General features: G+C 38.4%; 1 protein-coding gene across 1 annotated transcript; it reads right to left on the reverse strand.

Annotated features, from left to right (window-relative positions):
• Positions 1-19,461: 19,461 nt before the first annotated feature.
• LOC149221310 (ubiquitin carboxyl-terminal hydrolase 9-like) lies at positions 19,462-51,756 on the reverse strand. The gene is made up of 11 exons (XM_089387357.1): positions 51,712-51,756; positions 24,331-24,388; positions 23,882-24,219; positions 23,593-23,646; positions 22,257-22,394; positions 21,705-21,875; positions 21,313-21,564; positions 21,039-21,193; positions 20,174-20,626; positions 19,703-19,976; positions 19,462-19,596 (listed from the first exon to the last, which is right to left on the reverse strand). Exons 1-11 carry the CDS (start codon positions 51,754-51,756, stop codon positions 19,462-19,464), a joined length of 2,073 nt encoding a protein of 690 aa, XP_089243483.1.
• Positions 51,757-72,089: the final 20,333 nt, after the last annotated feature.

The raw sequence follows: 72,089 nt of genomic DNA on the forward strand, positions 1-72,089 counted from the left end.
AGAAGAAGTGGATGATGGGTGGCCCGCAACAGTTATTAGCGACGATCTTTTGGAGCAGCTGCAGGTTCAAAGGTTTATTTTTTAGTACCCTGAAATCCAGCAATTGGAGGTTCAAAGGTTTATTTTTTAGTACCCTGAAATCCAGCAATTGCAGGTTCAAAGATTTATTTTTTAGCACCCTGAAATCCAATTACTGTTAATGTATGTTTGTAAGTGTTTTTCTGAAATTCACTTGAGTCCGGTATTGAGAATTCCCTCGTCCTTCCATGCATTTTAGCAGACAATAAAAAATGATGACTTTGAAGAATTGAGAGAGCTTAGTTCCAGCACCTTTGGGACAGTATATCATGGCAAATGGAGGGGAACAACTGTTGCAATCCAGCGAATAAAGAATAGTTGCTTTACGGGAAAGCCATTTGAGCAAGAAAGTTTGGTAAAAACGGAACACTTTTCTGGATTGCTCGTTAGCAGTTATTTTTGCTGCATGATATCAATCTCTATGTTCAATTCCCTTGAGATATTGAGCATATCTCAATTAACTTTTTTATTGCCTGTATTCCAGAACGAATGCCCACTTGCAACTTTTTACGTGTCTATAGATTGACACTACATGATACATTGACAAAGCTTAGATCCGTTCAATCTAAGCAAATTAGACATGGATTTTTCTCAGATTCGTTCGATCTAAGCAAATTAGACCTGGATTTTTCTTAGATTCGTTCGATCTAAGAGCAAATTAGACAGGCTTTTTCTCATAAATAAATAGTTCCTTGCGTGTATTAATGTTTGGAGTTTGACAACTTTGAATAATTTATTTGCATCCAGACAAACCATGGTCAACATAACTCAGTAGAATTTGAATAATTTGTTTGCTTGGATTTTTTTTTTCCTCGGAGGCTTTCTATTTTTGCTGTTATTGTTACTTAGGTTCAAGTCGCTGAGCTTGTCTGTCATTAGTATTTAGTGGAAAGTTTGGGTGGTGTGAAATTGGTTTGCTTTTGGACATAAACCCAACCTCTCCCCACCTGAAAGAGGACAGGAGTTTCCCCGCCTGAAAGAGCAGATTTTGTGAAAAAAGAAAAAAGAGTTTACCAAAATAGAGAGGATCATCCCAATAAGAAAATCTGTGAAAACATACATTTTTTGAGCATATAACAAGAAGTAGAGGGGTATGGATCATAGGTGGGGTATTGTGTTTACTGAAGATCAGATAGATCAACAACTGCAGGTCACATACCAATTCCATTCTGGCAGATGAATGAGACTGGGATGCCTTAATTGATCAATCACCTGGTTGTACATATTCAATGTTGGAGCCCTCACAGTTCAGTGTGCCTGGTTCGTTAGACATGGTTCATAGCTTTTCTGGATTCCCCCAACAGCGTCATGTTGGTTGGTCTGGAAGTCTAAGTCGCTCGGTGGTAGAATCTGCTGATCATGGCAGGCCCCAGATTCATACAGGATTTAACAAATTGGGATCTTCATCGGCCTTCCGAGATGTTCAGGCATGTGCCAACTTAAGACCTTGCTCTAATTCTCATGTAGCAGCTTTAAATAGTTCAGTTCCCCAATGGCAGCAGCCTCTTCATCAACAGAAAAAAGTTATGGGGTGTACAAGAAAGGCACCTTACAGAAATCCAGCTCAAAGAGAGAATCACATATTGTCAGAGAGACAGAGAAGGGAAGATATGAATGAAAAGCTTTCCATGTTGAGGTCCATCCTTCCCACAGTAACAAAGGTACTAAATATGAAAAGAGTCATTCTCTATGAGTACAAGTAACGGAGGAGTAACTCAAGTTTTTGATTCTGTAATAATATCAATTTGTTAAATAAATTATTTAAAGTAGGATCCATGAGGTGTAGACTAGTTGGTTTGTTTACTAAGTCACAGGTTTAAATCTCATGGGAAAAGTAGTACAAGTTAGTACATATTTAAATCTCAGGAAAAAAAATTGAGAATAGAAGTCACTTTGGGAAATTAAACTTCCCAAGAGTGTCTAATCTAAACAGTGCACAATCTTGATAACAACATCCCATTATAGTTCACCCTAACCTAAACCTAATTACTAAAAAAAATTAAATTTGTTTAAGATAAACCTAGTTACTAAAAAAATAAATTTGTTTAAAATAAAACCTAATTACTAAAAAAAATTAAATTTGTTTAAGATAAACCTAGTTACTAAAAAAATTAAATTTGTTTAAAATAAAACTAGTTTAGGTAAATAAACTTAAAAATGGATTCAGTTTATTGGTTAGTTACCATGACAGCTGGTACTTTCGATTCTGAATAATGTTTTTTCTATTTTTTTCAGAAAGACAAGGCTTCTACAATCACATATGCTATTAAACATCTTACAGAACTTGAGGAGAAGCTGAAGTCTCTTCGTGCTTGCAAAGCCATCAAAGGAAAACAGTGCAAGGTTGAGAATGCAGGTAGTCGTTCTGCTGAACAACTCGCAGAGACACAGGCAGATAACAGTAGGTCCGGTGTGACATTTTCAAAACAGTTTGGTGGAACTCGGAGGTAAATATTTTTTACTTTAGGTATCTGTATTTCTCATGAATATAATTCTTGAATCCATGTTAGCCGGGAAGAAAACCAGTAACTATTCATGAATTTATAATTTACATATTTTCTACTCTGGTTTTGTTTTGTTTTTTTTTTTATTTTTTTTTTTTGGACAAATAATTTTTGTGTCTTTTTTACAAAGAAATTATTTGTATAAAATTTAGAGGCATGGTAGATTTTGAGAATATTTTGGAATCTGATTAATGATATCAAATAATTATTTTTGACCTTGTTATTTAGATTTTAAAATATTTCTAAAATTTACAATATAATTAAGTTCAGCAATTTGGAATCTATATCTCTTTTGTCTGGTGCTGCATGCTGATTTGGCTGCATTATTTTTTTTGCTAAGTTGTATTTTTCATAATTTTTTTTGTTTGCTATGTTGTGTGACTCCTACTGCATGTTTAACTTTTGGCTTGAGAAACAGACCCAGGGGCATCTAAATAGTCAAAATCACCTAGGGATCTCACTCAGCCTAGGCCACATCAGTCATGTTAATGGTAGATTTTTGCCCACTGATTTCAAACCTGTGACCTTCACATCATGAAATGCATTAACAATACACCTCATCACCATCTATTCTAGGCGGATAGACATTTTTTCATTATTATTTTAAATTCAATAATCTGAAATGTTATTTTTGGTTTCAGGATGACCAGTCGTGTAAAATAGAAATTCAAAACTTTGGCACTCATGCGATGCTTAAAATTCTTTGTCCATGGAGCTCAAGATTACTCCTCAGAACTCACAAGGCTTTGGACGAGTGCAGAGTGGATGCTGTGCAGTGTATGATGACCAAACATGGAGGCAATGCTGTGTACTACTCCACAGTTGAAGTAAGAATCATTTTCTCAACTTTCGTTAGAGATTTTATTTTTTCAATTATCTCGTTTGATATATCTACGAAATTTCCAGCGGTTGGGATTAATATGTGTTCTTTTGTTGCCAGTTTAAGCTAATGAGCACTCTTGAAAAAGCGGCAAGCATGTCAGTTCAGGAAGCCATCATTTTCTAATAAACTATGTGATTCTGTATTTTTTCAAACTGTGGTACAGTTTAATCTCGTGCATAGTGCCAAAAAAATTACAAATTTTTTGTCAAACAATATGGGCGTAACTTTAGACTGAGAAGGCTGCAACTGGCTTGAGAGGATGACCAAAAATATCATATTGCTTATACTGGACTGTAAAATCACTGTCCTTCACGAAAACTGTTAGCAAATAACAAAGAACAACTCTGAGCTTGCTGTAATGTGAATCATGTCGGTTATGGCGTAATCAAATATGAATATTTTTTTAGTTTTTGTTGGGTGGTAGTTTCTTTGGTTAGGAGATAGTGCCATTCTTTTCGTAGTCCAACTTAGAATATACATATGATATTAGAAATTAGAAATTATCATGAGTAACAAAACTCTATTATCAAATATAGACAAAATATTTGTAATTAGTTTATTATTTAATATAATATTAATATATTATATGAAAAAAATAATATTAATTATTTATATATATAAACCATTAAAAGAATTATTATTATCTATTTAGTCATGTACTTCTTGATGGAGTTAGAACTATAGCATCTATAATGTGTGGGGTTAACAGTTACATAATAAGTTTCCAGGTTTACAAAATGAGTTATACCGAATTTTATATTTAAAAAAATATTTAATATTACTTATAAATAATAAATTTAAATTGTTTGAATAAAATAATATCATATTATAAAAAATAATTGAAGCTTATTTTCTATTTTGTTAATATAACTAAGATATGTAGTTCATTTAATTTTTAGTATGGAGAGTAATTTAAAAATAATTAATAATAGAACAAATTATTTGAATGGAAATTATAAATAAAAGATTCAAATGTTTCCATTAAGTAAGCTATTTTAATATTAATTTTCTCTCTCTTTATTTATAATACAACTGAAAGTAAAAAAATAATTATAATTAAAAAATTTCAATAGAGTATGGGAGAGATGATAATTCCTTGCATTCAACATGGAATTTACACCTAATACAATTGAAAGTAAAAACAATAATTATAATTAAAAAATTTCAATAGAGTATGGGAGAGATGATAGTATGGGAGAGATGATAATTCCTTGCATTCAACATGGAATTTACACCTAACATATTAGAAATTAATATAAATTTATTTTATCTCATTTTATTATGGATTAAGAGAAAAAAGTTTGAAAAAAAGTTTGCACATTTAAAAATTTGATCTCTCCCTAATAATATGAAATTTGTAATGATTTATTCACATTTTATTATATATATATATATATATATATTATTCACTAATTATTTTTTAACTAAATTTTAAATCAAGTTAAACATAATATATTTTTATGTATTAAAAAAATTAATATTTTATTTTTCTATATTATTTTAAAGTAAATATGAAAAATAAAAATATAAAAATTTCAAATTTTCAAATTTTAAAAATAATTAAATATAATAAATTGAAATTTATATTATATATTTTAATTATTACTTTGCAATTTCAATTTCCTTACTCTTTTAATACAACCACAACTACTTTTAATAGAATTCCTTTCCCCAGTCTATCTATCTATTAGAAGGCTATCTATTAGAATGAGTGATAATAAAGAGTTTTTAAAACCATAAATTTGAAGCGAATTTTTTATAATGCTAATATTTTAGGAGCACTGGTCCTAAAATTTATAATGCTAATATTTTAGGAGTACTGGTCCTAGAAGTTTATAATGCTAATATTTATTTATTTTTTTAATTTTAAAAACTGGTTTTTTAAAAACTAGTGGAAAGCTTACTTTGGTTTTGAAAATAATTGTAAAATAGCAAATCTTGTAATGTGGGATAAAAAAAAGTTCCTCTTTGAAACTTTAGTCACTCTTGTTATCTTATATGGCTGTGAGGTTTGGGTTGCAGCATCTCCAGAGAATCATGGAGAAAGATTGAGCAAATCTAGAAGCGTTTTATAACTTATAAGCTGAAAATTAAAAGTAATACACCCTATCCTATTCTCCTTATAGAAGGAGGTCTTTCCCCTATTGAGAGCCTAGCTATGCTTAGGTTTCTGTTGTACAAGCACAAAATCAGTAACATAGACGATCATAGACTTCCTAAGCTAGCTTTAAATTCTAGCCAAAACCACCTAAGGCTCAATCGAGGGTGGCATAAAGACACAAGGGCCTGGTTAAACTATTGGGAGATCAACGAAAATGATGCATTGCAAAACATAAATAACATTAAAGATATTGTTACTTCTAAGTTCAAAGAAAAAATGTGGTGTGAGAAAGACTTAGCGGCTAAAAGAAAATTAAGTTATTATAAGAAAGTCATCAACCCCACCCTAGAAGATCAAAAGTATCTCTCTATTTTAACTAGCTCAAAGAAGAAAATTAATATAACAAAGATTAAAACGAATTCTCATGAGCTCCATAGTGAAACAGGTCGTTGGGCAGTTCCTAAAATGCCATGGACGGAAAGGATCTGCCATATATGTGAGAATAGGAACATCGAGGATAAAAACTACTTCCTCTTAGAGTGCCCCGCGTATAACCACATTAGATCTCAGTTTCACAATCTTTGTTACAATACTGACCTTCCTAGCCTTTTACAATGTCAAAATTATAGTGAGCTCGGGAGGCTTCTCTCCAAGCTTTTTGAGCATAGGAATAAAATCTTAAATCAAAATAGATAACTTGTTTCTTTAGGTCCGATAGACCATTATTTGGTCTCATCATCATCACAATATTGAATTTATAAATAATAAAAACATATTTCTAATAACAACAAATTTAATAAAAAAAAATTATTAAATTTATACGAAAAACTCAAAAAAAATATCTAGTAGTTAGATAACACTAATATTTTTTTGTAAACAGGTTTCACATCTTTTGGTTGGTGCACTTTAAGAATTAAGCCATAGGAAGAGACGTGTCATACTTAAATTTAAATAAATAGCACTATCTTCTGAAGAGAAAGAGTTCACAAGTATGTTTTGTTGCACCTCATTAAAGACATACTTATGGTTTTTAACTTTATTATTAAAGTATGGTTTTTAACTTTATTATTAAAGAGTATTTTGGAGAAGGTAAATATGGTAACCAATTAAATAAATTAATAAGGGTAATAGCTACAATACATTATAGTTTTTGTATTTGCTAATACATTATAGTTTTTGTATTTGCTAGCTATTAATTAATTAAGGTCATGTTTTTTTGAGTGAGGGGCTTGTATTGCTTATGTGTGATAGAATAAGCACTTTTTGCACGTTTATACAAAGATACTTGTATTGACATTGGAAGTGCAAAGTCTTTAGAGTGCATAAGACGTTGATTGTGCAGGAGTGTGGAGAAATCACTATTCTACGCACTTCTATACTTGGTCTCTAAAAAAAGCCTTGTTTTCATTGACAACATTTTCACAAGAGAGATATAACATTGGACATGCAACTGAAGTGGGGGCAAGCGAGGATCTGTCATTTACTAAATACGATTCTCAATAATTAAGTGGTAGTTATCATAGTGTTATCAAACCTGGTTTTGATTTCCACCGATGTGCGAGGAGGAATTTTATGTAGTTGAATATGGGATGGAGACTTGCAAGATGCCATGTAAAAGATTTTGTTACTACATAAACCAAATTCTAATGTGATTAATATTACTTAATATGTATTAAATGTTTGGGGGGCAGAGGTATTTTTTGAAAGCTATTACCCTTATTGTGCAGAGGAAGCTTAAGTACGTAATTGTGCAATAATTTGTTAAAATTTCATTTCGAATGAGTTATGGCAGAAGAAATCAAACACTAATACCACTAACATTTATTTAATTAGACTAATGATGTTTTCAAAGGAAACTATGATTATGTGTCGAATATTGAAATATTTACCACCATAAGTCTTGAATTCTTAGCTTTAATATTTGAAACCAACTTGCGAATCTTGAGTTCAATATTGCCGTTCATTGTGCGGGAGTGTTGAGCTCTGCATAATGAGTTAAGTTAATTTTACGTAGCTTCGCACTCCCGCACAATAAGCTTCCTCTGCATTTGTCTAACATGTATATTTGTTAAAATTTCAAACGCATTTGTCTAACATGTATATTTGTTAAAATTTCATTTTGAATGAGTTATGACAGAAAAAAGTGAATATTAATACTAATAACATTTTTTTTTTTTTTGTAAGCTAGTGCGGTACTCGATTTCCATTACTATAAAAACATTGGACAAATACATAATATGGACAGGTCATCGCCCGCCCTTAAGGGAAACCAGGCTAACCATCTGAAATGTTTGAAAGCCATCCAAAAACAAAAGATAACCAGTCTTTCTATCCATGCGATATAAACAGCTAAGCTTACTACTAAGTCAGAGTCCTTGTCTTTCAGCATATATATAAACAAAACAGGAAAGAACCAACCAGATTAAAAAACTGCTGCACTACTGCAAACATGGCTGTTAATACTGGGTCTACTGCAACGGAACCTCTTGCTCCTTCGTCGGCAACCTCTCCTTCTCCAGCTTAACCCCCAAACCGCCCGTCTGTAACAGCGCCACAATGTCATCCATTTTCTTTTCTTGCATCATAAGAATAATCTGAATATTTTTCAACTCTTTCTTCATGGTGGGAATGCCCTGAATCAACTCCGCCATCTCAAGAGCCACCTGTTCCATGGCTTTAGCTAGTAACCTCTTCATCCCCCAGTACACGTGCAACGACTGTTTGTAAAGTGACCGTCTGCCACGGGTATGCCCAGGATCAGGTAAGTATTGTTCCCAATCGCCCATCTCAGGCTCTGAATAACCCTGCAAAGCTTCATCTTCCATTTGTTCAATCATCGTGCGGATATCCGGATGAGTATCTGTGACATACGCAGCTTCTGCCTCCTGCAGTCGATGCCTGATATCCTTCTTGCCCCGTTTATATCGTCGGCCCTCAGTGGCAGCCCCCTCACCAAGATCATCCAACTGAGTTGCGCTTCTATGTCCTCCACCACCACGACCTACTGGGCAACCTCTCCCTCGCTGTGACCCTCTTCCTCGCATTACCCCACGACACCCTCGTTCAACATCACTCCACTCTTGACTGTCATCCTCACTATTCTCCACAGTACACATCGGTGGCCTCCGAATACCCACTTTCCCTTTCCCTCCGCCGCGAGGAGCAGCCTCTGCAGAAACCCTCGGCTTCTCCAATTCCTCATCCGAATCCCCCTGAATATCAATAAACGCCTTCTTCATGGTATCCCCCACAGGGCTTTTGCCCTTCTCCATGAAGTTGGCCGTTTGACTACGCGTAAGCCTACCTCCGCGCCCCTGATACTCCATCACCTTAAAGACGCCGGGCTGATAGAATTGAACTATGAAATGGCTATCAGTTATACAATGCAGAGGAAAGTTAAAGAGACTGCATGCAATGGTAGAGGGCCCGAGATCCTGCCACCTTGCTAAACAAGCCCACCACGATCGATCTAAATCATTAATTGCTCTGCCTAAAACACCACCATCAAACAAGGATAATGGGGATACTTCACCGTCATAATATGCACGTCGTCTTGGTACCCTAACCCAATGGCCGCTTGGGAATCGCAATCTCCCTCTTGGTGGCATGCTCTCCTTAGTACTGTCATTAACCATATTAAATCGAAAGGCTGGATAATATGATCTTGTCTTGAATGCTCTGTCCTTCCGTCTACAAATTAACCTGCCCGTATGTGTGATGGCACCTGTGGGAGGTCGTTGTAACATCATATTCGATGGAGAGTGAAATCATTGCGTTGAGCGCCTCTGCCAGGCAACCGCATCAGCATGATCTTGATGCAGGATGTTATGTAAGTCATGCCAGCTGGGGTCATTTTGTACCGATGCCCAGCTGCAATCCATTCGTCTATTTGGCCCTCCACCCCCCCAATTAGCCAATAGGTCGGCTGCGCGGTTGCCATCCCGTAGCACATGAGTAATCAAAAGATATTCAACCCGACGTAGGAGGAGTTCAATATCCTGCAAAATCGCAGCTGTCCGCCAACTCTTTGACACAGAGGCCCAGCTCTTACCATTTCGTAACTTCTTTAACATATCAACAGTAATAAGTGAATCGCCCTCTATCTCTAAACCCATGTAACCCTGTCGAACTGCTATTCGGAGACCATGAAAAACCGCCCAGAGTTCCGCTTCATTGTTTGTCATCTCTCCGCCATCTTCAGCAAAAAGCCATCTTGTATGACCATTATGATCCCTGAACAGACCCCCAAAGCCTGCTTGCCCCGGGTTACCCTTAGACGCGCCATCGAAATTAAGCTTCAATCTTCTTTCACCAGGCATTCGGTAATGGTTGGGACTTAGTACTTCTCGCTTCAATTGGCGGTCAGGCCTGGGATAAAGCATTTGGAAATCCAAATTGAGTTGGAGTATAATCCGATGTTCCTCCGGAGTCAAACGCCAGTCCTCTTCATCCCAAGCTGCTGCCAAAACCGTTTCTTTCAAAGAGCAGCATATTTGCTCCCAAAACTGCTGTGGCGGCCAAGAAGTATCCCGAAAAATTCGTCTATTCCTTTCTTTCCAGGTTGCCCAAATGAGAAAACCAGGAGCAAGGTTCCAAAGTCTTCTGACAACAGGGCTTTGGAAATTCCCTTTGCCCCAATGAAAGAGTGTATTTCGTATACTACCAGGATCCCTCCTTGTCCTGCCGAAAAGTACTCGGATCTCCTCCCAAAGACTTAAAGTATACATACAGTGATTCAGCAAATGTTCCTGGGTTTCGAAAGCTGCATTACAGAGATGACAGCGGGATGGACCTATCATACCTCTTTTTTGCATTTGATCCCAGGTGAGGATCCTCCCTCGACACACCAACCAAGCAAAGCAAGTAACCTTGGGCCACCATTTACAGCCCCAAAGTTGTTTCCAGTCAACCTGTTCCGCCGGTCTATCCTCCTTCGTAGCCAAATAATATGCTTCCTTAACCGTAAACATTCCAACCATTGCCTTACCCCATCGCAGGATATCAGTGCCTTCTCGAATTTTAATTTTCCTCATTTCTATTATCCGATCAAAAGATTGACGTGCCTCTTGTCCAAGAGTATCCATCCATTCATCCGGTCGCCTCCATTCTCGCCATAGATCTGATTGGTACGTATGTTTCCAATAATCTTTAACGTAATACAGCCCTCTTCTTTGCGCTATATCTTGTATATCTTGCAAACATGGTAATCTATTCAAAATGCTCCATTGTTGCCAACTATCCTCCCAAAAGCGGGCAGAGTTTCCATCACGGATTTCCCAAAAAGCATAGTCCTGCACTATAGCCTTATTTCGATTGGCAAAATCCCAAATCTGTGAACCCCTAGGGTGGTCCTGTACATGCAATCGTTCCATAGGGTGCTGAGGCATTCGATACTTATATTGCCATATTCGTTTCCAAACATCGTCTCCACCTTGAACCCACCGCCACCAGAGTTTTGCGCCAAGGATGTTATTGATAATTTCCGGGTCTCGCACACCCAGACCCCCTTCCTCTTTCCGCATACTTACCTTCTTCCATGATACCAGCGGCCATTTCCGCTGCTGTTTGGGACCACCCCATAAAAATTTCCGGAAGATTTCTCGCATCTTACCACAGACTGCTTTTGGAGCAGCCATAATCGATAAGTGATAAATTGGGATAGATAATAAGACAGATTTCAATAAAACAATTCGACTCGGTAAATTCAGCAATCTAAAGGTCCAAGTATCTAACCTTTTTCGAACCCGGTCCAACAAACTTTGCCAGTTCTTAATCCTATTAGGATTTGCATCCAATTGAATGCCCAAGTACTTCGTGGGAAGCACCCCCCTCTTAAACCCTAACACTCTGGTTAAATGAGATTGAATAGATTCATGCGAATTGAAAATAAAGGTACAAGATTTATCATTATTAATCTCCATACCTGCTGCATGCTTGAAGCCCTCGAGGATTCGTTTGAAATTCCTCACCTCCTTTAACGATGCCTCACCAAACAACATTAAATCATCAACAAATTGTTGATGTGTGATAGTCAAATTATGTCCCCACAATCGTATACCTCTGATTCGTCTGTCCAGAACTTCCTTCTTGATTTTCCTGCCTAGGCCTTCCATAGCCAAAATAAACAAAAACGGAGAGATGGGGTCCCCTTGTCGAATTCCCCTAGTCGCATGAAACTGAGGCGTGGGAATGCCATTCAACAAGATTGAAAAACTTGGGGTCGAGATCATACTAAAAATCCATGCTATCCATCTATTTGCAAAACCAAAAGCTTCCAAAACAGCGCGGAGATAATCCCAATTTAATCTGTCATAAGCCTTTGAAAGATCCAGCTTCATGAGCATCCCTTTTTGTTTAGTCAGTTTTAGGGAATGAATCACTTCCTGAGATACTACTATTCCATCCAGAATCTGCCGACCCTCTACAAACCCCGTCTGTTCAGGCGCTATTAAGGAAGGCAGAAGAGGTTTCAGGCGTTTGACGAGCAAAGTAGAAATTATCTTGTAAATAACGTTACAAAGGGCTATAGGACGAAAACCCTGTGGCTCGTCTGAGTTTTTGCTTTTTGGAATTAAGGTCAGAAAAGTGGAGTTTAAACCTGGCCATATGCGTTGTCTCATTCGAGATTCTTCCACCGCTGCTAGAATATCATTACCCATAAACTTCCACCCAGCCTGGAAAAATTCCACAGTAAACCCATCGGGTCCTGGAGCCTTATTCTTGCTCATTCCCATAACAACTTCTCCTAATTCTTCCAGGGTCACAGCCCGCATTAAAGCCATATTTTGTTCTTCAGTTACTAACCGCGGGATTTCTCGACAAATAGAATTAATAGCTTCAGCTCTATTCCGATTAGTTTCTGTCAAAATTCCATGGAAGTAGTCAATGAGCGCTTTTGAGATATCTTTCTGATCTATTACTCTGTTTCCCTCTGCGTTCTTGATTGAATATATGCGATTCTGCTGTCGATGTTGAACCATCGCCTGATGAAAAAATCTGGTGTTACTCTCTCCTTCCCGCAGCCATTTAATTCGTGACTTTTGTCGCCACAATATCTCCTCCTGCTTTCGTCGCTCCTCCAACTGACTGATAATGGATCCTTCCTCCCTACTTAAAGCCTCATCTCGTCCCTCCAAAATAATCCGTTGCTGGATATCCTCCATTGCACGTTCTAACCTTTGCTTCTCTTGAATAATATGCCCAAATTCATTCCTATTCCATTCTTTGATACGGCGTTTAATTTCTTTTAATTTCAATTGGATAGTATGCATTCTCCCACCACTGGCAGTAATAGTGATCTGCTGCCACCACTCTTCCACTTTTTGCATGAAATTCGGATCTCTCAGCCAAAACGACTCAAATCGAAAAGGCTTTCTCCCTTTGACCATATTGATATCAATAACTAGACGGATAGGCCAGTGATCTGAGCCAAGAGTAGGAAGAATAGTCGCCTCAATAAACACATCTCGATTCAAAATGTTCTCAGACAACAAAAACCGGTCCAGTCTACAAGCAATCTGATGATGACCTCCTCTGCGATTATTCCATGTGTAAACTCCATTAGTGGTTGGAATATCAACTAATCTCAAGTCCCGAATCATATCTTTAAACAACAACATAAGCTGGTCGTCTCGTCTTATACCCCCGCGCTTCTCACTGATATCTGTAATCATATTGTAGTCCCCTCCAACTATCCAAGGGATATCTGGAAGTAGGCTTCGCAACGTATAAAGATTCTTTAGGAAATCAGGCCTATCTCTATAATTATGGGGACCATATACTGCAGTAAGAAGCACTCGATCACTGGTTCCCACTGGTCGAAACAAGCCAGAAAGAATACGAGGAAGACTATACCAATGCTCAAAAATAACCTCTTCCGGATTCCACAAAATAGCCAAACCACCGGCTGTTCTAATCGCATCCAAAGCTGTTTTAATTACACTAAAGATGTTTTCAAAAAAAGTTGTGATTATGTGCTGAAACTTAAAATATTTAAAACAAGTGTCCAATTCTTAAGTTTAATGCTAGTGCTCTGACAATGATTAGATAGTGTGCAGATTTGGTGATTGAGCATGAGAATCACATGTATTCTATATCACTTTTATCACCATTTGCGTATGCTCGATAAGAAACTTGCAAGCTAAGCTCCTATTTATTTACTTGCCTTGCCTTGATTTCCAAATAGTTCCCATCAATTCCACCATTGATTCAAAGGGTTTTAGTATCTCTAGCTTGAATAGCGTGAAGGTATTTTTAATTTTAAATGTTTTTGTTTTAGAAACACTTTAGAATTTTTTATTTTAATTCATCACCACACATAACTATTATTAGCGCGTGGATGGAAGAAGCACATTATCATTGTGCGGAAGAAGCTTTCATTATGTTTTTTCTACACTCTCGTACCTCCACACTCTCGTAACATATTTTGAAAATATTAGTTATCTATCAATTCTTCACAACATTTCTTGTGCACAAATAATGCCTTCGATTAAACGACCATCCCAGTATACCCAATTGCCGGTGAAATCTACAGGCATGGTGGCGACAAACTCAGTGTAATTGTTGGAAATAGTAATTACTCCCGCATGAATATCTAGCAAGATCCAAGTAGAGTGATGCATAAGAGATAAATTGAGTTAAGTTCAGTCACAATTTAGAGTGTGAGCTGAGTTAAGTGTGAGTTAGGTTGAGTAAGTCCAAATTTAATGTGTGTGCATATTAAGTTATTTTGGGTGAGTCGCTCGTAAAAAAAATTTAAATACCCTTCACTAGATTCATTGTAATTAAGTCAAATCGAATCAAATATATATGATCAATAAAAACGCTGCAACTGTATTATTTTGTGTCAAATTTTGTGCCTTTTCTCCTTTGCGTTTTCAACAAATTAGTATGAAAAAATATTTGGAGAGTTGAGTTGCAAGATTCGAGGATAGCCTAACAAGAGCATCCGATGCAGCCACAGTCTGCAAGAGTCACACAATTTATTTTTTAGGAGTTGTGGGGGAGCCATCACTGTGTCGTAGCCTCAAGTCAAGGGTGTCCGAGAAAAGTCAACAACAAATCACACTCACAGCGTTGTAGGTAAAAACTTATTCGAAAATATTATTTTTAAAAGCGGTTGTAGCGGAGATTTAATTGAAAAGGTTTGTTTTATTACGTCGAAAGCATTTTTCACTGCGGGCTTTGGATGTCCAAAGACTGTTCACTGCAACCAATCAGTGAGCTTAGTTTTCTTTGTCTTCATGCCTATCCAAAATTTACAGGTGGCTGGTTTCCAGCTCACTCGAGAGCTGGAGTGTGTTCACACCTCACCCGAGAGCTAGAGTGCGTGCAGTACTATGAAGGGCCTACATCAGACCTGCAAGAGGCTTTTCCATCAGTTAAATGGGGGCTTTCCAGCCTTGCAAAGACCATGTTGGTATGCTACTTAAACAGAAAAGAGCATCTGGATGCAGCGTCCCTTGAGCGATGGTCAACAACAGTATGTTTCCCTTGATGCAACTATTCTCGTTGCCATATACCAAAAGGAATGCAAAAACCATTCATTGTCATTATCTGCTGGAAATGGAGGGAAAAGAAAGAATGCAAAAAACCCTTCATCTTGATTATCGACTGGAAGTAGAAGGAAAATCAGGAAACAATGGATTGGAAATCCCATACAAAAAAGTTAGAAGTATTATTTTTAAAGAAAAGGTATCACGAAGTGCATACAAAAAAGTTAGAAGTATTATTTTTAAAGAAAAGGTATCACGAAGGGCATCAAAATTTAGCAGATAATTATGGTTGAAAGTAATGTTTCCATGTCATATGTATTACGGATTGTCAATTAGATTTACCACAAAGTTGTATACTGGGACTCTAATCTGCAGCTGGAAAATATCTGAGTTTAGTGTGTGCAAAAGACACACAAAGGAAAAGGGACCTAAATTCTTCAAATTCACTTTAATTTAACAGTGCCTTGCCCTTGGAGCGTTACTGGCCTATTCGATGGTGATTTTCCGAGAAGCGTGTGCTTTCCGACCAGTGATATCTGCCAAGGATGGGATCGCATAAATCAGGGACCAACACTTCAGACATTAGTCTTCCCATTTGTTTCCTGGAATCAGAATACATCCCTTGCCACAATCTTCTAGTCATAGCTGTCATCATCATCACCAATGGAATGAAGTAATGCAATTGAAGACAACCCTGGAATGTAAGAACACCACACCTATCTATCTTCGTCATCCACATTAACAAATTGCAGATATGCCGTTCTACGGGAAAAATGTCTCCAATTTGACTGTATTATGCAAATGTGTGAAAGCCCGCGTTGCCATTTAATGGAGAGAGACTCGCCACTGATATATGTCAAAAGTGGTTAAATCTTTTGCCAGCGAGCTGTTCAGTTTGTTTTCTTCAAGCAGAGCTGCAGGTTTCCCTTAAACCATAGCTACCCATTGTTGTTATGAGGGCCAAAGTCTCGTTCAGAGTTATATGCGCCGTGAACCAGCGCCTTCCGTGAGCCACTTCCTATTGCACACTCAATTAATTTAGAATTTTATTTTAATGAAGGTCACGTAGAAAAAGGGGTTAAGACATTGATTCGAATGGTTTAATTCATTCATTTAATTAGAGGTGAATTCTTGTTATGTGTTTCACTATTCACACGAGGACATACAAAGGGTTTAATGTGACTATTTTATCAACCACGTGGTAGATAGATCTTTAATGGTCACGGTAGCAGAGTTTATTGAGAAAATAATGTGGGAAAATGCGGTGGTTTTATTGGTTTTCTAATTTGATCGTAGATTATGTGGTGTTGGTTGTAAAATTATTTTGTTGTGTAATAAAAAAAAAAAAAAGGTTAAAACCACAAAGAAAATGTTAACTATTGAATAGACTAATGTGACTCGTTATGCTATGGAAGTATTAGTCACAAGTAGTTTTTAATAAGGTCAAGCTAGTGTGACCCGTCGTGCTTCGGGAGTGTTAGTACAAGTTATTTATACAAGGTCAAGTTGTAAAATTGTCTGCTGAAGACATTTTGTATCCAGAATGCGATCCTAGATAACTAGTGAAGGTTGTAGAGGGTTGCGGATTCAACAAATGGTAGCATTTCCATAGGATGGTTCAATATCGAAACTAACCCATTGCGCTCTGAGAGGTTGAAAAGCATTAATTTTGAAAAGTTCGTAGACAATGGTCTGAAGCAGTTATGTCTTAAATGGATCAAGTGGGAAGCTCGAAAGTGTGGTGAAGAAAAGAGCGGAAACCCTGAGATGTCAGAGTGGATATGAGTGCTAGTGATGAACATATCAGACAAATCTACAAATTTATTTGTTATTGTAATATGTGTCTTCTATATTTTCTACATGTAAAAATTACGGGAAGGAGTTGGAAGTAATGCTTCCATGTCATGTGTGTGATGTGTATTACAAGTTTTCTGTGAGTATTTTGAGGTGTTATTCTAGATGTGGTTGTTTCCCATGTGTATGATTTGTTGTTGTGTCATGCCACAATTGTATATCCACTTTCTTAGGATCTAAATTTGTGGAAGTCAATGATTTACATCCTATATATGTAACTGTGATGATCAATAAAAACATCATGTGATTTGTTGTGTGTTATAGCTCTCTCTCATTTTTCTAACACTTATTTGCTACAAAGTGATTTGGTTTATATCTAAAAGCACTTTCTCTGTACAAGTACACATTGTTACAGAGTTATGAGTTATCACATTTATGATTAAGGATAGCTACACAGGTTATTTATTTTTTTGTATGAATGAATTGAAATGAATGTTGATGTTGTGAAGTTGTATCAGAAGTAGTAGTTACACCGAAGGCATTTTTCATTGCAGGTTTTGGATGTCCAAAGACTGTTCATTGCAACCAATCAGTGAGCTTAGTTTTCTTTGTCCAAAATTTACACATGGCTGGTTTTCACCTCACCCAAAATCATACCTAAGAAACATAATGTTTGCATTCAATGTTGTGTTGGCATTATGATACAAGTGTTGTCCTTGATGGAAACTCACTCATAGGTCGGTTCAGATTTGATAAAGGGAATCTCACATTGTAACAGGTCAATTCAGAGGTAATAGGGAAGTGGTACAGAAGATCAGGAAGTTGGAACAGAGGACTACAGATCATAATCAAGAAGTTGAAAAAAAAAGGATGTTTTAAGTCAGTTTAAGTTGTATATGCATGTTTACCTTGTCCAATGTATACACGTGGGTTCACTGTACAAAAGGAGCGTATACTTATGCACACACTTTCATAAGAGGAAAAGTGTGTATGGGTTGAAAAATCAAGGAAATTTAAGATTAAAGAATACCAAGGGTCAATATCATGGTATTAGCCCGCACTATTGGGCGGAGTAACGATTATTTGATTCCATCCAAAAATACTACATGTTTTAGGTGTTGTTTTGGTCCGAGGTATTGAGAAAAACCAAAAACTATATAAGAAGGAGAAAATCAAAGGGCCAAATATGCAAGTAAAAGGGTTTTTTATGAATACTTCTATCTGAAATATATTTATAGTTATCATGTAACCAAATTCAATTTATATTCATAAAAAATATTCAATTCATAATTCAATCTATATTCATAAAACAATATTTAATTTGTATTCATAAAATTTGTATTTATAACATTTTTTTATAGTCATAAAACAATAATTAATTTGTATTCATAAAATTTATATTCATGAACATTTCTTTTTATAGTTATCATTTAATACCGTTAAATAAAATCTTGCATTTGAAGATATATGTTTATCCATTTTTAACATGAAAATTTGATATATAATTTTTATTTCCTCATATATTTAAAGTTGTAAATAAAAATTAACCATGTAAATATATTTGTTTATTCTCTCATATATATATATATATATAAAAAATAAAACCTTGCATTTATATATTTATCCATTTTTAACATGAAAATTTGATATATAATTTTTATTTCCTTATATGTTTAAGGATGTAAATAAAAATTAACCGTTTAAATATATTTGTTTATTCTCTCATATATAATATATAAATAAATAATAAGTATGTTTGTTTATATATATATATTAAAAATAGTTATTATTAATTTTAATATATATTGTATTTAATATTATTTTTTTAATATGGTATTTAAGTAGTTTTAATAATTAAGAATGTGTTTTTTTTAGATTATGTAAATTATGTACACCTCTATACATTAGAAATAGTTATTATTAATTTTAATATATATATTAAAAATAATAATTATTAATCTTAATATATATTATATTTAAAAAATAATAATATAATATTTAAATAACTAAAAATAGGTATTTTTAAAAAAGATTATGTAAAATATGTACACTTCTCTAAGTTAGTCAAATCCCTACAAAGGTACAATTTGTCAAGCCCTTCTGCGGAACTCCAAAATTATTACTTCGACAAATCCCTGCACAGGTACAATTTGTCCAAGCCTGTGGAACTCCAAAATTTAAGAATATATGATAAATATTTGTCTGAGCACAGTTTGTAATTGCATGTTCGTTTTTAACTCAGCTAACCGTATTTAGCAACTACATTATCATGCGCATACCATGAAATTTTAGACAATTGCTTCAAACTTTTATTTTCTAAAAATTTTGGGCAAGTAGTTACAAATGTTTCGCCGTGATAACATTTCTACGCAGGCGTGGTATTCTTAACCATACGCTTTCGGCTTTTCTGCGATGGGAATTTCGCCAGGACGTTAAATGGATACATATAGCCTAATAGGCTTTTTACACCGTTGGCCCAAAAGCCAAGAATTCATAAAAGCTCACGTGTTACAGAGGAGTAAAAATATTGAACAAATTCGTGTATGATTTCATCATCCAAAACAATAAGCACGCTGATATCATCGCCTAAGTATCGTGAAAGCGGCCTTATTTTCCGCGTGCAGAGTTATCTGCAGGGTTGACTCGTCTGTAAAAAAGCAGGTACGCTTTAGCTGTCTTTATTTCTTCGTCTCCAATGGAAGAAACATTGGAGTCGTTGAAATTGTACCAGCGATCGTGAACCTGCACAGAAAACAGAGCAATTCAAATTGAACATAAGAAGAAGGAATTAAAATAAAGGCAAACAAGTTCCATAGCATGTCCACACTGATCAGCAATGAATCCTTACATTCACAACGGCTGTATAATGTCCAAAGTTCATACTTCCGCTATGGTTGGTTATGGCGAAAAGCTTATAAATATGGCCCTTCGTATCATTCTTGTTTCCAACGAATTTCGACAGGTCAAAGCCATCAATTGGGAAGTCAACAGGTGTCTTCACCTGATATGTACCTTTTTCATCATTGTGAAACCTTACTAGAAATACAATTAAAATCTCAGGTAACCTCCAGATATCTAGCTTTTGTATGGCCTCCCTAAATTCCTTGCACTCTGGACAATACCTGTATGAAAATAAAGGCGGAAAAAAAGCCACAGAATTAGAAAGGAAACTTAGAAAAGAATAACAGATTCGAGTTGCAAAATAATCAAAATCAAATGTGCATTGTCAAGAGTTTCCAATATCCCAAAGAATGAAGTGCGAATCACAAGCACAGATGGCCAATAAGAAAATTCCAAATATAAGAATGATTCCACTAACCAAGCCTCTTCAAGGGATAACACTTTTTTCTTGAACGTAGACTCCAACAACGTATACAGATTTATATCCTCGTCTGTAATCTTGTTCTCACCCTCCCTTTCCGCTATTGGTAAAATCCTAAGACACTCTGTTTCATATTTTTTCAGCTGTTCTTCGTTCCATTCCACTATAACTTGTAGTCTTTCACTTGAATCCAAAAATGGAATCGGCTCATCCTCTTTTAGTATTGTCTGTGTCTTGTTGCCATTTTCATCTGCTAAATATAGTACAAATGAGCTTTCCTCTTCTGTAGAGATACCAGTTTCATTAAACTCCATGTCTACATCACCATCCTCGTTTTTTTGAATTCGAGTTCTCAACATGGGAGCAAGCAAAGTACGGACAACTGCTTGCACATCAGCTCCTGTCTTAGTCCTCTCCCCTAAGCATGCTACTAGAGGTGCAAATTTGCTACTGAAATAACAGATGTGCGGGAACTTATGGTCAGCATAACATTAATAATCACGTTACAGAAATACAGTCACTAGACAATCAAATTATGACACCAGACATACACCCTAGGAAGAAAACACTGAAAAGTTAAAAGATCTCTCCATTTCACTGTTTCTTGGTGAAGCATGAAACAAAAAGTAACTGAAAAAATTCTCAACCACAAAAACCTCCCCCATGAATGATTGACAATATATATGCAATAAGCCACCACATTTACCAACCAAACTACCAACTTGCCGAGTTCATACAGGTAAACGAAACATTGTGAAACAGAGATTCTTTAGCAGATAATGTGTTCACCCTCACATATGAAACAAGCGGAGTAAACTATAACCCCAAAGAGTTAGTACTGAAATAAAATCCAGAGTCTTACATTTTCTCACTCTGAATCTGATGATGCAACACTATCAATGGCAATTTCTCTTGAACAACTGGAAGTCTATATGCTACCAGGACGACATTATCTGCACTATTGGAGAAGGGATTAGATGGCTTCTCCAGATACCGAACAATTTGATAGTTGGAAATCTGCAAACAATTTCAAAATTGGTTTAAACTTTTTAGAAAATCAACAAATTGTGTACCATCAAAAATATAGATCAAAAATAAGCTCTATCATAGATTGATAAACTAGTTGCTGTCTTTACCTCTGCAAGCAAAAGCTTCTCGTCAGCCCTTATGGAGCATAGAGAGCTTAGTGCATTAACTATGTCCTGGTATGTTCCGTCCTGATTCACAGTTACTGTATGTTGTGCAGGCCTTTCAATGCCATCACTGCTAAATACTGTAACTCTCGTTTTTAGAGTTTTGGGAAATGTAACTAGTAGATGCGTAAAGGGATCAAATTTCCTTTTAACTTTACGACAAGTAGTGCACAACAATGTTTCCCTATATTGTCCCTGCAAAAGACCGAATTCAACTTCCCACGAATACAACTTGGAAAACTCTAGTTTTGCTTAAAAGAATAGAAGGAACAACAACAACAACAAATGCCACATAGTAAACCACAGAAATAATCAGGGCAAGATCAGAAAGTAACTCCAAACAGATCCTGAATGATGGAATCTTCCCGTGCTTTATGGTATGCACGATATGTATCTGCTAATGTCTCATCTGAGCATTCATTGCCATCATCAATCTCCGTGAAAAGCTTGTTTTTCACGCGATTTAGATCTTCATGAAGTCCATCCAGCAATACAATTAGGAATTCCTGAACAGAACACAAAAAGGAAAAACGAAACTTAAATGCAAAACCAGAACAATCCTGAATATATAAATTTGCAGCAACAACTCAGAAACCATATCAATCCTAAATACATAATTTGTGACATGACAAATTTATGAAGCTAACCAACAAACCACCTATCTTAACACCAGGAAAAATTATTTTACTATTCGGGGAAACTCGCCAAAGGAAACTCACTAACTTGCAAATCATGTTAATGAAAGTGATGTGAGGCATGTTTTTTTAATATAAACAACTAAAACACCTTAGCTTAAGATTACAAACTGCTATTCTACTATCGGGGCAAGCGGACCAACTTAGCCTAAGATTGGAAACTACTATTATTGTTAGGGCAAGCTGACTAACTTGTGCATCCTCTTGATGATAACCTTCAAAGCTGGGTTTTAAAACACCAAATGTCTGTTTAAATGTATCTGGTGCACAGTCTAATCCAGGACTCCATGCTTTCCTCAATAACTCACCAAATACTGTTGCTAACTGGCCCTGCACAAGTATAACAGTGCAAAATAATGAATTTTCTAATGAAACATTGTAAAATACTGCTGAAAAATATATTAGGTTTAAATTTTAAGTAGGAAAAGAAAGAAATCTATAAAATCTATTTGCCGAAAGTCATGTAGTAATATTTCAGTTATATAAATTAAATGGTTAGTAAATGTTTATAGACATCAATCCATAATACCCATCAAAGCACTTAATCTGACTAAAATATCATAGAACTAATTAAACTATAAATAGACTTTGTTACAATGGCAATATTTCAGTTATATAAATTAAATGGTTAGTAAATGTTTATAGACATCAATCCATAATACCCATCAAAGCACTTAATCTAACTAAAATATCATAAAATTAATTAAATTATAAATAGACTTTGTTACAATGGCTTATCAATACCAATACCACATGCACAAAAAATCATAACTCATTTCATATAAGACTTGTTCGTATGACATTTTATAATTAATCAATTTTAATTAAAAGAGCAAAAAAGACATAACTACTTTGGAGATAATCTCAACAATTGATTTGTGTAATTACTACAAATATTCTAAAATATTCTATGGAAGTTAAATACCTACCATCCACCTAATAAATTATTGATAATTAAATTAAAATTTTGGATACCCTATTTCAAAATAGCCATATCTATTTACATAATTAATCACAACTAAATTTTTTTATAATGTTTCAAACAGAAAGCGGAAAGATGGCATCTCCTCATTTAAAATTTATAATGTTTCAAACAGAAAGCAGAAAGATGGCATCTCCTCATTTAAGCAACATACACAAATCACATCGGTAGCACGACATTTACATTAAATGCTTGTAACAGAGCTTACCCCTATTCTCCAAGGTCTAAACTTGAAAGCAAGTGATAATATTGAAACTATTAGTTGCAAGCACTTGTCCCAGAACCCAATCATACTAGTAATCACATTTTTATTAAAAGGTCACATCTTAAAGACATAGACCAAAGTTCTCAGCATAAACATGCAAATAAAAAAAAAAAAGAGTTTTTTGACAGGCCTCCAAAATCTCTCAGCAATGTGCTTGTTTTACAACCCTCCCAAAGGAATCTCTTGTTTTCTGTAGTTAAATACCTGGAATAGAGAAAGAAACATCATTTACAATATACATTCTGCCAGACAAGACAAGACCGTGAGACACCATACCAAACCTCAAACAGATCAATATCCCATGCAAAGTATATCATAGTTTTTCCCTGGAATCTCTGATTTATTACAAAGAAATCAAATATAGAAAAAGACCATTACTAAGAAACAAAATATCGATTTGTATTATGACTTCTTCAACGCCTAATTTACTATAACAAGATTAAAGAGAAATGGATTACATATAGTAGCATATTTGATAAAAATAACGTGATATTTGCGGAGGTAAGAGATCAGAAAAGTGACGAATGTAGGTAAAGCAAAGGGTTAAACATAATCAAAATGGAAACTTACCTTATGCCCAAGAGGATTATCATGATTTATCTGTTTTTGATAATCTCCACAAAAAAACTCGACTAGCTCAGGTATGTGGAGCACACATTGAAGAGCACTGTTCATATAACAAGTATTACCAAGATTCCGAAGTCCTTTTAATCCCACAGAATTACCCAATTCTGTGGGTGAACAACTTGATTTAACCTCGTGTGCATTTGTGTGTGCCCTTTGAGATTTTAATGGTAACCAAACTGGATCATCATTGTCTGCAGATATGCGTGCCCTTCGAGGTGTTGCCGGCAATATGGCAGTGTCATTTTCTTGCGCTACAGATGCATCTGACCTGCAACGTTTTCCTGTTTGCCACAAAGTTTACATTAGTATATTATTTTCTCACCAGTGGGGTGAAAGGTGACGTTTTATTACTGAATTTGGTATCAAACATTCTGGCACATTGGTTTTGCCACCTGAGTTCAGAATCTTACGACTGTTATAAGAAGACGTTCCATGAACTTCCACCAGAATCTGCAATTCAATATTAACAGAAATGTCAGAGAAACACACCTTCAAGAAGACAGGCCATTGCAAAATTTGTGTTAGTACGAAAACTCCTCTTGGAAAGGGAGACAAAAACCTAAAAATCCAACACTTCTCTGGACATGAAAAAAAATAATTGGTATAGGCATCCACCAATGAACAATTACAGAATCTGAAAATGCAAAGAGCAGGAAATCATGAATGATAATTACATTTTGGAGAACAAAGCCTGATATACTTCCAGGTGAGAAGAAAAGAAGAAAAAGCATAATATAATTCATGCAGACTTTTCTCGCAATTTATCAGAACTAAAATAATATCAATTCTTTCAAGGGCAGGTCAAGTAAAATTGCAGATTTTGGAACATTAATGTATTTCAAAAGATTAATTACCAGCACTGATTGCTTACTATTCCTTTTAGCATCCTAGAGGCTACAACGTTTGTCCTCACATCCGATTTTTCCTTTTCCCATCAATTATCATTCTCTCCTAGAGACCTTATTTGGCAGATTTTCAATCTAGAGGTATGTAACCATAAACACTTCTTACTTAAACAGGTCCTCTGTAACCAAAAGTAGCTTCTTTTTAACATAAAATTGCACGGTAAATAAAGCCATTTTAAATGCTACCATATGAATATCTCCATCTTCATTGCAATAATGAGTAAATGACCTTGTGACTCATGATATAGTTGAACATTGTGCATTAGAGGCATATACAGATTAAGGAGCACAGAAAGTGTGTTGTATCTGAAATCCAATCAAATAATGATCTTTCTTCCTACGGGAAAGAAATAGAAATAGATGAGCAAAGGAAGCTTATATTTTCATAAGTTTGACCTTATACTACTTTGGACACTATATAGAAACTCTAATTCCAGTTTGCATCTTGCTTTGACTTTAACCTCAGGAGTCAGGACTATCATCTCTTTCTTGCAATTCAAACTTCATGAATGCTATGTTTTTAATTGTAAGGTTGTCCCATGAGTAAACCCTGCTTCTTCCTTCCCCGAATACGTATGATAATTAACTCAGCTGGGAATGTTACATCTCATATTGTACAAGGTTTTGCATCGTGAGTTTTATCACATTGGTGGAGATTGGAAACTGATACCTTGTACCAGTGGACCGATTTGTGAGGATACATCATTGACCCATTTCTCTTTATGGCATCAGATTATTTGACAAAGGTCTTTTGGTCAGGGGAATCTCACTTCTCCTTGGTGGGCTGATTATGCTGGCTAGTTTGGTGGTCTTCTCACATCTGCTCGTATTGTTGATCACCCACTGGTTGCATTTTTTTATGGTTATGGAGCATGCTATCTCATTATGGTGTGGTTATCTTGGATGTGCTACATCATCTTCATAGATAATGGTTCTATCCCCAAAGGGGTTATAGAATGGGGCTAGGAGGTAGATGTTTCATGATGTTGTTGGAACTTCCTAGTGACTTTTGCATGGTGATGTTGTATTATCGGTGTCACTAAGAGGGTATGTTCTACATGGTCTTCTTGTGTTGGATATGTGGCAGGGACATACTTGATGTTTGGATGGGTTAGTATTTTCTACCATTCCCTTTCTTATGGTGTTGATGTGGTTGGCTGATGTGTTTTGTGGTAGTGCACTTTGCCTTGTTGTGATTTCTTTAGGTGATATGACTTATCAATGTAACATTTATTACCTAGGTAGAAATGTGTTTAATAATGAACCTTATTGATGTACTTTTTCTAAGTTGATTTAGAGAAAGGGGGTACTACATCTTTGATGATCAAACCTTCTCCTATGATTTGATGGGGTATTAATCATGTTATAGTCATTTAAAAATGCACTCTAGTTTGATCCTTATGTATTTATGTTGTCATGGTGAGGACTTTACTAGGGAGAACATCTTATTTGCATGGCACAACCACCCCCCAATTGGCACACATGTTCATGTTGATTTAATTGATTAGTGACTATTGGGAGGTTGGATTATGGTTTATTAGATCATTAACCTTTGTGCACACATGCCGAGGTTGTTTTAATGATTCAATGGTTAATTCAATCCATTTTATCCAAATTAAGGTCAATTGCTTGATTGTACTTCACTTGGCATTTGTTCACCCTTGGAAGTGTTTATTTGGAAGAGAATTAGGGTTTTGGATGTATCTCTCCTCTATTGGGCACAATTGCCAAAAAGTCTACATGGATTATTTTATCACTATTCAAGAGGTTGGCAGAGTGTTGCACGAAACGCAACAAAAATCAATCAGAGATCTTGGTCCAAATAATGTGGTTCAAGTGATCACAGATAATGTAGCAAATTGTAAGGCAACAGGAAAAGTTATTGAGTGCACTCATCCACACATCATCTTGGTCCGAATAATGTGGTTCAAGTGTTGTAAGGCAACAGGAAAAGTTACTGAGCGTACTCATCCACACATCATCTTGGTCTGAATAATGTGGTTCAAGTGATCACAGATAATGCAGCAAATTGTAAGGCAACAGGAAAAGTTACTGAGCATACTCATCCACACATCTTTTGGTCTGGGTGCTTGGTGCACACATTGAACCTTTTGATGCATGAAGCATAAAGAATGTGGGTGGATTAATGAGCTTTACAAGAAAGGGAAGCAAGTCATTAAAGGGAAGCAAGTCATTAAATTTATCACAGGGCATACAAGGGTAAAATACTTCTATGGCACTTACTCCAAGTTGAAGTTTCTTAAACTTGCAAAAACAAGATTTGCAAGTTATTATCTCACCTTTAGGCGGCTAGTGAAGGTGAGACAAGCTTTAACTAATATGGTGACCTCTTAATCATGGGAGGAAATTAACATTGATAGAGATGGTGCTAATGTATCCAAGGACACTATTCTTGACATGTTCTTTTGGTTACAGGTTAAATATGTTTTGCAAATCACCAAACAAATTTATTACATGATCAAGTTTGCAGATTCAGATCGGCCAATAATTAGGGAGGTGTATGAGCAAATGGATAGCATGTTGGGGTAAATTACATTGTTGAGCCTAGAGATATCACCATGTACAATTATATTCGTGCATAGGTGGAAAATCGATGGTAAATGCTAAATGTTCCATTGCATGCATTAGCATATGTTTTGACACCTAAATACTATAATCCATCATGGCTTTCAACACCAGAACCTGGGGAGGAGAGCAAGAGAAAACCACATCTAGATCCAAAGGTTCTAGAAAAATATATGATTGCATTGGGTAAATTAGTCCCTGATGAAGAGGAGGCTCCCATGGTACGAAAACAGTTGAGCAACTATACACTTAGCATTGGTCCATTTGGGAGCATGCATGCAATTAGAGATCGAGATTTTTTATTCTCTTGAGTGGTGGAACATGCATGAAGGTGCTACTCCACTTCTATAGACTTTGGCATTGTGGGTGCTATCACAGGTGGTAAACACTTCTTCTGCAGAGAGGTGTTGGAGCTCTTATTCTTTCATCCACAGTGTTAAAAGGAACAGGTTGAGTTTAGACCGAGCAAAGAGCTTGGTTTATGTTCATTACAACTTGCGATTCTTGTACCATTACTGTGATGATGCAAAGACTAATAAATACCTTAAGGTTTGGGATAGGAATCCAGAGGAGCCCAATTTCGAGCATGGAGTGTTGCGATTAGAGAAATTAGAGGATGCTCTTATCCAGGTATGTCCATTGTGGTCGAATTTCAAAATTTAGTCAATAAGTGGTATGTCCATTGAATTCAAATGTGTCAATTTTGCTTATAAAGCATTTCTATAATTCTTGTTTTTAAATTTTTTTGTTAACTAGTGGCTTTTTTTGGTATGAATTTTTTAAGCGATTCCAGGATGATGATGATCGAGTTGAGATGCCACCCCCATCTGGTCCCTTGGTTCCCAGGTTCCATGGTTCAACACCAACAGCAGGGGCTTCGTCTTCATCAGTTTCATTCCCACAACTTCAATAGGAACCATCTTCTTCATTGCCAGCACATGGAGGCCCACCGCCATGTACTCTTTGTGGTGGAAGGAGGAGAGATTAGTATATATATTCACAATTAACTACTTTTGTCATAGATTAATTATTAGACTTGTAGGCTTGTTGTGAATTTGAACCTTTTTGTCTTGGCAGTGGCCAAGTGGCCTATTTTGCAAACATTATTATTTGAATTTTGGACATGAATAATGTTGATAGTTGCTCACTTGCTAGATAATATGCTTTATGTTTTATGTTTTATAATATGCTTAAAAATTTGATGTATGTTTGTAATTGCTAGAATATAGATGGTTGATGCTCGAATAATTAATCATTGATGTACAATGGAATCATGGATGCCATATCTATCTTGATTTATGTAAAAATAAGCATCTTTTCATGTCTTCTACAACTAATTTGGTATTTGGGATGTTTGTTTTGAATATAAATGAAATATCTATATATATATATATATATATATATATATATATATATATATATATATATATATATATATATATATATATATATAGTAGACGCTTTCGATTCCTAGATTTTGGAAAATGACGCTTCCACATCCCCGCTTCCAAAAAAATCCCTGTTTCATCCCCGCTTCGTGCAACGTTGGGTTGGCATACTTCTCGAGGGACAACCTCTCATATGGAGATTAATTTATTGATTTGGATGTTTGAGATAATTACATGTAACGATTTTCTAGGGTACACCTCTCATCATTATTGCATAAATATTTCAACTACATTTAGCATCTCTATTGGAGAGTGATATCACTTTTGACTTAGCACATCTATTATTTTATTGGAGATGATTATGGAACAATTTTATTGGGAGGGTGTTACCATTGAAGGGCCACACATGTGGTTTTTTGCATGCTCTTACTTTTTCTCTCTATATTAAGAACATTATCTTGGACGGTGCATTTGTAGAGAGATATTCCACTTGCTCTTTTGGTTTTGACCAATCCATTTCTTGTGAAGCACTCCATCTATTTGGCACTTTGAACATTTATTTGTGGAGTTGGTTTCCTATCACGTGTTCATAGAAAATTAACTATTTTGCTGGAAGTAATGAATAACAACATGAACATCACCATTCACAAAATAAAGATTGCAATTGGAAAAGGGGAGAAACCAATTACACAATGAACACAAGTATTTTTGGACAAATGTCCAATGGAAAAACCCCAATGTGGGGAAACCAATTTGCAGATTTGGGGGTTTATTTTATTATCTTCAGCAAAAACTGCTATTGTGAAATTACAACTTCTTTCCTAACACTGGCAATGCTTCGACAACAGTTTATCTTCACTTCTGAACAAATCCAACTAGAAAACTTCATTTTCTCCATCTGCAGATCAACTTGGCCCTTTCTCAAAATTCACACCACCTTCTAGAACTTGCACTGGCAGCCTCCAACAATTTGCATTGACAATCTAGCAATGTCTAGAAATTTGCACTACCCTTTGTGGAAATTCGCATTACTATTGGAAACTCAATTTTCCCTTCGCATTGCCACTAGAAATTCGCACTAGTAAATTGGGAAATTCAAACGGGAAAAATCGGCCTCCCGCAAAAATGATTCGGCCTCCTTTTGTCACTCAGAAACTAGAAACATTTGTGAAGAATAAACCCTGGAAAATTTCTTCCCAATCACTATTGTTGAAACACTCTTGGTGTCTCTTTGAAAAATCACACACTCGATGTGTCTCCAAAGTTTCCCATCGATCTCTCTTTATAATCTTTCATTTACAAATGAATGGCCACAATTAGAAGTTCATTTGATCCAATTGATGGATAAAATCATCTTAGAAACTTTCTACAAGCTTCTAGAGGTAAATCGATCTTATCCTAACTAATGTCAATTAATTATCCACTTTCCCTAAGTTTAGACTTAGGAAATATTTAAAAACTGCTAATTGACATAATTAAGGAATCTTCCTTAGAGTCAATTAATTATTCACTTTCCCTAAGTTTAGACATAGAAAATATTTAAAAAATCACTAATTGACATAATTAATATATTTTCCTTAATTAAAACTTCTGCGAGAAGCTCCTCCTCTCCGAAAGGTTCAATGAACAGGACAATCGGAAGGAAGGCCAAACAAAAGAGAAGTTTAGGATGGACAGTCTCTAGTCTAACCGATGGATGATGGATAATTAAGCAATAGATGATAGTCGGGACTACCCTAATGAAGGAGGCCCTAATGAAGGAGGAAAATTTACATGGGCTTGGAGATGATTAAATCCTATGTTCCTAGCCTCAATGACACCTCTCAAGGCTAGAACACTTGTTTAAGCTACAATATTTAACACTCCCACTTAGCAAGGAAGGTGTTCTCCACAACACCCAACTTATCTCTGAAGAAAACAATTGTTGATCTGTAAGAACATATTGTAGTCAAATAGATCCACGCTATACACAATTCCTAATGAAATGGTATATGATGTCAATATGTTTCGACTTAACATGAAATATTGGATTTTTAAATAGCTTGACGCAATTCTGATTATTACAATGGATAATGGTCGACTCCATCTTCTGACCAAACAGTGTCACTATCAACTTCCAAAGCCATATAGCCTCACATGTAGTCATGCTCACTGCCTGTAGAGCTTAACGAGACCAACTTCTGCTTCATGTTGTACCAAGAGACAACCACTAATCCAATACTAAAGCAACACCCTGAAGTGCTTTCCCTGTCTACTCCATTACCTACCCAATCTGCATCAGTATATCCTATCAAATTGACACCATCTCCTTGAGTATATCTCAACCTATACTCAATTATACCTCATATATATGACAAAACATGCTTTCTAGTTGTCTAATGCACTCTCTTTGGTTCCACCATGAAATAACTAAGAGTGTTGACCGCAAAGCAAATGTCTGACCTTGTGTTAACCAAATACATGAGAGAGCCAATAACCCATCTATATAAGGTGGGGTCCACTGCCTCCTACTTTGACACATCATTCTTCTTCCAATTGGTTATCATAGGTGCAGACGTGGGTCTACACTGTAACATTCTGAATTTCTTCAAGATCTCCATAGCATATCTCCCTTGACCAAGGAAGACCTCCTCATCTATGTACTTTGAAAATTTGGACCCAAATTTCCACTACACCAATTGATTAAGTATCTTCTATTTGCTAAATTACTGAACAAATTATTTACTATATCCTACAGAAAATACCAAAACTAATACATGCCTTCACCAATTAAATTAAATGCGGAAACAAGAAATTGAGCAAGAAAAAATACACAACACATGACACCGTTATTTTTGGACAAATGTCCTCGGAAAATCCCAATGCTAGAAAACCAGTGTAGCATTTGAGGGTTTGTATTATGAAGGAGTATTTTTCTGAATACAATATTTGGATGCCTTTCTGTCTATCTAATACAGAGAATCCGACTGGCAAAAGATTATTGAGAAATACCTCACACTATCACTAGTGATCCGACACTGATCCAGACCCTAGATGGTTGGCCCCATGCTGGATCTACGCAGCTACTGCATCAGCCTACACAGTTCTGTGTCAACCTCTCTAGGGATCTGCGTCACCTCTTCCTGGATCTCCTATTTTCTAGAGCTTCATTCCTCTATCTCTCCAATCTCACACATCGACTTTTGGCTCTCGAACTCGACTTCTCAGCTGAATTTCAGACTCCCTTTGAAGCTCTGCGCTGCCTATGTGTGGGCCTACGCTGCCTATGTGTGGGCCTACACTGCCCAACATGGCCTCTACGCTGCCTCTTCTGGATCTCTCTCTGCCTCCTCTGTGATGTATTCCTGGATCAAGAAAACTCTCCAACCAGAACTATCCCTGCTCCTCACTGCAAGAAATCACTTTGATCTTCTCTCTAGCAATTGTTGTGTTGTCCTCTCTAAGAAATTCGATATCTTGATCTCTCTCCGATGTGTTTTCCAAATGCCCATCAAAGTCCTTATAATACTCTAGTTGAGTAATCAACGGCCCATATTATATTCTAATCAATGGCTCATATCATTTGGACTCGATCTTTGTATTCTTCTAAAAGTTTCACCCCCAGTTTGATTAATACCTTTTAATTATTTTAATTTCCTAAGTTTAGACTTAGGCACCCATTAAAAATAATTAACTATTTTAATCAAATTGTCTCCGGGTGGAATTTCTCAAAACGATTTCTAAGTATTATGGAATACATGTGTCGTAGCCTCCCTGCAAATTTTGAGGCTTAGAGCACATCTGATGCTACCAGAAACCAACACTCCCTCTTAGCATGGAATGCGTTCTAGTAATGCAACCAATTGAAGCATCAACCTTCTCTGTAACATCTCCCTCTGGGCTGCTGATGTCTGACATCACTGCCCACCAACTACTGCACAAATGTTGCATCTATACTGCTACTAACCTGCCACTGCCAACACTGCATCCGTACTGAAGTTCTGCATTTGTGCTGCTGCTGGCACTGCCACTGCCAACACTGCAACCTTCTCCAACTATTGTTGCTACTAAATCAACAATGAAAATGTATCCAAAATCAGAGCAACATGATGCATTTGTTGTTGGAGTTTTGACTACTGCTAGTCTCTGCGCTGACCCTCTAAAGCCTTTGCGCTACTGTTGACTCTATACTATGCCAACTATATTGCTGCCAACTCTACTCAGTCTCTGCCGCTCCTAGCCACTGCATCTGTCACTTCGACACTCCTTTGCATCAACTGATCCTGGTCGATCCTGCTACCTCTAATATGGGCTCCTGTAGCTAGGTATTGATCCGAGAGGTGGACTCCTCAAGGATCCTACCCATTTGTAGTTCTTTCAAACTACAATACTAGATCACCCCACCTCTCCCCTAGAGGTATCAAGGAAACCATGGAAAACTCCTTCTCCTCGATCTTTGCGGATACAGCCTTTGAATCATGCTTCTCTTCTTTGTCCTTCTTCTTGAGAGGACACTGTGTAGCGTAATGACCAAATTCACCACACCGGAAGCACTTGATCTTTGAAACATCTTTCTTATTCTTCCGCTGCTCCTACTGCCCCTTCGATGCAAGGGGTGCATTCTCTTCCTCCTCCTTGGGCTTCGTCCTACTATTGTTACTGCCATCAAGTTTGCACTTGACTAAGCCTCTCCTCATCTCTTCCTGCTGAAGACCAGCCCACAACCCTTCCCAATCTGGCAATCTCTCTCTGCCCAAGATACTTTGGACAAACACTTTCCATTCTTCTGAGATTGAATGCAGGGCCAGCATCACCATCTCAATAGGTTGAGGTGTTGACCCCACAGCTGCCAACGAGTCTTAGATTTCCTGAAGCTTCGTTAAGAATGGATCAATGTATTCCCCCTTCTGCATTTGCATGGATCTCATCTTCTGCTCCAAGTACATCTTCTGCTGCTCGAAAGATCCTTCATATAGCATAGCCAATGCTTCCCACATATGTTGGACAGTGTCCTTTCCGGCAATGTGACACACTATGTGATCTCTCACTCCATCGAGGATCAATCGCTTGGCCTTTTCCATCTCAGCATTGTACTTCTTAAACGGATATGGACCTGCAGGCACACCTACCACACTGTCGACATAGGTTTTGAGATCGTGCTCATCCAGAAGACATGAGATCCTTGCCTTCCAGATCACATAGTTGGATGCACCATCCAATCAATCCTGATCTCTTAACCCACTAGTTTCCATCTCTGCCAACAAAAATGTCGAACTACCTCCTCTCTCCTCTGCGCAGCACTAGGATAGGTTATGCACTCCCTATAAGAGTTAGTAGATCTTCTCCTCTTTGTTGTTTCTCAACAATAGAGAAAATGAATTCCCTGGCTAAGAATTCTCGGAGGAAGAAATTCCCTCAACGGTGTCTCCTTCTTCCTTCTGATGTTTTTTTTCCCCAGCCACTACTGCAGAAAACTGCACTGCGTTGATGCTTTTGCATTGCTCTCTCTAACACTGGCAAACTTCGATCTAGAAATCTTTCTCTCTGTCGATTCACTCAGAGAGAGATTTACCACGAAAATTTTTCCCTCCTGGCCTGGACTGTGCAATCCCTCTGGGGATTCAATTTGCTGCCTATGCAGCACTTTGACTTCCCTCCTCCTCTTCAGCGCGCTCTTCCAACTCTACTCTCTTACTTCACCTACCCTCTGATACCATGTGAAAATTTGGAAGGCCCAAATTTCTACTACAACAACTAATTAAGTATCTTCTATTTGTTAAATTATTGAACAAATTATTCACTGTATCCTACAGAAAATACCAAAACTAATACACTACAACCTTCACCAATTAAATTAAATGTGGAAACAAGAAACTGAGCAAGAAAGAAATATACAACACATGACAACGTTATTTTTGGAAAAATGTCCCCAAAAAAACCCAATGCGGGAAAACCGGTGCAGAAGCTGAGGATTTGTATTATTAAGCAGTAGTTTTCTTAATACAATCTTTGGATGCCTTGTTGGTTATCCAATACAGAGTATCTAACTGGCAGAATATTAATGAGAAATACCTCACACTATCATTGGCGATCTAACACTGATCTAGCCCCTGGATGGTTGGCCCCACGCTGGCTTTGCGTAGCTACCGTGTCAACCTCTCTAGGGATCTACATCACCTCATCTCGAATCTCCTATTGTCTGGAGCATCATTCTTCTATCCAGTCTCACACACCAGCTTCTGGCTCTGGAACTCGACTTCTCAACTGAATTTTAGATTCCCTCTGAAGCTCTACGTTGCCTCTGCGTGGGCCTACGCTGTCGAGCGTGGCCTCTGTGTTGCCTTTTCTGAATCTCTCTCTGCCTCCTCTGTGATGTATTCCCAGATCAAGAAAACTCTTCAACTGGAACTATCCCTGCCATTCACTGCAAGAAATCACTTCTATCTTCTCTCTAGCAACTGTAGTGTTACCCTCTCTAAGAAATTTGATCTCTTGATCTCTCTCCAATGTGTTTTCCAAATGCCCATCGAAGTCCTTATAATCCTTCAGTTGAGTAATCAATGACCAAAATTAGATTCTAATCAATGGTTTAGATCATTTGGACTCGATATTCGTCTTCTTCTAGAATTTTCACCCTCAGTTTGATTAATACCCTTTAATAATTTTAATTTTCTAAGTTTAGACTTAGGCACCCACTAAAAATAATTAACTATTTTAATAAAATTGTCTTCGGGTGGAATTTCCCAAAAATATTTGTGGGCATTGTGGAATACATGTGTCCTAGCCTCCCTACAAATTTTGAGGCTTAGATCATATCTGATGCTACCATACATCAACATCTACCACACGTCCTAGAAAATAGTGCATCAACCCCAAGTCCTTCATATCGAACTTGCTAAGTCCCTCTTGCAATGTTTCTATGAGAACAAGTGACCAATCAAAAATAGATCATCCACATACAAAATGAGAATGATTGGTTCACCCCCAACCTAAGTTGCACGAGCCGAAACATTTTGGAGTTCACGAAACAAGTAAATTTAAAAATGTCACCTCCCAAAAATGGAAATGTCGGTTGAAATATCATATATATATATATATATATATATATATATATATATATATATATATATATATATATACATATATATATAATGAAATTTATAAATATGCGAATAACACATTATCTTGCAGGAAATGAGGGAATAAGACCCATAGATGACAATTTAGAAGGAAAACCAAGTCTATATCAACTCTTGTAGAGGATTACATGATAGACAAGTTTTGGTCGCGTTTCAGAGTTTCGAGTATGGCTACGACCCAAAACGTCAGGTTCCTAGAAGTTTCTTGCAACATAGCCTCCAACCATAAGATAGTAGAGCTTTGAATCTACCTCACTCTTCATGAAGCCCATTTGTTGCAAGTAGCTACCAATATGACCATACCATGCCCTAGGAGCTTACTTTAGTCCGTATAGCACCCTCTTTAACCTGCATACATGGGTTTCCCTCCCATGTGTCTCAAAACCATCTAGTTGTTCAATGTACACTTCCTCTTGTATGACTCCATTCAAGAACATCATCTTGACATGCATCTGATGGATCTGCCATCCCATATGTGTTGCAAGTGAGATCACCACCCTGATGGAAGTACACCTAGCCACAGCAGAAAATGTCTTCTCATAATCTATTCCTTCTTTATGGGAGAACCCCTTGGCCACAAACCTTGCCTTGAACTCTTTTATGCTTCCATATATAGCGTGCTTGATCTTATATAACTAGCAAGAACCAACCACTGCCCTATTCAAAAATATATGCACTACCTCCCAAACATTGTTCAGCATTATCGAGTTGTACTCCTCCACCACAACATCCTACCACACCTAATGTTGTGCAGCTTCTTGATAACTAGATGGTTCACTATCAATGAGCTCACTCATCAACGCCTTATACTTTGAATATATCTCTAGTGGTCTCCTGTCCCTGGTGCTCGATCTAGCAGCTCCCATAAACTCTTGCGCATCTCTCAACGTATGAAGCACCTCGTGATTTCTTCTCCCACTTATGGTGGGTGCTGCTACTCCATATGCTATGAACTCTCCTCTCCACCTGTACCTGTACCTGTACTAGTCACTATACTGGTACTCTTGCAATAAGCCTGAGATTCCCATTCAACCCTTGGAGCTTTTGTTGTATCAATTACTAGCAACTCACGAGATCCCTTAAAGGCTTTCTCCTCCTTGGAACTTTATATCCCGTCTCACGATGATCTTCCTACTCCCTAGAATATAGATCTTGTATGCCTTGGACATTTCGTTGTACCCAACGAAATATCCCTTCTCTGCAATTGCATTTAGCTTGGTGCGCTTTAAATATGGAACGTCACAATATGCGATACAAGTGTTGACTTTTGGCTTCTTCCCTATAAATGCCTCCTCAAGTGTCATCTTCCCCAACACCTTGTACAAGACCCTATTCTAAATGTAAATTGTTGTGCTACATGCCTCTACCTAAAGATACTTAGGCATATCGTGAACATATAGCATGGCCCTCGCTACTCTAATTATTGTTTTGTTATTTCTTTCTGCAACCCCATTCTACTGCAAATTTTACAAAGTTGTTCACTCTCGATGCCCTCCTTCGTGCAAAAATCCTTGAAGGATTTCTCAATGTACTTGCCCCCATTATCTATCTGAAGAACCTTAATCTTCTTCCCTGTCGAGTTCTCTACAAGAGCATTAAACTCTTGAAAGTGATTGAAGACCTCATCTCTAGTCTTCAAGAAGCAAATCCAAGTCTTCCTGGAGAATTCATAAATGAAGGTCGAAAAATACTCATAACCTCTAGGAGACTGTGAAAAATGGACCACAAATATCAGAATGTATCAAGTCTATAACACCCTTGCTTCTATTGTCACTCCTTGGAAATGTTGCCTTTGATAACTTCCCAAGTATGCACCCTTTGCACACGTCACCATGTTCCACACTCTCCTCTAGAACACTTGTCACGGTCTCTTCAAGCAACTTAAGTGCTCCCTGATGGATATGACCCTTCCTCCTATGCCATAGCTCTCCCATATCTCTGTTACTGCTCCTGTTAACTAGTGTCTTTAGAGCATCCATTTGCAACCTATACAACTTGTTGCTTCTCACCCTAATCTCCTTTACTGACTTCCAATCCTAGTGTTTTATGTCCACCTTATGTCCTCAAAAGTATACGTCATACCCCTTATCCTTAAGAGCAGAAATAGAAATCAAGTTCATTCGAAAACCTGGCACATGCAACACATTTGTAACTTAGACATTCTTGTCAGACTCTTGACATGTAACAATCCCTCTCCCAACTGGAGTACACTTGGACTTGTTTCCCATTTGAATATAGAAGCCTATCTCCTTTGATTTTTAGCTACATAAATACTATCTAACCCCTGTCATATGACATGATGCCCCACTATCAATATACGAAACTCCTGTAGTGGTCAAGATAGATAAGCAAGCTATGAGAGAAAACTCATATTCTAGTCTTGAAGACAGTTCATCAATATCCGTTGAAGTTGTTGTCTATTGTTGCTTCTTCTTATCACCCTTCTTATTCGAACATTTACAAACATAGTGTTCATGTTAACCGAATCCAATACACTTGATTTTACTCGAGTCTTTATTTTTCTTCTCTCCCTTGGAGTTAGGCCCTTTGCTTGAGCCCTTCTTGGCTTTTCCCTTTCCAACAAGAGCAACATTTCATCACCCTCAAGCTTCTGGATTTTACTGCTACTACCATTGACAAGGCTCAACCTAAGCTCTTCCTAAGTGAAATCGCTCTACAAATGATCCTAGTCAGGTAGGTCTTTTCATCCATTGATTACTTGGACAAACACATCCCATTGCTTTCAGAACCCATTTAGAGCAGTTCTCACAAGGTCATCATCATCTATCTTTTCTTTGACAACTGCTAACGTGCCTTTGAAAATTCTGATCCTGGTGAGATACCTGACTACGCCTTCTCCCTTGTTCTAGTTTTTCTAGGCTTCTCTCTAAGGATCAACTTCCTATTTACAGTATCGTTCTAGAATATCATCAAAATGGTATCCCACATCTTATTGCATGTATCCAATTCTGCAATATGGGGTACAATATGATCTTTGTGTTGAATAAGCTAAAGGGCAGTAGTTAGGATGATTTTGCTTTTCTTTATAACTACTTGTGATGTATTTTTACTTTAATATCTTTTTCAATTATTATTATGTTTGTATCATCAAACAACTACCAAAACAAGAAGAGCAATAGTACACAAGAATAGAGAATGTAGGCTGCAAGCTAGGGCCAAAACCTCTCCACTTGAGAGGAAAACTGACAATTCTCTTTTCTTCTTATAGATTCTTCAATGAATTCCAAGACCTCTAAACAAAGAAAAATACCCCCCAAAACCAAGTCCAACCCTTCTGGAGGATGTGCTTCCTTTATCCAAGTCAAACCCAATCAAATCTCTTCCAGTAGCACAACTTCAACCCCTAGCTTCAAAATTTTCAACCCCTAGCTTCAAAATTTTAGCCTCTACTACAGAACTGAAATTTTCGACCCCCAACAATTGTTGTTGCTTCCACATGTGTGAGCGAAATTAGCCTTCCAAGGGATCCCAACAACTTCACTTGCCTTGCTTCCTTGTCTAGGGCTAGAAGATGACCTATTGGGTCCTTCTAGCAACTTTGATTCTCTTCTAGTAGATAGAGAATTTTGACCTTGAAGTAGCAAACCCTACCTTCCTTTTTCGCATGTGTAAGAGAGAATAAGCCGAGAAACAAATCTTCTTCATTCCCTTCCTTCTTCGCTACCTTCTTTGGCTTCCTTTTTTGCTTGAATGAATGAGTGATGAATGTGTTCCAAGGAGGTCGAGTTCCTTCATTTATATAGGCTTCTTAAGGTGGGCGTGGCTCCTCAAAATAGGTCAACTTCCCAGCTACTAGGTTGGCTTTCTCTTGAAGGGTATTTTGACACTTTTAATGACAAATAATTTTCTTTACAAGTTACAATATACCTTGTTGACCACTCTCTGTCAATGTAGCAGTACACCCATTTTTTCACGAAAGGGATCCATCATGTTCGAGTGTCCGTGCCATTCAAACTTCATCATCAGTCGACAATTTTATGAATATATCAGCTCATTTTGCATATGTAAAATGTAAATAATCTCAGTATGATTGCGTCTATATGTAACAGCCTAGGTAAACTTATGGTTTTGGTGACGATCTCCATTCTAGGAGGTTTTTTGTCTGATTGATTTATCTGTCTCTAGATACAAATGATCGACAAAGCTTTTCCCTCCACTCTTACCCCAAAGCTAGAGTGGATTTTGTCGCTAAGATCTTCGGCGACGCCTAGTGTTTTAGATCGTGTTTATGTAAAAGTGATTAGCTAATTGGCTAGATTATTTTATTATAAGTCACTTAGTCTACTGGATTATATTTTGTGTCGCAGAAATGGGTATCGAACAGGTTTTCCTCCTCATGTATTAAAACGTAAAATTTTGATGTAAAAAATATTTAGTGCATGGTCCCTCATAATTAGACACCATGGCTAAGTATTAGAGGGTTGGAAAAATAATTAATCCCCTCATAAGTCAATTAATTAAAATTTTCTAGCCAATTAAATTAAAAAATGCAGAGCCATAAATTTAATTAATTTTATGTCCTAAGTAAATTTAAATTCTTCAAAGACAAAATTCGTGGGTCTTAAAATCTTAAAAAATAAAATTAGAAGTCCCGGGCCAAGGGAATATTGAAAATTTTAAGAAATCTTGGACCCATTGGTAGTTAAGTCAAAATCAATTTTTTGAAGTAATTAACTCAAAATTATTATTTTTGAGTTATATAAAAAGGAATTAAATGAAAAATTCGAAAGAGGCAGCCTAGGGCTGTAGGATAGGTGGAGAGGTTTGAAACTTAGGGAGATAAGGAGCTGGAGCGGATTAGGAGAGACAAAGGTGTAGGGAAGCAAGGAAAGGTTTGCCACAGGTAAGGCTTGAGGAAATAAGGCCTGCGACCTTAGGAAAAGGCTACAGCCTGTTAGGAAAAGTAAAGATAAGGGATGAAAAGTCCAATAGGGAGGAGAAGAAAGGAGGGAGGAGAGGAAGAAAAGGGAAGGAAGGGATGAAGAAAAAGGAGGAAAAAGGTAAGGGAAGAGGGACGTAGGTCGTAAGGCCTAGAAGAAGGAGGACGAAGCCAAGTAGGGTTGCCCCTAGGGCCTAAAACCCTAAAATTTCACCTCTTTTACCTTTCGAATTTTTTTTAATTTTTTATGGGGATCTTCAATGAAAATTTCCAGATGATCCTTCCTTGGAAAAATCACTGAAGGCCAGATATTTCCTTGCGGGGTCTAGATCTGGCTTCAAATCCTTTTCTTATTTCAGATCTACACTTGTAAAACAAAAACCAAAAACACCCAAATCCAATATATACAAAAACTAAACAAAACCCCAAAAACCCAAGTTAGAAAATCTTCAGATCTATACAAAATATCGACAAATCTATGCACAAGAGTTGTGGATTTGTCATATCTGAGGAGTATGAGTCCAACTCCACTCCTAGATATGAAGATGTAAGGCTCTTACTAGCCATATCTATCAAACTTTCTACAAAATATTTAAAAGATTTTGGTTTTTTAGAGAGGTACTAGCCCAAAAAATTTATGCATAAAAAATTATCTTTTAGATAAATCTTGAAGTTAGTATGAGGTAGGCTCTTCAGAAAATATATGCTGAGAGTTGGCTAGTCCAACTGAGGACTATCTCCAAATGCTCAATGAAAACCTTAGAGATCTTCTGCAAACACTAGATCAATTATTAAACCAAGTAGAGAATTAAAACAACAATAAAATTATGAAGAAATAGAGATACTTGCTAATTCAGTCAAAATTAAAAATGTTACACTAGATTCAACAAACTGAATAAGATACCTGTATTCAGATTATTCTAAGAGAGCTATTGATTTGTGATTTTCAAATAATATTTGCAGAAATTAAAACGATGTTATCATAGATTTATGAAGAGGAAAACCACTGTAAGTTGAAACCCTAAAGACTTTTGTATTAATTCCAAACAATATACAAGAGAGCTTAAGGCTTAGTACATGATTCAAAGATCGGATGAAAAATAGATTAACACTGACCTCTAATTTATGGATAAGTTCTCCAATGACTAGTTCGCTTGATCCCTGTCAAAGTAATCTCAACCGTTGAAAAAGACTTGATTATCTTTTAATCTGTTTGTTGAAATTATTTATTTTTTGATGATGACTAGCCTGTTATCCTATTTCCCTAGCCGCTAGCCTACGTTGCTCCTAAACTTGCTACGCAACCCTTTCCTAAGGCTGCTAACCCATAATGCAGCCCCTAAAAGACTTGCTTACCCTTATTCCTCTGCGCTTAAATGCTCTCTATACCTTGCTACCTATCTGTTTCCCTATTTCCTTAAGGCTGCAAGCCTATCAGCCCTATGCAGCCTCTTCTTTTGCTCCCTAACCCTCTGCCCTCACCTACAACAATCTTTATCCTTGTTAGCCCTCTTTCATTCTGCGGCTACAATAGCCTTCTCCTAGCCACCCTTCATTGTCTTCTGTTGCCTCATCTCCACCAAAGAAGTAATAAAAATTGCAGTCTTACCTTCCGATTTGTTGATGATATGGAGTATTTGAGGACTATTTCTGGAAGAAATATGAAAGGCACTCATTGATTTTCTTATGATTTGAGAAGTAAATTATGTATATAAACTTGACCTCAAGCTATTAAAGTTTTGATATCATTCTTCAAAGGTCTAATTTACATTTATGTACAGTGACAAATCTCTCATCCGGGCAAAGTATCATTACAATAAAAGGGCAAGCACTATTGGTTGTTGTCACCCTTAATTGATATATATTCTATTACATTATTGAATCACTATTACTAATCTCGGTCAAAGTTTAACTTGTTGTATTATATCATCCAAGTGAGAGCATCATCATAATTTTCATTAACGTTGCATTCAGATTTAAGGTTCATCATAACAATGACTGCATTGTTTATTTGGGCATAAGTTATTAGGCTTGTTTCATGACGGTTGTATCTCTTTTAAAAATCCATTATCTTTAAAAAATCTTTTGAGCCAGTGCTCATCTTGTTCACAAGTATTAAAGCTCGGATTTGATTCCTTAGCAAATTGATCTATTATCTATGATGGTTCATTTCATTGACAAAGGCATTCAAAGAAGCATATTGATAACTGTTTGGCTCATTGACTGTGGCTAAATATATTTCTAATTTGATCATCCAATATCCATTTGCTAGTTGCATCATATAGCTCATCATCATCATACTAACATCTCTTTGCATCATTGTTATATCGTAGCTAGATATCATTTCTTAGAAAGTACTGTTACCCACCACTTCGTGGGTGATATCCCCAGGAGAATTTTTTCCATGATGGACCTCCAACAACCAGCAGCCTCTTGTAGCCTCATACTAGCTCGTTGTGCCATTTCTCCGCCACTTGAGATAGCCACGTGGTCCCTCACCCACCTGTATTGATTGTATGTTTGAAGGTGGGCCTCCCGAATCTAAAGGTATGTCTTGTCATTTGGTAATTGAGTATTGGGTTTACTTATCATGGATACTTTTGGGTATAGATTGATGGGGGGATTTGGCGGAAAGGGTGGGCGTAGTTTGTGCTCTTTTCCCCTTGATCTATTTTGGATGTTACCATTGGATCTTAGTCCCGTGGGATCTCCTCTATTGACGATTTGGTTCTAGGGTGGTACTACTTGGGAAACCCCGACTTTGGTTGTGTGGTCTCGCTTCTTTATCTACATATATTACTCTCTTTCCACTCACTATACCCCCATTCATCATTTCTTCCACCTGGTTACACATTTCCATTTTGGGTCCACATAAGGCCAACCTCCCTATCCCCTTGCCCCCAACTTGGGTAAGGCCTGGAATGATGCCCCAGAGGTTGAAGTAGCTAAAAGAAAAAGAAAAAGCATAATTGGCCACATTTAACAGGAAATTGTAACACAAAATGCAAAAGATGGTCTGGACAAAAGCCATACATGAGCTCTACCCAACCCATGGTCCTAACCCTGGTTCCATAGGCCTTAGATGAGCCTCCTTTATCATTTAATAACCCATGATTGTCCCAACCCCTCGAGGGAAATGAACTGCCCTACCTAAAAGGGGGTAATCACTGTTGTATCTCACACATCATGCTCTTGTCCTTTGAGCCCCGAGCAGTTAATTAAAGACAATTCATAAAAGGAAATAGGCATATAAAGAAGGGCAAAATATCAAGGCCGAGGTTCGTTATGTGCCATGACTTCTCCCTCCTACACATTATATACCTAGATGTGGGCTTCCCTTTATCTAGGTACCCCTATGCCCCAACATGTGGCCTAGGATTGCCCCTCTCATTCCCTACTCCATTCCACTTATTTATCACTTTCCACTCGCATTAGAGGAATGTACCTTGGACATACTATCCCCTTTAAGGCCTGAAACCACCTAATAAGGTACTTGGTTAACCCCCTTTGGAGCTTGGAGACACTAGCACATGCCAAAGCCCACTACGAAAGGGCATGCCATTATGAAGTGCCACTTTGCTATCCATGGGTAAACTCTTTTACACGATTATGTTAATGATTGGTTGTATTAGAAGGCTAGGGGACACATTGGATCTAATGCAGGATTACAGGTGGTTTCCATTCGGGTTTGGTCTCCTTATACGGGATCCTAACCCCCAGAGGTCTACATTGGCACATATAGGGTGTGCATAGAGAGCCATCGGCCTCCACAGCAATAGACAACACTCCACGGATCTTCATCACTCAGAGACTACTAGCTATCCACTTTTGGGCTGATGGTGATATGCTTGGTACATTATGCCCAGCAAGCCCCCACACGAGGCCCCACTCTTGGCAGGTGTCCCAAGACTTGTACGATGTCATGGTAGCATTCATTCCACCACTCAGACCCTTGCAGAGGATCTACAGGCATCTTCGATTCATATGGAGACCCATAGGGTCATTTATGTAACCTCAGACCCACTAGGAGCACCACAAGTCTACTACTTGGAGACAAGGGGCCACCCCCTTATCCGTCATATTCCGAGAAATTTATTCCTCAGCATGGCACTTCAGGACATTATTAGGCTTTTGGAGGGATGCGCGACATGTACATATTATTATTTGGCCCCATGTGAGGCTTATTTTTCCAATTTTGCGCAAGTTTGGTGGGCTTGTCACTAATAGAGATTTTATTTGGACATTATTTTATCATTAGGGGCTAATGTAGGCCCATAGGCTAATTCAAACTCCTTGGGAGGCTATATATTGATGTTAGATACATTCATTTGGATCATCACTACTTGGGATCTCTCTAATCATAGAGAACTTCACATTTTTTTTCCTTGGAGGATATTTTTGGAGATGGATGAATTATGATGTATGGATTTGGGCTATTTTTTTTGTCTTGCAAACGAAATGCTGGTTGGATCTACTCTATAACATTGTAAGTAAATTTTAACATTGTTATTCTTGTTGTTGCATACTGCTAAATTTAAGGCTAGTTGTTGCATAATTGAAATGTGGAATTAAGCATGTTTTAGCTAATTTTATGTATGGGCCAATGTTATATGAATGAAATGTCCTAGAGATTATTTGTCTCGATAAGCTTTCATCATTTCCTTTGAAGTATAAATGCTTGAAGGTCACTTTTCTTTTCTTTCTCTCAACATTAAATGAAGTTGACTTTCTAGGCCTCCTTGATAAAGAAACTAAGTTCTTACTCATCATCATCCTTGACTCCATATCCCCAAGTGAATTAGGCACTAATCCTTAAAAAGGGTGGTCATCTCCTTCATTTTTTTCACTTTTTACCACTTTTTTCCCAGGTCTAGCCTTCAAAGGTCACCTATGACATCAATTTCCTGGAATTGACCCAAGGAAAAACTTTGATATCCTATCGGCTACTGCACTAGTGGGTCCCCTCCCTCTCCAAATTTGAGGCAATTCTAACAGTGGAATCTCCAAGAATCCCAAGCCCTATCTCTCGAATCCAATTTTGCCTAGGCATCCCTAAGGCTAGACCTCAACACGATCAATTCAACCTTTTGAAGGAAATATTCTTGTTTGGTCCTTTCCCTTCACCTTGTCCAAGATAGGAACATCATTGGTTGTTTCATTCCATCCCCGAACCTGGTCTGGGTCCACTTGGCCCCGTGTGGTCCCACTTCTCAATAAAGATTATTTGTCGAGGACCATTTGGGAATCCATGTTTCCCAAGGATTATAGAGAGTGAGAACCTCATCTATAAGCCTATTCCTTCTCCCTCAACCCTCTAATCCTCACCCCTTACCCTAGAGGACCAAGTCCACCAAGTCCCTTGCTTAAAGCAATGTTGCAAACGTTGGCATCAGGATAAAATCGACAAGGGTCCTTAAAACCAAAAAACCGTAACAATCAGGAAAATATCGGTAAAAAATCGGTGAACATCGGCAAAATTAAGATACCATAAAAATATTTTTAAAAATCGGCAAACATTGGCTAGGCAAAAAAATCATGATTTCAAGATAAAATCAAGATGTTATCGAGATGTGATGTTTGCAACACTGGCTTAAAGAGCAAGCAAGTTCCATTCTTAACTCCATTCTTGGGAAAGGATTTCTAGGGTCACTATCCACCTATCCATTGACATGAAATTTATAATTTATCTCTACACTACCAGGACTCCTCCCATCGGTGAAAGTCCGTAAAGAGTAGGGAGACTTAGTTGTGATGACAGTGGGCTAAGCCTCTGTCGTTGCCCTTAACCTAACATTTGCCCTCTTAGGAACCTATTTTAGGTCCCCTGCTGATTTGAGTGGTAAAATTTCTGGTGCCATTGTTGGGGACACGAAATGTGTGTTTTGTTCCCTGTATAAAATATTGACATATCATTATTGGTGACTCCACTGGAAGAACGAAGCCCTAGTTCTTCATTGAACTTTAACATCGATGCTTGTAGGGTGAAGCAAGCATTTTTATAGGCATCTTTAATTTCACCCTGGCGACTCCTACATGTGTTTCATGTATACCTCAAATAGGTTGTCATTTTTCATAAATTTCCCGCTTTGGACATTGCTAGCATCCCTGGACATCCTAATCATGTCACGGGAAGGATGGTATGTGGGATCCATTCTCTGCAATTGACCACATAGAAAGATTTAATGCACATACTTCAAGAGAGAAGGTTGTCCACCAAGATGTCCTTATGTTATTGTTCATGGGGTCCCTCGGTGGTCATAATTCATGGTTGCATGATCATGAACCTAGGAGCATCTCATATATTGAAGAGTTCATTGAGGGATTTCTTAGACATTTTCAAGTACACCCTACATCAAGCACCCAAGAGGAAGCTTTCATCGAGCATCATGAAGACATTAAGAATTTAGGTAATGAACAAGAAGATGAGTCCTCCTTGAGTCCACAAGATGAAGATGATTATTTTGAGGACACGTACTAGGAAGGATGAATCTATGGAAAGTGAAATTGAGACCAACCCTAAGTTTCTCAAGGATATTACTCTGGATGGATCCTCTTTTGAAAACCTTGAGAGAAATGATCCCATTATCCCCTTGAAAGATGACATTAAAGATTATTTCCACATTGAAAAGGAGAAATGGGAAATTATTGGTCCTCAATTTGATTGTGCTCCCATTTACGACACCTACAAGGAGGGTGAGGATGAGATTGGTCTTCCATTCCCATCAGGCACTATTTATGACGACGGACCCATTGATGCCCCTGGGAAGGAGAATATTCATTTTCATTTGCATAAGGAGGGGCAGTGATCAATTTTCCTTTTAGGAGAGACTTGAACTTTGATACTAAGGAAATTGCTAAGGCTCCTACTTCTCCTAAGTATGATTTTATGTTCAAATCACTTGAGCCTTTAGATTATGATTTTGGGAAAGCACAACCCGTTGAATGCAATATTTCTTTCTCCCTTTTTCATATTGATCATCATCTTGAGTCTTGTTAAGTGATTCCCTCACCCGTGGTCATATGATGTCAAGTAACTATGAACCCTTCCCCCTGCCTGAGTATAGTGTCAAGGAAAAACCCTTCACCAATTATATGTTTCCTCCTTGGACACACCCTCAGGATTTTGATCACTCCATAGTCTCCCCTCTCTAGTGTAATCATCATGTGCAACCTACTTTTGTTTCTCCATCTCGCCAGCTTCCCTTTCCCAATCATAACCCAATGAAGGCCATAAGCCATGACATAAATAATAAGGACAATGGTGGAAGTGATATGCCAAAAGTTGACATCCATCAAAATTTTATGAGCTCGGTTGTTGATATCTCTATATTTTGCCTGCAAGAGAAGATCTCACGGACTAGATTACATCATTTTCTTAACTCTTCTCAATAATCATCCATGTGTGGGCATCATATCTTCCCACCTCCCACCCACAACATCCTCCATATGTTTGCTTTTGCATTCACTTTGAGATTTGTTGCATTAGTAATCATATAGGCATGCATATTTATATTGACTCGATGATATGTTGGTTGCACTGGCTTTATGATTACACTTAATAATAACTTTTTCATATGCATATTAGGGTAGGATGCATTGCATGATGATTTTTTCATTAGAACCAACCACATATGATATTTCTCATGATAGATTAGATTGCATTTAGATTAAAAATAGCATATTCTATTTCTTGTTCGTTTTATGGGCTAACATTAAGCAGGGGTGATCATAAGACACCGTGAAAAAACATGTTGCCTCGTGGCTTTGAATCTTTGGCATGTGCAGAAAACAAGTCTACGATGACCAAGAGATTGTTGGAGCTCTGGAGCTCTCATGAACTCTCGTTCGAGCAGCCTCATCCACTTCTTTGAGAGATCACATTCCATTTGGAGCCAGATGTTACCCACCACTTCGTGGGTGATATCCCTAGGAGAAAATTTTCTCCATGATGGACCTCAGCTAGCAGCACCTTGCAGCCTCCTGCTAGCTCATTGTGCCATTTCTCTGCTACCTGAGCCATCCAAGTGGTCCCTCACCCACCTGTATTGATCTTATGTTTGAAGGCGGGCCTCCCAAATCTAAAGGTATGTCTTTTCATTAGGTAATTGAGTATTGGGTTTACTTAACATGGATACTTCTAGTTATAGATTGGTGGGGGGATTTGGTGGAAAGGGTGGGTTTCGTTTGTGCTCTTGTCCCCTTGATCTATTTTGGATGTTACTCTTGGATCTTAGTCCAGTGGGATCTCCTTTATTGACAATTTGGTTCTAGGGTGGTACTACTTGGGAAACTCCGACTTTGGGTGCATGGTCCCGCTCCTTTATCCACATATATTACTCCATTTCCACTCATTATACCCCCATTCATTACTTCTCCCAGCTGGGTCCACATATGGCTAGCCTCCCTATCCCCTTGCCCCCACCTTGAGTCAGGTCTAGAATGATGCCCTAGAGGTTGAAGTAGCTAAAAGAAAAAGAAAAAACATAATTGGCCACATTAACAAGAAATTGTACCACAAAATGCAAAAGATGGTTGGGACAAAAATAATTAGCATGTGGGAAAAAGCCATACATGAGCTCTACCCAACCCATGGTCATCGCCTTGGTTCCATAGGCCTTAGATGAGCCTTCTTTATCATTCAGAAATCCATGATTGTCCCAACCCCTCGAGGGAAATGAACCGCCCTACCTAAAAGGGCGTAATCACTACTTTATCTCACACATCATGCTCTTGTCCTTTGAGCCCCGAGCAATTAATTAAATAAAATTCATAAAAGGAAAAATACATAAAAAGAAGGGTGGAATATCAAGGCCATATCACCTCATGTGCTACGACTGCTCCCTCCTACACATTATATACCCAAATGTGGGCTTCCCCTGATCTAGCTACCCCTATGCCCCAACATGTGGCCCAGTATTGCCCCTCTCATTTCCTACTCCATTCCACTTATTTATCACTTGCCACCCCCATTGGAGGGATGTACCTTAGACATACTATCCCTTCTAATGGCTGAAACGACCTAATAAGGTACTTGGTTAACCCCCTTTGGAGCTTGGAGACACTAGCACATGCCAAAGGCCACTACAGAAAGGCATGCCATTATGAAGTGCCCACTTTGTTATCCATGATTTGTAAACTCTTTACACGATTATTTTAATGATTGGTTGTACTAGAAGCCTAGGGGACACATTGGATCTTATGCAGGATTACAGGTGGTTTCCATTTGGGTTTGGTCTCCCTATATAGGATCCTAACCCCAAAGGTCTACATTGGCACATATAGGGTGTGCATAGAGAGCCATTGGCCTCCACAGTAGCATACAACACTCTACAGATCTTCATCGATGCTCAGAGACTACTAGCGATCCACTTTTGGGATGATGGTGATATGCTTGGTATATTATGCCCAACAGGCCCCCACAGGAGCCCCACACTCTTGGCAGGTGTCCCAGGACTTGTACGATGTCATGGCAGCATTCATTCCACCACTTGGACCCTTGTAAAGGATCTACAAGCATCTTTGATTCATATGGAGACCCATGGGGTCATTTATGTGCCCTTGGACCCACTGGGAGCACCACAAGTTTACTACTTGGAGAACAAGGGGCCACCCCTTTGTCCATCATATTCCGAGGAATTTATTCCTCATTATGGCACTTCAAGACATTATTAGGCCTTTGGAGGGCCCCACGACATGTACATATTATTATTTGGCCCCTTGTGAAACTTTTTTTTCCACTTGTGAGCTAGTCTGGTGAGCTTGTCACCAATAGTGGTTTTATTTGCACATTATTTTATCATTAAGGGCTAATGTAGGCCCATAAGCTAATTAAAACTCCTTAGGAGGCTATATATTGATGTTAGATACATTCATTTGGATCATCACTTGACTTGGGATCTCTCTAATCATAGAGAACTTCACATTTTTTTCCTTGGAGGATATTTTTAGAGATGGATGAATTTTGATGTATGGATTTGGGCTATTTTTCTTGTCTTGGAGCTTTGTCTTGCAAACGAAAATTTGGTTGGATATACTCTGTAACGTTGTAAGTAAATTTTAACATTGTTATTCTTGTCGCTGCATACTGTTAAAATTAGGGCTAGTTGCTGCATGATTGAAATGTGGAATTAAGCATGTTTTAGTTAATTTAATGTATGGGGAAAAATGTCCTAGAGATTATTTGTCTCAATAAGCTTGCATAATTTGCTTTGAAGTATAAATGCTTGAAGGTCACTTTTCTTTTCTTTCTCTCAACATTGGATGAAGCTGACTTTCTAGGCCTCCTTGATCAAGAAACCAAGTTCTTACTCATCGTCATCCTTGACTCCATATCCCCAAGTGAATTAGGCACTGATCCTTAAAAAGGGTGATCATCTCCTTCACCTTTTTCACCTTTTACCACTTTTTCCCATGTCTAGCCCTCAAGGGTCACCTAGGGCATTAATTTTCTAGAAATTGACCCAAGGAAAAACTTCGATCACCAACAAGCTATTACATTGGTGGGTCCCCTCCCTCTCCTACAAATTTGAGGCGATTTTAGCTGTGGAATCTTTGGGAATCTCAAGCCCTAGCTCTAGGATCGAATTTTGCCTAAGCATTCCCAAGGCTAGACCTCAACAAGATCAATTCAACCTTTTGAAGTAAATATTCTTGTTTGGCCGTTTCCCTTCACCTTGTTTAGGATAGGAACATCATTGGTTGCTGCATTCCATCCCCGAACCTGGGTTGGGTCCATGCCCCGTGTGGTCCCACTTCACAATAAAGATTATTTGTCAAGGACCATTTGGGAATCCAAGTTTCCCAAGGATTATAGGGATTGAAAACCTCGTTTATAAGCCTATCTTTCTCCCTCAACCTTCCAATTCTCACTGCTTACCTTTGGAGGATCAATTCCCTTGCTTAAAGAGCAAGCAAGTTCCATTCTTCACTCCATCCTTAGGAAAGGGTTTCTAGGGTCACTTTCCACCTATCCATTGACATATACTTTACAAGTGATCCCTACACTACCAGGACTCCTCCCATCAGTGAAAGTCCGTATAGAGTAGGGAGACTTAGTTGTGGTGACAGTGGGCTAAACCTCCATTATTTCCCTTAACCTAGCAGTTGCCCTCTTAGGAACCCCTTTTAGGTCCCCTGCTTGTTTGAGTGGTAACAAGTACATCGGTTTATCATTGAGTATTGTTGTCTAAAGGCATCGGTCTATCATTTCTATCTTGTGGTTTTCCTAATCATGTTTAATTTAATATATCTTAACATTGTTCACATCATTAATACTTGCCTTAATTAATAACCAAGTTACATCATTAACAAATTTCCTTGTCATATATCTCCTAGGCCCTGTAGTTTCACAGGTCTCCCATCATCCATCCACCTACAGGGACTACTCCCCTTAGCTAGTAGAGAGTCTAAACAGAGTGAGTAGGAATCAAAGTGACGACCTTTACTCTGAGCGTTGTCACGATGCCTAGACATTTTGTGAGACAACATTTTTTGGCGCCGTTGCCGGGGATAGAGTTTTTCTGTCCTTGGTCCTCATGACATCTTTCTAATCTTCTAATTTTTTCCACCGTTCATTAGCCTGTCAAAGTTGAACAACATTTTTGGTGTTGTTACCAAGGCATCAAGTTTATCTTGTTGCCAGATTCATCCTTCTATCTTTCATTCAAGCCAACAACGTCAAGACCAATTTATTGGAACTTGGCTTTACAACATTCATCTCATTCATTTTTTCAATATCTTATCATTTTTTGTCCCATCAATCCCACATTTTTTGGCGCCATTTCATCTCTTCATCTTTTCATCACCGTATATTTCATCATCTCACTAATCCTTTCATTTTCACCTTTAGCGTTTTGACGTTTTGGTTGATTTCTTGTTTGGGTGGCGACTCCACTCATTCATCCATTTACTCCCATACAAGAAACCCTCCCTGATATCCATTTGCTTCTCTCAACTGACCTTTCGGTTTTTGCCTTTGGAATCTTAAAGCTAGATACATTCTCAAGTGGCGACTCCATTTCTTTCATTTTTTACAAGAATTTTTGCTAGAAGCTCGCTTTGTGGATCTTTTTTATTTTCTTAAGCAAAGATCTATTTCTCTAACATCCATTTGGTTGTTCCCTTTCCCTACTTTAAGCAAGTCATCATGAATAACTTGTGTTTCCCGTGTCGTTTTACTAATACTCTGTCATGTCCCCATTTTTATTCTACTTCATAGTACAGCTAGGGTGGATTTTTAGGATAGGGGATGGCCAGTTCAGTGGAACAAGTTTATGTCATCAAGGGTCTCGATGGAGTTTTGAGGAGATTTTATGGGATTTGATGGCATTCGCTTGGCATATTCCATCATCAGCACAATTTGTCTTTCATTTTGTTGCATTCCAAAAACTTTCAAAAATCAACATTATTATTGGACATAACTTAATTAATTATGCTCGAGGTAGCATTCCAGGGAGATTAATTGATGGAACACCTAGTGTAATAGCTAGTTGGAACCAGAACGAGAAGATCTACATGATGAGACTTTTGGATGTATTAATTGATGGAACACCTAGTGTAATAGCTCGTTGGAACCATAACGAGAACATCTACATGATGAGACTTTTGGATGTGAGTTTCAATGACCTGAGGAGACATGGTGGCTAATTTACCCTTTTCCTGCATTCTTTACATGATTACACTGGATGTGAGTTTCAATGACGTGAAGAGACATGGTGGCCAATTTACCTTTTTTCGTGCGTCAAAAAGAATATTTTAATTGAAATAAAAGAGAGAAAAATGCTCCATGATTAAAATAATAATAAAATAGAATGTTCTAGAGAAGTCCATCAAATCTATAAAAGAGGAGTTCCCACATTAAAAAACTTTTTTAATAGAAATAAAAGAGGGAAAAGTGCTCCATGATTAAAATACTAATAAAATAGAAGGTTCTAGAGGAGGGGACCATCGGAAGATATCTTGGATTTGAGATTTCTTCTTGAGGAGAGGTTTGAGAACGTGGTTCTCTACTTATCAAATCTATAAAAGAGGAGGAGGGGACCATTGGAAGATATCTTGGATTTGAGATTTCTTCTTGAGGAGAGGTTTGAGAACGTGGTTCTGTACTTCAACAGTAGCCCCAAGACGGAAACCCTAGAGTGATTTAGAGCAATTTTGCAAACATCGACATCGGAATAAAATCGGCAAGGGTCCAAAAAACCAAAAAATCGTAAAAATCGAGAAAATATCAGCGAACATCGGGAAAATTAAGATACCACAAAAATATTTTTAAAAATCGGCAAACTTCAACTAGGCCAAAAAATCGTGATTTCGTAATAAAATCAGGGTGTTATCTAGATGTCCACAACACTGATTTAGAGATAATGGACGAACACCGATATCCAGAATTCACAGGAAAGCTTAGCAGTGGCAATTCAGTTGTTTTGGTGGAGGCCAAAGCAACATTGGAGCATCTTCTTGAGGCCAGTGTTATTTCAGCTATATCAGTTGTTTTGGCATGTAAAACCCCAGTTTATATATTATAAATAAAGTTGAGATTTCTTTCTGCTCATTATCGTTATTTGCATGTTTTATGTTGTATGTTGTTAAATTTTACATGGCAATCTTCTGTTTATGAATGAAAGTTTTATCTGAAGAAATTTTGAGTTAGAATTTGAAAAAAACTCTAAATTGTTCCATTTGAGACATTACAGTGATATCAGAGTCTTGGTCTTGGCTCAGCCTGCCTGTTTTTAGCTGCAGCGATGGAATTTTGGGCTCAATTGAAATTTGAAATTTGTGGCAACAGTGTTTTGTGAAGACCGTGAACTCTTACAAAAGGGCCAAAATTGTTATAAAAAGGTGCCAAGGATTTACCTCAGGAAATTATTTGCAAAGTAGTGTCTTTGTTGCAGGAGAAATTTCGAAGAATTAAAATTTTTATGAAAGGATGCCGACTATGAAGTCACTGGGTAATCAAATTTGAAGGGCTCACTTATTGTTTCTATAAAGCCAAGAAACATTTGTGGAGAATTTAGAGTGGCTGGGTCTGCATGAGCATCAATCTTTTTCAAGGGCCGCGAGTGAAATTTTCTTTAGCGGTGACCCATTTATGATAAAAATGGAGCAGTAGAGCCACTGAAATGGGGCTTGTGATTTTTGTCTACATTTTATAAAAAGGGCCAAGGTATAGAATTACGTGGGACCGGCAGGAAAACAATTGTGTTGTTTTGAGGAGCAAGGAGAGTTAATTCTGCCAGGTGGTCGAATTTCCCTCAGAGATCAAATCACATCGGAATTTTCTTGGATGCCAAGCCGTTCCCTAACAGAGAGAGAGATCGATTTCATTCTTGTTTTCACAAAATCGAATCTGTGGGTATTCTGCAGGGAATTATTGAAGACTGCTCATTAAGAAGCCTGAGGAGAAGGAGATCTCTGTAACAGGAGTGTTCCAGGAACCAAAATCATTATTCGAAGGAGGAAACGAATATCTCTCTGTTGTCTGGGTCTTTGAGGAAAGAGGTTGAATCTGCTGTTGGATTTAGAGACGTCTAATTACAATAATTAAGTTGGACATACGTGCATTATGATTATGATATCAAATACTGTCAGCAAGATTACATTTATGTAATGATTAAAATATGCCAAAATAATGTGATTAATTAAGTCATGGCATTATACGTATTTAAATAAGGATTTGGATACAAATACATATAGAATAATGTTAAACAATTATAATTGTTAATGGACCAATTATAGTTGATTAAAATAATTGCAGTAATAAATTTGAGCTGAATAAGGAAATCAGAATCTATTCTGATTGATTTCAGTTTTTCTGGAAAGTTCCCGATTTCAAAATCTGATGAAATCCGAAATTTCAGATTTCTTGACAGACTTGTTTCAGCTAAATTTCGGCTACCCTAGGATTGGGGTTTTGCACTGCTATAAAGGGGCTGAGTCTCCAAGGCTTGCAATCAACTCAGAAAAATTGTCTGCTCCATTGAAGACTAGATACTCTGTCATTTAGGATAGCCAGAGAAAAGGATTGCAAGTTCTTGGAAGGATTCAAGAGCCAATAACTCAAGTCAAGACCAGGAGCCTTTGAAGATGGAAAGTAAGTTCCGTTGTGCATTAATTTTAATTTCTTACAAAGGAGTAGATCTTGGTTAGGGTTTAAAGTAATTAGGAAAACCCACAAAGTAAAACCAACAATTGGTATCAGAGCACCCTTATGTAAGAACTGTCTCTCCCGTCATATTTTTCGATCCTCAATTCGAGATCTGACCCGGTCTGATGGACCTAAGGGCGAGGTAGTCTCTATTTTTTTTTGGAGAAAGTTTGTACTACTCGGCTTTGAGGCTGAGCATGCCGATGATCCGAATTCACAATCGGTTGATCGTCAGGTTTAAATTTCTCTATTTTTTTTTTGGTTAATGAACATAAAGTACTGTAATAAGTAATTATATGGCGCTGTAATTGTGATATCTTCCATTAACCTGAATATACAAGAAGTTATAGTCATCGTTAAAAAATCGGCATAGGTTGTTATCTATTTTTCAATCCACTGGAATAGTCTGATAGTTTGACTACGCATTTTTCAATTACTGAAAACAAAACGTTGTATATTTAGGCTAATTATTAGGATTTAGATATTATTTAAAATTGGTATTAACACCAATTAAAGGGTATAATACTGAATTCTAAATTGATCACAATAATGCTAATTATGGCATAAAAATTTGTATTAACGTTAATTACTGATATAATACCAAATTCGGATTTTATCACAATAATGCTAATTATGGCATAAAATTTGTATTAACGTTAATTATTGATATAATACTAAATTCGGATTTTATCACAATGATGCTAATCATGGCAACCATAAAATTATTTAGTATTCTCTAAATAAATTATTTAGTATTCTCTAAATAAATTATTGAAGCATTTCTAAAAGGTAATCATTGTAGAAACTGCTAAAGTTTTACTAAAACCTAATAATTATTTTGATGAATATAGTTGACATATTAAATTTAAAAGTGTTATAAGATACTGTATTCTATATAGGATGAGTAGATTCTATAGGTACGTCCTAGATTAGGTTTTAGACATAATTTTGGAATCTAACTAAAGACGTTTTTTTAGTATACATGTGTTGTTTTCGCATGAGTCAAGCATTGATGTTCGCAAACGAACCGCTCTCTGTAAGACGATTGCAAGGATGACTCATGACAAGTTGAAATAACGTGCTGGCAATGGACGTGGGTGTTAGCTTTCCCAAAGGAGGGTTGGCGCCTGCTAAGTTGTTTGGTGCATAAGGGTAGTGTATAAAAATAAGTTGCAACACACATGGACTAGCGATGTCTAGAAAAGCATCGGGAGCTTGGAACATAAGCGATCCGTATGTGATCCTCCTCCCCCCGTTGACTGGCCTGGTCGTTAGTTCATGGATATGTTAGTCTGACCCAAAGGTAGATTGACATGTTTGTACTTTATTCACTACACCAAAGTGCCTGAAGGTAATGATTGCACCCAAAGGTGTTTCATTACTGAATGGTGTTTTGGCTAAAGTTTTAATTGAGCAAATAGTTTTACACATGCCTTTAGATAGATTTTAGAATTATGATTAAGGATCAAATCGTGACGCATCGTATCTAAATTATTTCCTTGTTCTTGAATTTTTCAGATCCAAACATAATGTCAAGTCTAAGTCAGATTAAGCCCCTCATGGGGAACAATTTCAAACAGTGGGAGGAAAAGCTGAAATTAGTCTTAGGGATCATGCAATTGGACACATCACTGAGATTTGATCGCCCCAAGCCTAATAAAGAGAGTGAGGTAACTCCTCAAGAGAAGGCTGATATTGCTAGAGGGGAGCATTCAGATCGCATGTGCATAATGGTGATGAAGCAAACGATCCATGAGACTTTTCGAGGCATCATACCTGATACAGAGACAGGCGCTATTGAATACCTTAAGGCCCTTGAAGAAAAATTCACAAAGAGTAAAAACACTGATGTTAGTACACTCTTTGTGAAGTTGGCAACAATAAAATACAAGGGAAAAGAAGGGGTTAGAGAGCATGTTATTGAGATGACAAGACTGCAACGTGCCTTGAAAGGGCATAATTATGACATCTCTGATGAGGTTCTCATTGAGTTCATTTTTCTGTCTCTCCCGTCTAACTTTAGTCAATTCAAGATGACTTATAATTGTCAAAAAGAGACGTGGACACTACCTGAGTTTGAGGCTCAGTTGGTGCAGGAGGAAGAGAGACAGAAAATGACTAAGGGAGAAAGTGCTCATGTAGTAACATCTAATCCTAAGGGTAAAGGCAAGAAGCGCAAGTTTACTGCCAAGGAAAAGGGACCTACCAAGGTAGCTGCAAACAATGCCGCGCAGAAAAGCAAGAAGGAAGATACTTCTGCGAAAGCAGAAGAAAAGAACTGTTTTTTCTGCAAAGCGCCAGGACATACAAAGAAATTCTGCACCAACTATCATGCATGGTTGGCAAAGAAAGGTATGTCTCTTGCTTTAGTTTGTTCTGAAGTTAATTTAAGTTCTGTATCTAGATATACTTGGTGGATAGATTCAGGTGCAACAACTAACATCAGTATGTCGATGCAGGGTTGCCTAAGCCATCGCAAGCCAAGTGAGGCAGAGCGCTACGTTTACGTAGGAAATGGCAACAAAGTAGAAGTGGAAAGCATAGGAAAATTTAGATTATTATGTAAGACAGGATTTTATTTAAGTTTTGATGCTTTAGTGGTTCCATCTTTCAGAAGGAACCTAATTTCTGTATCTTATTTGGACAAAAATGGTTATGTATGTTCATTTGGTAATGGAAATTTCAGTTTGTGTCAAGATTCTAAGCTTCTTGCTTCTGGTATCTTGTCTTCTTATGATAATCTTTATTTTCTAGATATAGACACTTCACATTCAGAGGCACTGCATATAGATAATAGAAAACGTAAATTAACTTGCGAGAAATCTGCAACATTATGGCACAAGCGATTAGGACATATCTCTATGAAAAGGATAGAACATCTTGTGTCTAATGATATTCTCCAACCTTTAGATTTTACAAACTTAAGTGATTGTGTAAATTGTATAAAGGGAAAACAAACTAATAAACGTAAGTATGATGCAAAAAGGTGTAATGATGTCTTAGAATTGATTCATACGGATATCTGTGGTCCTTTTCCAAAGGCTACAAGAAATGGTGACCGTTACTTTATCACATTCATAGATGATTATTCAAGATATGGTCATATTTACTTAATAAAAGAAAAGGCGGAAGCATTAGACGTGTTCATAAAGTTCAAAACGGAAGTTGAGTTACAACTTAACAAACGTATAAAGTCCATTCGTTCTGATCGTGGTGGTGAATACTACGGTCGTTATGATGGATCAGGAGAATAGCGTCAAGGTCCCTTTGCAAAATACTTAGAGGAATGCGGAATTGTGCCTCAGTATACGTTGCCAGGTTCGCCTGCAATGAATGGTGTTGCTGAGCGACGAAATCGCACCCTTAAAGACATGGTGAGAAGTATGATTGCTCGTACAACTCTACCTGAGAATTTGTGGGGAGAAGCCTTAAAGACTGCAACATACATACTTAATAGAGTGCCTACTAAAGCAGCTAACAAGACCCCTTACGAGTTATGGGTTGGGCGCAAGCCTAGCTTGAATCATTTGAGAGTTTGGGGATGTCCATGTGAAGCTAGGCCTTATAAGCCAAGCAAAAAGAAACTGGACGAAAGAACCGTTAGTTGTTACTTTATAGGCTATTCTGAACGATCTAGGGGGTTCAAATTCTATAATCCAACAGAACATACAGTTTTCGAGTCAGGAAGTGCAAATTTTTTTGAGGATAATGAGTTTGTGGGGGGAGATATGACAAAAGATAGTGTTTTTGAAGAAGAAGAGATGAATGCGAATGAGACTATGGACCAAAGTCCTAGTTTTGTTCAAATTCCGATTGCGTTTAGAAATACATCTTTTGACAATGTGCAAACTTCATCATCCCAAACAACTCAGTTAGAAACTCAACATGGAATAAAGAACACAAATGGACCTGAACCCAACCCAAACCCTCACATTGACATGACAAATGTTGATGGCCTAGGGCCTGTGGGAGATTCAGAAGTTGGTAATGATGTTCTTCCTCTTGTTGAAGATTAAGTTGTAAATGAACCTCAAGAAAATCTAGAGCCTGTGCCAATTAGGAGATCTACTAGAGAGAAAAGATCTACACAATCAAAGGATTATGCATATCTTCAAGAACATGAGTTTGACATTGGCATGTTTGAAAATGATCCTGTTAATATCAAACAAGCTGTGGAAAGCTCTAACTCTCAAATGTGGATTAATGCCATGAATGAAGAGATGAAATCTATGTATGACAATGATGTTTGGGATATCGTTCCGTTGCCTAAAGACAAGAAACCCGTTGGTTGCAAATGGATATTTAAGACTAAGCGGGATTCTAAAGGCAATGTTGAAAAATACAAGGCACGTCTTGTTGTGAAAGGTTTCACACAGAAAGAAGGCATTGATTATAAAGAGACTTTCTCTCCAGTTTCATCGAAAGACTCTTTAAGGATTATATTGGCGCTTGTAGCACATTATGATTTAGAACTTCATCAGATGATGTAAAGACGGCGTTTCTCAATGGTGACATTGATGAAACGATCTATATGAAGCAGCGAGAAAACTTTGTATCAGGTGATGCAGGGTCTATGGTTTGCAGACTTAAGAAATCTATCGATGGGCTAAAACAAGCATCTCGACAATGGTATTATAAGTTTCACCAAGTTATTAGCTCATTTGGTTTTGAGTCTAACATAGTAGATGAATGTATATACCTTAAGTTCTGTGGGAGTAAATTTATTTTCTTGGTTTTATATGTAGATGACATATTGCTTGCCAGTAACGATAAGGACATGTTGCATCAAACTAAGAATTTTTTATTTAAGAACTTTGAAATGAAAGATCTTGGTGATGCATCATTTGTTCTAGGGATTGAAATACTTAGACATAGATCTCAAGGTATTCTGAGGTTATCCCAGAGGAACTATATCGATAAGATTCTAACAAGATTTGGCATGCAAAACAGCAAACCAGGAGATACCCCTATATCAAAAGGAGATAAGTTTAGTCTGAAACAAAGTCCCCAAACTGACTTAGATAAAAACCTCATGAAAGATATTCCCTATGCCTTAGCCGTGGGTAGCATCATGTATGCACAAGTATGCACGCGTCCGGATATTGCGTTCATCACTGGAATGCTAGGGAGATATTTGAGTAACCCAGGTATGGAACACTGGAAGGCAGCCAAGTGAGTGTTGAGATACCTAAAGAGAACAAGGGACTATATGCTCACATATCGGAGATCGAAACAGCTCGAGGTCATTGGATATACCGATTCTGATTTTGGAGGATGTGTCGACAGCATGAAGTCAACATCAGGATACATCTTTATGATGGCAGGTGGTGCTGTGTCATGGAAGAGCGCTAAACAGTCATTGGTAGCCTCCTCCACTATGGCAGCTGAATTTGTTGCATGTTTTGAAGCATCTAATCATGGCGTATGGCTGAAGAACTTCGTCACAAGTCTGAAAATTGTGGATTCTATTCAGAAACCACTCAAATTATTATGTGACAACAATTCAGCAGTGTTATACGCAACGAACAACCAAAGTTCGTCAAAGTCGAAGTACATTGACATTAAGTTTTTGGTTGTAAAAGAGAGAGTGCAGAATAATGAATTATGTATAAAACACATAGGTACAGACTCCATGATTGCGGATCCTCTTACTAAAGGATTACCACCCAAGAAGTTTCACCAACATGTTGCTTGTATGGGTGTAATATCTGTTTAGGATAATTAGAAAATGTGGGAGTCTGAATATGTTTTAAGTTCTGTTTTTGATGTTCTATGTAATGCAATTGTAAACAATTTTGATGATATATAAAAGTTGCATTCAGTTTCAGTTTCATTATTTCTTTCTTTAAAGTTTAAATTTTTGGCCTCATACAGTAAAGTAAAGGTGACTCAATTAGAAATAGGCACGTCTAATCACACTTGCGTGTAATTTCTAAACTATATGTCCAAATCAGATTCATGTCATTCAGTTATGTTGGCAGCGTGATTTATGTCAGTTTAGTTGCGAATAAATGTGACAAATGCCGCTTAAGTCCTTTGTTAGCATAATTGATGGACGGAATTGTTTAAGAAATACGATAAGTAAAGACAGAAAAGTTGCATGCAATAAAGTTAAGGATATATAATCAAAAGGTTGCACTTGTCCATGTGGGAGATTGTTGGATTTAGAGACGTCTAATTACAATAATTAAGTTGGACATACGTGCATTATGATTATGATATCAAATACTGTCAGCAAGATTACATTTATGTAATGATTAAAATATGCCAAAATAATGTGATTAAATAAGTCATGGCATTATACGTATTTAAATAAGGATTTGGATACAAATACATATAGAATAATGTTAAACAATTATAATTGTTAATGGACCGATTATAGTTGATTAAAATAATTGAAGTAATAAATTTGAGTTGAATAAGGAAATCAGAATCTATTCTGATTGATTTCAGTTTTTCTGGAAAGTTCTCGATTTCAAAATCTGATGAAATCCGAAATTTCAGATTTCTTGACAGACTTGTTTCAGCTAAATTTCGGCTACCCTAGGATTGGGGTTTTGCACTGCTATAAAAGGGCTGAGTCTCCAAGGCTTGCAATCAACTCAGAAAAATTGTCTGCTCCATTGAAGACTAGATACTCTGTCATTTAGGATAGCCAGAGAAAAGGATTGCAAGTTCTTGGAAGGATTCAAGAGCCAATAACTCAAGTCAAGACCAGGAGCCTTTGAAGATGGAAAGTAAGTTCCACTGTGCATTAATTTTAATTTCTTACAAAGGAGTAGATCTTGGTTAGGGTTTAAAGTAATTAGGAAAACCCACAAAGTAAAACCAACATCTGCTTCAAATGGAAGTGGAGCTCCCACATTAATGAACATTGAGCACTAGTCTTGAATGTTGTCGATTCCTTACTTCTCTTGGACGGGTTTAATATATTGGAGGCCGAGACTGTGGCTCAGGAAAAATAACAGCCTTTCCTCTCTGCGTGACTGGTTAGCAAGCTATAAAAAGAAAAGTTATTAAAAAAAATGATAAGCTGAGTTTACCCAGAACAGTGGCAGCGTACCAGGTGACCGTTATCAACCCATTTAGTCATATTTATGGACTGCGTGGGAGAAATATTACTAGCTGCACCTTCAGCTAAGCAAAGGGCACGAAGAGTGTGCATCCATTTCTGGCCAAATCAATTTCCCGGAGGAAATCGCTCTCACCATTAGCAGAGATCCAAATCTTTTATAAACCTGAGTTGTGTATCGTTTATAGTTCAGCGTGGGTTCTGGTGGGAGGAGTTTTATCCCTGTGGGGGACAAGTTACTACTAGAAGTGAGGTGGAAAATGCCTGGACATGTCAGTCTAGACCCCCACGAAATTAACTTGTTGGTTGAGCGTGTAACAAGTGTTCATTGGGAAGCAGTAACAGTGAACTAATACACAGTGGCGTGGGAATAATCACTGAAATTGCACTACTGAAAATCACATTGCAGAGGACAGATAAATTTTCCAGCGAGGGGATTCAAGCTTGAAGTACCAAGGAAGACAAGTTCTTCGGAGTCTAACACCAGCCAGATTTCCCTTTCATAAGCAAAGACAGGTTGTTCTGAAGACCGAATATCACATCACTCCACTATATAAATTTCAGCAGACCGAGTGTTAATATGGGCATGGAAAGAATTCTGGGCATTTCACTGTACGCGGAGAAGATTATCATGCACTAGCCAAGCCAACACATCAATCTCAGGTTCTCATATGCCGTATTATCTTTTATATGCCAGCTTTGTTATTTTAATATCTATCCTTGTTAGAGCTCGTGGGCATTCTGGAAACAATTCAAGCTGCTGGTCTTTTTTATTGCCTATGTAGCTAATTTCCAGTGGAGGAAAAATGCAAATACAGTTAATGATGCCACTGTTTTGCATTATCATATTCTGATCTGTACATTTCTGAGCATGTAATGAGTCATATATGTAAGAGAGTGTTCTTTGGTGTGGAATGTCCATTGCATATGTAACATTGAGTTGAAACAACCCAGATTTGCATCTACAACGTTGTGAAAACAAACTGTTTGACTAAAGCCACGGGTGGGAGTTTTAAATATAAACTAAGAAACGGTAAGGCATGTTAACCATATCTGTAGGTGTCTCTATTACAGATCTAGTGAACCAAGTATGCCATTGTTACATGTTTCTATCAATGATGATGAGAACATTGTAGAGAAATATTGTTGTTGAGAACTGTGTTGTCCACTGCCATAAACCTTGAAGTAATGGAGTATTTAAAACATCTCATGCACCAACACAACAATTCCTCTACAGACTGCAATATAGATCAGAAAACAAAATTGTCCAGCAGACCTCTCTCAAAAGAGATCTATGCCATTCTTATCCATGAGCAGCCAAGAGATTTGCAAAAGGAGCCGAAAATTAGACACAATATCCTTGCAATTGGAACAGATTGAAACACATGAGGGCCACATGGAAGGTTCTTTTTAAACTGGATGAATTAGATACACTCCTTTCTGAAGTGAACCAGTTAGAAGAAAGAAAACTAATTTGGGTACTAAAGCCAGCTATGCTTGCACTCATACAACTCAAGTTCTTGGAGGAACCTTGTGAAGGGGTCAGACTTCAAGTTGCATCTTGTCTCAGTAACATCGTGAGACTAACTGCCCCTATAGCTCCTTACAATGATGATGTTATGAGGAGAGCTTTCAAGCTGATAGTAGATATTTTTCAAGACTTGGACAACAGTGCAGGTTCTACCTTTGGGAAGAAGCTTGAGATTTTAGAAGTTATGGGTATGACTAGGACTTATGAAATCATGTTTGATCTAGAGTGTGATGGTTTGATCCTACAGATGTTCCAATGCTTCTTCAACATTAGGAAACATCATCCTGACATAGTCGTAGCACACATGTAGTCTATCTTGTCATCATGTATGAGAGGTCGTGATGCCATTTGTCAGGAGTTGCAGTCTCGATTGTTTTCTGTTTCGAGGAGAGAGCAGTTGGTCTCACCTACTGCTTATGAGCTAGCCGAAAGGTTGGTTGAGCAGAATATTGGGTTGTTCAGGAAACAATTGACCAGGGAGAAGCTACTCAGGTTTAGGTGATCATGCAGTAGAAATGAGCTGAGGAAGGGACTTTGCTTCATCTACAAGGGACATTGGGGACTTAACCACTCATGTTTGAGTGACATTGAGAAGATGACAGAGGTAGAGCAGGTGGAGATTCCTTCTGACCTTCAGGGAAAGGATATTTTTTTGAATGAGTCCATGGGTTCATACGAGGATGCCTCCGAGAAGCATGAGTCATGTAGTCATTGACAACAGGCTTGATTCATATCATGAGCAATCAATGGACCCTATGGGAGACATTCAAGATTACAAGTCACCAATGGTGACTCAACGTTAGCAGCATATGGTGGAGCATGAGTTAGCTGAGGAGGATGATGTGCGCAGTATGCACGATGAGCCTTCTAAGGAGAACCAGTTGGAGGTTCATATTGAGCCCGTGATGGTGGAGGATGAGCAACCACCCTTGGGGTCAACCATTGATGAGGAGCAAACAGATGTACAGAGAGCTAGCAAGGTGGCAGTATTTGCAGACACATGTCTTCAAGAGATGTTGGAGTATGACAGGACAGTTTTACAGGAGATTAGTGGACTAGAGGAGCATAGAGTTTCCTGTCAGACGAGGGAGGTGGCAGTGCACCCATCTTTGAGTCTACCCATTGATGAGGTGAAAACAGATGTAGTGGCAGCCGACAAAGCTACAGTGTTTTCAGGCAGCTAACATAGCTGCAACATTTTCAGGCAGTCGACAAAGCTGCAACATTTTCAGGCAGCAACCTTCTCCAGGAGTACATAGACATGGCGTGCAAAACAATTTGGCGACTCGTACCCATTGTAGGGAGAGAGGTAGGCTTCTCTTAGCAGATGTTGTCGATTGACCAAGTAGAGCAGCACGAGTTGAGCATGGACCAACATCAGCATAGTAGACTTGTTCCTTATGCAGGAGTCCATGACTTAGATTAACAGGAGATCATGAGTTGGTATCCTATTGATGGAGTATCATTCTTAGTCGGATTGGCAAGAGATCATGAGTTGGTATCCTATTGATGGAGAATCATTCTTAGTCGGGAGTAGTGTACTGCAAGAGCCCTTAGAGGTGGGGGATATTACATGCTCCAATCAACAGCAAAATGTTGGTTGGCCACTTATCAGTATCTCAGTGCAACGTCAATATGGTGACACTAACCTTGGGGTATGCCAAGGATTGGATTGGAGAGAGCTGATGAGCTGGTACTTGGTGGGGCAACATTCGCAGCCGAAGCTACAACAAAACAGGAGCCATGGAGCATTAACACTCCTTGGTGGCATTAGGATCTAGGTGGATCTATTAGTAGTAGGTTGAGTCAAAGATGGACATGGGATCCAGGTATTGGAGGATCCGGTAATGTTTTGAGAACTTGGAGACGTGACGTGGACCAGTGGCTCCTTGGGGGTTAGGAGCTCAAATCTTATTATTTTCTGAGCACAAGAAGTGGTGTTTCGAGCCATTGGAAGTTAGCAAAAAGGGCAATTTTCTGGGCAGCGCAATGTAGATTGGTGCAGCAGCTAGGCAGCCATCGGTTCAGTCATTTCTCACCTAGGTTTGGTCATGCTTGTCCATTGAGACAAGCCCAGTTGCACCACTCTATTATCTATTGTATTTTTCCCTCAAAGAAGTAACAAAATGGCTCAACAGTTCATTATTTCTAGCATTTCCATGGGCGCTTAATATTTATTTCGTTTTTATATTTTCCGAACTGATTGTATGCTTTATATCACTTGTATTCCTACTAAGGAACATTACAGTGGTATCAGAGTCTAGTTCTTGGCTCAGCTGTGGGGAGTTTCTCCTATTAGAGAAGGGGACCAAAAAAACATCACATACAGAAGGCAGAGGTACCGGAGCAGAGAAAGAGAGTTGGAGATTACTCTAGACATGGAGGACAGAGGGAAAGCAGTGGTAGAAGAGAACGACATGGTGGAACCCAAGAGCAGGGAAGAGATGGCTTTCAACAGTCTCCTGAGGGCCTTGAATGACTTAGCCAAGGGCCAGAAAGAGATGTTGGTGGAGATAAAGTTGCGGAACAAAGAGAGGACCACTCCTAGAGGGTTTCTATTTGGGGAAACTTCTGTAGCCTCCCAACCATTCAATCACCAATCACCAGTAGCACCACACCCATCGGCTAGTGGGCTAACTCGAGCCACACTGCCCTCTTTCGTACCAATGGCACAAATCGAACTAGCAAGGAGTGAAGACCCCATAAAGATGGGAGATCATTTTAGAGAGTGGCAATTTGCAATCTCAAGAAGAGTGAGAAGAACCAGGACTATGGAGGTCAGGGCACACAGAGCTATGAGCTGCAAAGGACCATAGGGAGGATGTACTTCCCTACTTTCAATGGCACCATGAAGAGCACTGCTAGGGCTTGGGTTGAGAAGATGGAAACCTACTTCCAGCTCAGCTGGATGATTGAACAAGAAGCCATCAAGATGGCCACGCTGCACATGGAGGGGGAAGCCCATGACTAGTGGTTTCATGGCTTGTCCACATTGGGACATGCCAATGTGGCTTCCTATGAGGATTTCACCAGGAGGGTGGTGGAACGTTTTGACTAGAGAGATCTGGAGGCCCATTTCAGAGAGTTGACCCAACTACGCTAGACAAGCAACCCGAAGTAGTACATCCCAGAGATTCTACAAGTGTTAATGATGGTTCATGATCCATCAGAGGTTAGGAAGGTTTACACCTTCATTGAGGGCTTACGCCCCTGCATGGACTGGTGAAGTCACGTAGACCCTCCACACCGTAGGAGGAAATTTTGTACACTAGAGATCTACAGGGGGCCATTCCCAAGACTAGAGTGCCTTTCCCTACACAGACTCCTTTCCCACCAAAAGGGCATGAGACTAGACCTCCACCTCAAAGGACCAGACAGAGGCAGGGTCAGCGAGATGATGAGACACGAAAGGACCTCAAGAGGAGGAAGTTGTGCTTCACATGCAGGGAGCCTTGGGCACCAATCCATCGGTGCATTGCCAGTAGAGCACACTATATTGAGGTCTTTTCAGAAAGTTACCAAGAGGACGAGGTGGAGCAGGAGTGTGGGGTGGTAGATGGTGAGAGTTCGGCAAATAGAGGACCACCACCACCACCTCCACAGGGAGGGCATGCCTTGCCCCATCCAAGGGATTCTTTGCTTCCTTATGCGGGGTTCCCAAATTCTTGACATTGAGGATCAGAGGCACCATACGGGGTTAGAAAGTGTCAATCCTAGTTGATAGCGGGGCTACCCACAACTTCATAGATGCCCAGTTGGTTCAGAGGAGGGGCCTCACCACCGCTGAGCTTGAGGGATTTTTTAGTTTTAGTACCAGGTGACCACACCATACAATGCACTCAGTATGTGCCTACTTTGACAATAGTTATGGGGAACTACTCGATGACAAACCATTTCTTTGTGGTCGATGTGCCAAACACCAATGTGGTGATGGGTGTCCAATGGTTGTACTCCCTTGGGCGAGTCACTACAGATTGGAGGAAGCCAGAGATGGAGTTTATTGGGCCGAATGGAAAACTGGTAGTTCTAAGAGGCATGCAGTCCTATCCACCTCAGACAGTCTCGACCCACAGGAGGGAGGCATATCTGTGACATGGGGACATTGCATGGGTAGTGGAGCTGAGGATTTCGGAGGTTGGGGGATAGGCCCAGCGACCACCACCAGACATATAGGCCTTGCTGGACAGATACGCAATGGTGTTTGGGGACATTCCACCAAGGTAACCACCAAACAGGGGATTCGAGCACACTATTGAGTTGGAGTTGAGTGTGCAGGCAGTGATCACCACCCCTTATAGGCATCCCAAGGCCTATAAGGATGAGATAGAGAGGGCCATTAAGGAGCTGTTAGCATTGGGCCATATCAGGCCAAGTTCCAGTCCCTTAGCTTCTTTAGTAGTACTAGTGAAGAAGAAGGATGGAACCCTACACATGTGCATTGACTACCAGGCCCTCAACCAGAAAAATTGAAGAACCGACACCCCATCCCTCGCATATATGAGTTGATGGATGAGCTTAGAGGAACCAAGTACTTCTCTAAGATCGATCTGCGTTCGAGGTACCACCAGATCAGGGTGAGGGATCAGGACATCCCTAATATAGTTTTATGATGCCACTATGGGCACTTCGAGTTCTTGGTCATGCCGTTTGGGCTAACCAATGCTCCAACCACTTTCCAGTCATACATGAACCATGTCTTCCGGGGACAGTTGAGGAGGTGTGTGCTAGTTTTCTTCGATGATATCTTGATTTACAGCTGGACATGGGAGGAGCATCTCGAGCACTCGGTGAAGGTACTACACTAGAGGAGAAACAGTTTTATGCCAAACTATTCAAGTGTGAGTTTGGCTTGACACAGATGCTCTACATAGGGCATATCATCGGTGCTAATGGGGCGAAGGTCCATGACCACGATATGTGACAACACTGAGGGGTTTCTTGGACATTTGCACTTATTATAGGAAGTTTGGCAAGGGGTTTTCACTTTTGGCAACACCCTTGACCGATTTGACCAAGAGAGGGGCTTTCACATGGACTGATGGAGCACAGGTTACCTTTGATCGCCTCAAGGAGGTGATGAGCAGTTGCCCGGTCTTGGCACTTCCAAAATTTTCCCAACCCTTCACCATGGAGTGTGATGCATTCGGGGTGGGAGTTGGAACAATTCTATCACAAGATGGGCATCCCATTGCTTTCGAGAGTTGGAAGTTCCTAGCACATGAGCTGTCATATTCCATTTATGACAAAGAGATGTTGGCCATCATGTATGGATTGGCCAAATTTTGACAGTACTTGGTAGGCAACAGGTTTTGGGTGAACACTGATCACAACAGTCTTCGTCACTCCATGGGGCAATTGGGCCTCAATGTTAGGCAACAGAGATGGATTAGCAAGGTGCAGGCCTATGACTTCGATATAGAGTATGTGTATGGGAAGCACAATGTGGTGGCCAATGCTCTATCTCGGAGAGAAGCTGGTCTATCGCTCAAGAGCATCTGCCATGATTGGAAGGCTCAACTATTGGTGGAGTACTCCAAGGATAGGAGGGCATGCAAGATCTTGGAGGGTACTAACGTAGATGAGAGCTATTGAGTGATGGATGAGGTCATCTATTACAAGGGGCACATTTTCCTAGTACCCAACTTGCAGTTGAGAGAGAGAATGCTCAGGCAGCACATGACTCACCATTATCTGGGCACTAGGGATTTTGAAAGACATATATGGCAGTTAGGGAGAGATTCATGTGGAAGGGCCTCAAGGGAGACGTGCTGAAGCACGTACAGGAGTGTGAGGCATGTCAGTGGAACAAGGGGGAGTTGATTCACCCTGTAAGATTGCTACATCCGCTTCCCATCCCCGAGGGGAATTGGGAAAGTATATCTATGGATTTCATCATAGGGCTCACCATAGTGTAGGGGAAGGACTGCATTTATGTAGTGGTCGACAGGTTGACCAAATATGCCCACTTTTTCGCCATCCTACCAGGTACACGGTTGCATAGGTTGCAAAATTGTTCTTTCGGGAGATCTTCTGGTTGCATGAGCTCCCTAAGAATATTGTGAGTGACAGGGACAACAGGTTCATGGAAGGTTTCTAGCAAGAGATTTTCAGATTGGTAGAGACCGAGCTCACTCCTAGCATGAGCTACCACCCCCAAACAAATGGCCAGACAAAGCCAGTTAATCAGTGGTTGGAGGGGTATTTGAGGAACTACGTGACAAGACAATAGAGGGCTTGCATCCGGTGGATCCATTTGGGCGAGTACAGCTACAACACCACTCACCACATGTCCATTGGTATGACTCCTTTCCATGCTTTGTATGGATATGATGCATTATCTTTTGTTGATGTTGTTTTTGGAGACAGTCAGGCCCCAAAGGCCAAAGATTGGATCCAAGAGAGCCAAGACATCCTCAAGGCTCTCAAGGATAACTTGGTGACAACACAAAACCAGCAGAAGGTGTACATACACTGACATAGGACAAAGAGGCATTTCGAGGAGGGGGACTTGGTGTACCTCTAGCTACAGCCTTACAAGCAGTCCGAAGCAAAAGGGGGATGAGAAGCTAGAACCCCGCTTATATGGGCCATACCAGGTGATAAGATGAGTTGGGGAGGTGGCCTATCAACTAGAGCTACGTCTGGGGAGGAGGATCCACAATGTATTCCATGTCTCATGCCTTAAAAAGGTGTTGGGGAAAAAGGTGACAACAACAGCAGAGTTACCCCCACTGGATGATGAGGGAAACTTAGTTTTAGAGCCCGAGGCCATCCTGGAGAGGAAGGAGAGGAAAATGAGGAGCAGAACCATTAGGAAATTCTTGGTGCACTGGAAGAACTTGCCGGATGAGGATTCCACCTAGGAAGGTGAACACATTTTGGAGCACCCAACTTTGAGGTTGCTTGAGGGCAAGCAACATTTGGGAGGGGAGGATTGTCATGTCCCTTCCTAAACACATTTGTAACAGGGCATTTTTACACATTTTTGCATAATTTTGGCTAAGGAAAAGAACCTAGCATCTTTGACTTAGGGACTTAGGAGGAAATTCGACTTTATTTGGTTGCTATTGGAATGTGGGGACCACCCACATGGGAATTCTAAGTGTTGGATGGAAGGGCCCATATGAGGCAACACCCACGAAGATAAAATGAGGAGAAAGTTGTCATTTGGATTCATTCATTCACCTTGCAAATCAAAATTACTTTACTGTTCGCTCTATTGTTTAGTCGAGTCAACTGGTTGTTTAGCCACGAATCTCTCAAGCAAGAGATTCAAACTTACCTTCGGGGGACCTTGAGTGCCAGCCCTAGGAAGGTAGTTCCATCAACATTTCAGGAGATCCAAGAGTCTATTACAACACTACCACTCAATCACTCACAGGGAATGCGTATTTCTGGGCCACCAAAAGAATACGCAAGAGTTTGAGCCATAATTGATCAATCATTTGTCGGGAGAGTTAGGGGATTTGGAGAGCAGCAGTAGGCTGGAATTTCTTCAGAGTTTTG

This window comes from Pinus tabuliformis, chromosome Q (genome assembly GCF_031772625.1).
Source record: "Pinus tabuliformis cultivar Carrire ecotype Pingquan chromosome Q, CPIR1, whole genome shotgun sequence".
In the NCBI taxonomy this organism is placed as follows: Eukaryota; Viridiplantae; Streptophyta; class Pinopsida; order Pinales; family Pinaceae; genus Pinus; species Pinus tabuliformis.

What these genes read in the sequence shown, in the direction of transcription:
- LOC149221310 (XM_089387357.1), bottom strand. Translation starts at nt 51,756, where the DNA reads ATGGAACTTGCTTGCTCTTTAAGCAAGGGAATTGATCCTCCAAAG. An exon ending in AGGGAATTGATCCTCCAAAG is followed by an intron (nt 24,389 to 51,711) that starts GTAAGCAGTGAG and finishes ATTGAATTGCAG; the next exon opens with ATTCTGGTGGAAGTTCATGG. An exon ending in ATCATCAAGAGGATGCACAA is followed by an intron (nt 21,876 to 22,256) that starts GTTAGTCAGCTT and finishes TGTTCTGTTCAG; the next exon opens with GAATTCCTAATTGTATTGCT.